General features: G+C 41.1%; 1 protein-coding gene across 2 annotated transcripts; it reads right to left on the bottom strand.

Annotated features, from left to right (window-relative positions):
* Positions 1–15,643: 15,643 nt before the first annotated feature.
* GPR63 (G protein-coupled receptor 63) lies at positions 15,644–52,885 on the bottom strand. Of its 2 annotated transcripts, none has more exons than XM_084890806.1 (2): positions 52,624–52,885; positions 15,644–21,471 (listed from the first exon to the last, which is right to left on the bottom strand). In XM_084890806.1, exon 2 carries the CDS (start codon positions 21,321–21,323, stop codon positions 20,070–20,072), a length of 1,254 nt encoding a protein of 417 aa, XP_084746932.1. In that variant the 5' UTR covers positions 21,324–21,471; positions 52,624–52,885; the 3' UTR covers positions 15,644–20,069. The 2 variants fall into 2 exon arrangements, with proteins under 2 accessions (XP_084746932.1, XP_084746933.1); XM_084890807.1 differs by lacking the exon at positions 52,624–52,885 and adding an exon at positions 36,817–37,425.
* Between the last annotated feature and the right edge of the window lie 19,204 nt (positions 52,886–72,089).

A 72,089-nucleotide genomic window follows, 5' to 3' on the forward strand; every position in this document is an offset into this window, starting at 1 on the left:
TGTCAGCAGGAGGTGCAAGTGGCGGTTGCCAGCCCCGATCGCCTCTGCAGGCTTCTTCACCTCCCCCTGCTCCTGAGGGGCAATCGGGGAAGCAGCCACCACTCACATCCACTGACAGTGCCAGCCCCGCTTGTAACCACTACTGGTGCCAGCCCCTTTCACTTAACACTGTCAGTGGGTGCAAGCGGGGCCAGAACCTCACCATGTGGGAGCAGTGTGGTGGGAGTGGGGCTCCGCAGACAGGAGACTGGGGGCTGTGGTGGGAGGGGCCAGGTGGGGGCATGGAGGATGAGCCAAGACCTGCCCCTGTGCCCACCACAGCTTCTCGGCCCACAGTGCCTTTCAAGGTGCACGAATTTGTGCATTGGGCCCCTAGTCTTATATAATTAAAGCCTAATATACAAATTGACCAAACAGCAGAACAACTGGTCATATGACATGCACTGACCACCAGGGGGCAGACTCTCAACACAGGAGCTGCCCCATGGTGGTCAGTGTGCTCCCCCAAGAGGAGTGCCACTCAGCCAGAAGCCAGGCTCATGGCCGGTGAGCACAGCAGCGGTGGCGGGAGCCTCTCCTGCCTCCACTGCAGGTTGGCAGTGAGGAGCGAGAAGTTCCAGACTCCAGGCCAGGATTCCCCCTGCCACAATGTTCGAACCTCGTGCCCGGGGCCTCTAGTACCAATGTAAATTGCTCTATGGGACAATGCTCCAACCAACTGAGCAATAGCAGCCAGGGCTACATCATATATTTTTAATTTATCCAAGGAAGTTACCTGTAGTGATTTAACTATGATAAAATCTGCTTATCTGCTTTATTTGAGGGTGTTTTGGAGAGTTTTTGTAAAAACAAACAAACAAACAACAAAAAAAAAAACAAAAAAACAAATACACTAAAATTAAAACTGCCAGTGAATGAGCAAATAGTTTGTAGATGAAGTTTAAAAATGTAACCAAGCAGTGTACTGAATTTGGATATATTATGAGTTCACAGTTCTTCCCATGACCCCTCAGTATTCCTCTGTTCATGTTTAGCTCACTGTATGCTTAGGCAGCTGCTCTACAATTATAAAGGGACATATACACTTAATTTCCAGGTTTTTTTTAGGAAGCTTATTCACATACAATATCAAACTTTGCTGTAAATCAAGGATTGTTGCAAATATTCCTTCAATAATTTTAATGCTAATAGTTTACAAAAATTGCATTGCTATGTTATACACATTCTTATATACAATGACTTTTACTTGGAACTGTTAGATATGTGGATATTAAAAAGCTCCAAAGTCATAACCATCACTCTTATTCACATGGCTTCTGGGAAATTTTCAACAGATTTCTGGGAAGAGTTTGAATACGTTAAGGATTTCACACAGTTGGTGGTTTTCTGGGCCGTGGATTCTCAGCTCCAGACAAATCCCCAGCCTGTTCATTTCTGAAAACGTCCCTTGCTCACCCAAGCTTTCCAAACGTGCTGTTCATCACTGCCCGTGTCCCTCTGGCTTACACGTTAATTTACTGCAGGGTGTTCTGTCTTGGTTCTCTTTGGTGGTATTTGGCTGATTAATACTGCTTGGAAATACTGTGACTGCCTGTGTCATGCCCTTATTATAGTGTCAGATTAAGTTCATATCATTCTCTCTCTCATTCTCTCTCTCCCCCCCACCCCCCTCTCTGAAATTAGGTTTTGTTGTTGTCAAGTATGAATTGTTCCTTGGGGAAAGCAGGAAAAGTCCTGATTGTGTGCCACCTTGAGGATAAGTGTGGTAAGTGGAGATTTCCCTCAGTTTAAAACCATTGTTTTCTCTTCTTCCGCATCTTCAAAGCGAGGTGGGGAGACTTCATTATAAAGTCATTCACTACTCACTTTCAACTATAGCGGATCTACTAACAAAGCATTGAACTCTCAACCAGCAAGAATTAATGTTTAATAGAGCTATTAGAAAAATAAAACGTTACTAATGAAAAATAAATTAATATGCCAAAGAGTTACATTTTCATATCAAAGGAAGAACACAAGTCATTATTTGCTGGGTTATGGTTAAAATCTTAAATCTTTTGGGTTTTCATCAAGTTTCTCGATCTCTCATAAGGCCATTACTTCATTATTTGCTGCTGAAAAGTCTCCCTCAAGCTGTTCCTCAGGTGTGATTTCTTGCAAAGGGCACAAAGAAAGAATGCCCAGTTATTATAGGAAGGGGGCGGGGGGAGGAGAATCGTCTGCTTTTAAAAACAGGGGGGGAAAAATCAAATTTCAAAAATGGTACATTGGATACCGCCATGCTTGTGAAGCTTACATATCCTTCACATTACCCAAGTCACTCCACCAACCACAGTTTTCTTCTAATGCTTCAAATTTGGAGACATAATTCAAGTAGTACAGCCAAAGAGGAAATAGTTAAAGGCTTGGTTACGGTTAAAAACAAGAATTGGAATAAAACTCCATGAGAAAGATTAAGCAGAGCATAGATGCCTTTACAGTGTTGTTATTAAGAAAAATGAGTTATATCTATGTAGACTGGCCTGTAAAAACAGCTGTGATCTATTAAGAGAATAAATATATTGCACAATAATGTCTACAGAATAACCCTGTTTTTGTAAAACGAATAAGTAAGCAAACAGAACTAAACACCATAGAAGGCTATAAGCTTCTATAAGCACAGAGGAAAATGCACCAGTGCACATGCACAGCCAGCTGCTAAGACTGGCTGCCTCGGGAAGGGGTAATTAGAAAGAAATCTCCGCCGAAGCCGGTTTGGCTCAGTGGTAGAGCGTCGGTCTGCGGACTGAAAGGTCCCAGGTTCGATTCCGGTCAAGCGCATGTACATTGGTTGCGGGCATATCCCTGGTAGGGGGTGTGCAAGAGGTAGCCGGTCGATGTTTCTCTCTCATAGACATTTCTAGCTCTCTAGCTCTCTCTCCCTTCCTCTCTATAAAAAAATCAATAAAATATATTAAAATAGAAAGAAGTCTCCTATTTATATGTGGACCTGTGACCGTGTGCCTCCCACAAAGCTTCCCTCCTCAGACTTGGGAGGAAAAGAGGTGAGGTTCAGAGGGCATTTGCTGTGGCCTTCTCTAAGGTCCTACAAAGAAAAAGATTCCCTTCAGTTAAAATCAGCCCAACTGAAAGCAAAAAGGGATGAACATTAGGAATGTGCTCATGGAAACAGTTTATGCCTGTGGCCTGCAAGCTGAGGTGGCTAAAAATACAATGAAGTGAAACCAGAAGTTTGAAAATGGAATGTTTTGCTGTCAGTTACGGTTCATGCCAGGACAGGCAGGGAGGAGACAAAATTGGAACATATTCCCACTCAACTATCTGCTGCCATGCACGCCAGGAGTGACTGACAAAGGGAGCGACTGACCCAATTGCAAAGGAGAAACTGGGATGGAGGCTACGAGCAAGAGGCACATTCCTGATGACTCCTAGCACAGCTACTGTTGACCTTTATCCCCAGGCAGAGACCAAAAGGGAAGCCATTCGGTTTAGTCAAGTACGTGAGCTAATGTTTGCAAGGCCAGCGGCTAAAGAGACTGAAATCCTCATGCCCAGTCTCCCAGGTCAAAAACTGTATCAAGCACGATATGATATATAACTTTGGGTTATTAGCCCGTGGAACCCAAGGACTGAAAATGAGGGTGTTTATGGAAAGCCTCCTACACTGTTAAGGGAGTTGCTTTTTTAAGCTAAATTAACTCCCAGGATCCTGAAATTTTACTAACCACAAGCAGACTACTCCAAGATAGCACTATTCAATAGCTTATTCTCCCCAATATCCATCCGAGTTGTAGCCATGGAATGCAGTGAACAGGAGAGAACCCCTTAAAAAACAGAATAAGGATCAAACTGTTTATAAATCATTCTAATGCAGTAGGTTTTGGTTGGTGCTTTGTAGCTTTTTAAAAAATAGGTATTTTTATCAATTTCAGAGAGGGGGAGAGAAACAGAAACATCAGTGATGAGAGAAAATCATTGATCAGCTGCCTCCTTCATGCCTCCTCCTGGGGATCGAGCCTGCAACCTGGGCATGTGCCCTTGACCAGAATCAAACCTGGGAGCCTTCAGTCCACAGGCTGACACTCTATCCATTGAGCCAAACCAGCTAGGCTAGGGCTCTGTAGCTTTAATAAACTAAACACACACACACACACACACACACACACACACACACACACACGGAATACATGTAGGATAGTTTAGGGACAATGGAATCTGAGTCATAAGTAACTGCGGGCATTGAATTTCATCACGGGTTTGTCCCATCCGTTCAAATAGTCTCTCCTGACCACTCCAGTCCTGAGGCCCAGGAAGCCCCTGAGGAGAGCTGCAGATGAAGGCCGAGGTGAGCCAGGGGAATCTGGGGACATTTTTTTGACCAGGTGAAATGTTTTCCCAAGAAAGCTCACAGCCAAGATTCTAGGGGCATAAATTTGAATCCTCATCAAACAGATGTAACGTAAATTTATAGGCAAGCATCAGATGCTGAGAGTGAAGTGAACTCCTAAATGGAAGAATTAAGAAATGAAGTTGGAAGGCAGGAGAATCTCACTCATGAGTCATCACAAACGCTAAAGACGTGAAACACATGAAGGTGTTTAAGATCCATTTTTTTTATGGAATGCCTGTATATCCTTTGGTTGTCCTCCAGCATCAGTCATCCCATGTCTTCCATCCAGACATTCATGGGTCGTGAGCCTTCTCCCAGTGTCCAGTCTCATCAGTGGTAACCACGGTACTTACTTAGAGTTGAACAAATCTGGGGCAGCTTGGCAGCTGGGCCCATGCACCAGGATCCAGAGAACAGGAATTTTTATAGCTACCATCCTATTGGTTTGCACCTAGCCATCTCAGCCCCGTGAGCATGAAAAGTCCACTGGTTTATTGGAATAAATAAAAGAGGGGAGAGAAAGGAAGGAACCAAAGGGAGAGGAGAGAAAAAAACCAGCGGTTGCACTTACTAGAGCAAGCAGCACACTTTCCAGCATTGGTAAATGGGCACATTCTGACAACAGCCAACCTAGAGGATTAGTCTCAATACTGTCCTCTGGTGGAAAGGGATTAGTCTGAATAGCATCTTCTAGGGGGCATTCTGAGAACAGCCCCGTAGTAGGGGATTATGCTCGTTGACAATGCCCACCAGAGGGAGCTATAGAGCCTAATCCATTATTAGGGTGCTGTTGCACAAATGCCCACAAAACAGCGTTATTGAGCATAATCCCCTCTAGTGGACGTTAGGAAAACATCACCCTAGAAAGGGATTAGTCTCAATAGCACCCACTGGTTGGAAGTTAGAGAACAGCACCCTGTTAAGAAATTCTGCAAGTCTGAAAAAAAAATTCCTTGTCTCACAGATCTCTTAAGCTGTACTCCTGTTTTTTCATTGCTTTTTCTTTTTGGTTCTTTGATTGAGTGATATTCTTTTCAACCCTGACTTCCAATTCACTGATCCAATCTTCAGCTTCCCCTAATATGCTGTGTATTCCTTCCGATGTGTTCTTTATTAGTGCTATGTCGGCCTTTATTTCTTTTTCATAGTTACTATAACTTCTCTCACGGTGTTGAGCATCTTTACCATCCTTATTATGAACTCTATATCAGGTAAATGTCTTATCTCCGTGTCACTTAATTCTTCTTCTGGACAATTCTCTTGTTCTTTCACTTGGAGATTGTTTTTCTCTCCCCATTTTGGCTGCCTCTTTGGATTTGTGAATGTGTGTTAGGTAGACCTGCTACACCTCTCAGTCTCTAGTGCAGGAGAGTGTCAGATGCTGTTTCTGGCTAATGAGATCAGGCAAAGACTCAAAGCCTCCAGAGACTGCCTCTGCCTTCAGACTGCTTGGATTAACTCTTGAGTAACCCTCAGCCAATCGTCACAGGTCTGGAGAGAGGTTTTCCAACAGGTTGGGGCCTTGCTTCTGCCCAGAGGCTAATTGTCATTCTCAGTATCTTAATGAGCCTCAGAAACTCCACAAGGTGGGCAAGGTGTTTCCCAATAGGGTGGGAAAACTGTCTCCCCTCAAGGCAAAAACCACCTTGATAGTAAAAGTCTTCCCCTGAAAGATGACCTCCCCAGCGTGAGGGAATGACTCAGCACAACTGAACTCTAACCCAAGAGCCCACCACCCTGGCTTCTGCATTCACAGCTCCTGTTCATTCTGCCCTCCCTCTGCCACAGCACAAGGTGAGTTATTGCACACAAAATTTTGTGTGTTGGCCCTTTAAGGAGGGGGGGGGGGGGGGACACTGGATTTCCAGCCACCTCTCTTCCTGACAGACAGCAACTGTGTTTTTCACAGTCATATGTTATGTGGGCACCTTTCTCAGTTCTATTGCTCTATCTGCTGGGGCGCCCAGCTGGGCGATTAAAACCCAGAGTTCTCAGTGGAAACCCCCCACAGCTCAGATATCTCTCTGAAACTTCAGCTGCTGTCGTCTGTGGAACCCCGCCAGTCCTTTCACAATTTTGCCCTTCCTTCCAATCTCTATGTGGTCTCCATTTTCTGTCCTTGATTATTAGTGTTAGCTCCACCTAGTCTTCAGCGGATTATTCAGGATGTCTTTTTAATTTTAGTTGAACTTCCAATTTGGTCTAGGGCTGTGAGTGGCAAACTGCAGCTCGCGAGCCGCATGCGACTCTTTGGCCCCTTGAGTGTGGCTCTTCCACAAAATACCACAGCCTGGGCCAGTCTATTTTGAAGAAGTGGCGTTTAAAAAAAGTTTAAGTTTAAAAAATTTGGCTCTCAAAAGAAATTTCAATTGTTGTACTGTTGATATTTGACTCAGTTGACTAATGAGTTTGCCCAACACTGGTCTAGGGAGTATGTCTCTGTACCATCCAGTTACATTATTAATCTGCCTTCTTTTTAATCTGATTTATTTTGGACATTCTGAGAACAGAACTCTAGTAAGGTATTATGCTCAATAGCACTGTCTTGTGGGCATCCATGGAACACCTTGCTAGTAAGGTATTAGGCTCAATAGCACCATCTTGTGAACATTCTGAGAACAGCACCCTAGTAGATTAGTGTCGATAGCGCCCTCATGTGGGCATTGTCAAAACAGCATCCTAGTAAGGGATTAGGTTTAATGGCATCCTCTTGTTGATAGAGAACAGCAATCTACCATAGTAAGGGATTGGGCTCAATAGCACCCTCTTCTGGGCATTTAGAGGATGGCACCCTAACAAGGGATTATGCTCAGTAGCGCCATCTTGAGGGATTCTTAAAACAATATCCTAGTAAGGTATTAGGCTCAAATGGCGCCCTCTAGTGGGTATTTTGAGAACAACACCCTAGCAAGGGACAATGCTTAACAGTGCTATCTTGTGGGCATTTGTAGAAAAGCACCCTATAATACGATTAGGCTCAATTCTTAGCACCATTCTAAGAATAGCATCCTAGAAAGGGATTGGGCTCAATAGCACCCTCTTCTGGGCATTGTCCAAACATCACACTCATAAGGGATTAGACTCAATAGTGCCAATCCTGCATGGTGCTCCAGGAAGAGTCTGAAGGGGAATATTTACAGAAGTATCAAGCTTCCTGAGATACACCTGCAAATGTACCCACTGACTGTACTTTTATATGGCAGTAACATGCTTTCTCCACTCACATAGCTCATCTCCTCCTATCGAAATGATACAGTTAGCTTGCCAGCTGACCTTCTGTGTGCAGACAATTCATAGACAAATAAATTATGTCAGTGCCCAGAAAGCCTTCCTGGTGTCAGACTCTGGTTCTCATTGTTTCTGAATAAAACCTGTGCTAGCAACCAGAACTCCAAGACACAGCAACACACTGACTGACACCCCCGTAGAGGTGACAAATGTGGTGGAGGCACTTGTTGCCAGGCCGGATGACCTGACATGGCCTGAAACACTCCCAGATAAGCTGCATGATGCTCCAGGGGCAGTCTGACTGGTTAGAAGAGTGGGATTGTTGATCTATTTGTCTCTCTTCTTTACCAGGATACCAAGATTGTTACTCATCCTGCTTCCTCATGAATTTCACAGCCTGGGTACAGAGTTCATCAGTGGCAAAGGAAAGTGAGGCACTAGTCAGAAACAAAGGGGTCACTGCCAGCTCCACTGTAGCAGAAAACAGTTTCCACCAAACTCATTCCTTCATCTGAGACACACAATTAGATCACATTTCTGATCTCCATTGTAGGAAATTCTACCCAGGGGAATATGAGGGAAAAGTGGTGAATGCCACTTCCAGGCTTGGACTATAAAAATATCTGAGCTGTCCAGCCATGGTACCTCTTTAATCCAGTCTACTGGCTGAGTATTGGCTGGAATCCACATATTGAACCTAGAACTTCCATCATCCTGGATTCCTGAACAATTGATTGGGAGCCACACACACACACTCACTCACACACACACATACTACAAATTCTGTCAGAATTGCATTGTTATATGTAAGAGAAATTAATGACCCCTGTGTTGAGTCACTCATCTGAGGGGTTTGTTGTCACAAAGGCTAGCACTACTTTAAGGAATACACGGATTGATGTTGGTGTCACATCTGGGTGGCCAGGGTAATACTAACCAGAGTCATGGTTGGACCAGAGGGGATGATCACGCAGGGTTGCCTGAAGAAGCATGGCTAGCGAATTCTATTTGTAGTGTATGAAGGAAGAAAAACCAACTAGAACAGCATCCCAAAAGTCAGAATGAAGGGAGGAGGCTGCTCACAAGAGAGTAGTAATGGAATGGAGCTAGCAGGCCAGTGAGCGAGCTGGGTGGCAGAGCATGAAGACAATCACAGCACAAGGTGTAGCAAAGATCCATTTTCCTCAGCTGTCGATAGGGGGGTGTGGGAAAGAACAGTGCACGTTTGCCTGCCTCCCTGGTTGCCTGCTGTGCCTCTCATTAGCTCCCAGAGCCTCTGCCCACTGGCCTCATTCCTGCAACGCTCACTCCTCAGGGTGTGCTCATTTCCACTTGTCTCTTATTTAACCTTCCTCTGCACCTGCCAGACGCTGGCAGGGTTGTCACACTTCACTTCCACGTTCTCACCATATCCACGCCTATATGTGACTTTTCTCATAAGCTGGTGGTTGCTGTGTTATGTTACTCTGGGAAACTTGCCCTTATCCAGAAGAGAAAAGAACTGCTGTTTTTGCTCTACTGTTATTTCTAGCCCCGTGATTTCATAATACTCCTATTTATGAGCCCCTTCTCAGAGTTAACGGAAAGCACTCAGATGAGCACTCAGGCTGCAAGAGGGGGCAAATTCCCACAAGGTAGGTCCTGCTTCTAAGAACTCGGGACTTCGTGACAAGAGTCATAGCGTTTAGGTATTTCATAAGCTCTTGGCCAAGCTAGCATTCCTGGGGGAAGAGGTATACGGCTTTTGGTTAAAGGTCTGAATAGGAACTTTTTCAATCTGAGTCCCCCGCTACTACCAAAATCGTGCCTGCCTTTCTAGTGGTCACCATGTCTGAGCATCTTCCTGGGAAGAACCCCAACACAAAGAATCTACCATCATGTGGACTGTTTAGATCTCAAGTCTTCTGTCGGTCCTGGCCTCAGGATCTGTGTGCCAGCCTGGCCTCCAGGACTTCTGCCCTATATTCGCAAGTTCTCTCAGGATACAAGGGCCAATCGTGTTTAATAAGGATCCTTGGTTCATTTCCTGTGCTCCATTTCCAAGCCACAATGAGGGCACTCATGTTTTATCTCCTGGGATAGCATCTGTGCAAATTACCAGTGCTGGGAAGTGGTTAGCAATGCTGAGCCTAGTATTACACCAAGATGAAGATGTGAGGAGCAATGCAAAGCCCTGGGTGAGGAGACATACTAGAAGAGTTGAGGACAAGCTGAGGGCAGGACCGGAGGCAACTGGGTGAATCACAAAGCCCAAGCTAGGTTGAGCGAGCCAATCAGATTCTAAAAGAAAATCCTTCATGAATCGAGAAAAAATAAGGTGAAGGAAATAAGAAAGTAGAGGTAAGAGGTTGGACAGATGATACTATAATTTGAAAAAAAGCCTGAGTTTCAGTGTCCACTCAGATAGTCCTGTGGCCTCTTAAAATTCAATTAACTACTTGGAGCCTTGGGGGATTTGTAAAATAGATTACCTACCTCCTGGAGTTATTATAAGAATTAGAGATTATATGTTTATATTGGTATAATAATTGCATCACCTAGCAAGCATCAAATAAAAGATGACTGCCATTAATGTGATTGTTGGTTGTGAACTCTTTATAGGTAATAACAGTCTCAGCCAGGAACTGATGATTGAAATCATTCACAGCACCTTGCTTCAGCCAACAATGAATCTTTATTTAGTATTTAAAGCTTACTATTCATTCACTGAACAAAGTAAACTCCTTTAATATGTAAAAGTCTGAGCTAGCTGCCAAAAACATGGTACCCCATGCATACACTATAACGTTATGTGTTTTTATGTGATTATCCATCTTTATTTTAAACTGCCAGTATTTTAAAAGATTTGTTACTGAATATAAGTTTGATTCACTTCTATACAATACTACACTGATTTGGCTGCTTTTTTGTTCTCCAAAGTTTTCTCTTTTTATTGAAGCAACCCTTTGTTCTGGCACCATGTTAATATACCTTTCCCTCTATTCATGTATATGACATCTGGGATAGGCTTTTTATTTCAAGTTTCTTCCTGGCAAAGACAATGAACACAGAGAGCATGCTTAATAAATGTTACATAATAATAATTATTAAATGTGCTTTTAAATCTCAAGCAGCTTTTTATCTTTAGCTTCTACTTTGAGATAATTATATACTTCCCCGGAGCTATTTATAGGCCCCATCAGGAAGCACGGCTGAAAAAAAAATGTGTTCCCAGGCCTGCCAGCACCATGGTGAGAGTGATTTAAACTCTGAATTGCTGTTGCCAGTGTTCAAATGACATTCAACATATGGATATCTAATCCCAGTGACAGAAAACTTTTCCCACCCAAAATCTCCCCGATGGAGGTGTCTATTGAATATGCTTCATCCATGTCACCTTTCTCATTCATCAACAAACTGAAATTATACAAAAACGATTACAAAAACACACCTCTTATTTGCTGTTATCTGTCCATCTGTATCTGACTCATCTCCTTCCTTTATCCTCTGAAGCCTGAATCCAAGCATATTTAGTCAAGACCACAGATGTAGTCATAGATCAACCTTACAAATAAAGAAACATAGGACCTCCTCCATAACATGATTTGCATATCATTGGATCAAAAAATCTATAATAATAAAAGCATAATATGCTAATTAGACTGGACAGCCAAATGACCTTCAGGACATCATTCTGGACATCATTCCAGACATCCTTCCAGATGAAGCCTTGGTGGCGGGGGCCGAGGCAGAGCAGTTAGGGGTGATCAGGCAGTCAAATGAGTGGTTAGGGGCAATCAGGCAGGCAGGCAGGTAGTTAGGGGCAATTAGGCAGGCAGACAGAGTGGTTAGGGGTGACCTGGCAGGCAGGCAGGTGAGCAGTTAGTAGCCAGCAGTCCCGGATTGCAGGAGGGATCAGGCATAAACCAGCAGTCGGACATCCCCCGAGGGGTCACAGATTGTGAGAGGGTGCAGGCTGGGCTGAGGGGTCCCCCACCCTCATGCATGAATTTCATGCACTGGGCCTTTAGTTATACCTAAGTTATACCTACTCTTAGGCATATCAGTTCAGCAAATAAAAATTTAGCAGCATTATCTGCTCTCCACACTTGTCCCCCAGACTGGCCTGCCTGCAGTGTCAGAAAATCCCCAGATTACCTTCTCCCCTAAATCAAGGATGCAGGATTGTACAGTGGGCAGGCCACTGGACTTGGGGACTAAAGACCTGGGTGCTGGTCTCAGGTCTTGCCAATGTAAAACCCACTTGTTTTAGATGAGTCCATTAGGATCTTTACCACCAAGATTGGCTCACTGGATAGAGTGTCAGCCTGCAGGCTAAAGGGTCCCAGGTTCCATCTCAGTCAAGGGCATGTACCTCCATTGCAGGCTCTTCTCCAGCCTGGGCTCTGGTCAGGGCTTGTGCAGGAGGCAACCAATAGATGTGTTTCTCTCACATCGATATTTCTGTCTTTCCCTCTCTCTTCCACTCTCTCTAAAAACCAATGGAAACATTTCCTCTGGTGAGGATTAAACAGACAAAGATTCTATCACTGAAAGGTCCATTTTCAGACTTTTGGGAACCACTACATTCTGTGTGTCACAGTGCCAGAGCTGGGGAAATAATAATAAGCGCAGTGTCTGCCATCAGGAAGTGAAGTGTCTAGAGGCGCAGAAACCTGTGAACTCAAAGGAGGAGGGGTCTAGACAACAAGACCATTGTTATTGTTGTTTTGTTCCAGGGGGGTTGTCATCACACCTCTCGGATTACATTGCTGTATATCCCCTTCCGTTTGCCTCTCGTTTCACTATCTATTTGTTCTCACGAGAAGCCTTTTGCCCTTGACAGAGAGATCAAATCAAACCTGGTGCTTGGCCACAATGGCCTTCACACAGGTGAACCCAAGACATCCTGATGTCTCGCAATCTAAGGTAATCATAGCTTTTGAGGCTGTAAAGACGTTTGGGGAAGGGGTTCTCTTCTTCCTGTCAGAGGGGAACGTGCCATTTGCAGTTACTTTGCTCATTCGATGAGTCCTGGAAGAGGAGGTGGGAGCAGAAATGCTCCGGCTCTGACAGTTCCCAGGGAGTCCCCAGCATCCGAGGGAAAAGCTCTTCCAGGGTTAAGTCCGGAAGGGCAAAAGTGGCAGCAATGCTCACCGAAGCAAGTGGGGGGTGCACACCCCACTTGGGTCCCCTCAGAGTGTCAGTCCTGACCGAGGAGAACCACCTGCTGGCCACACCCTGGGGAGCAGCGAGTCCTGGCCTCCCCACTTTGATCTGCCATGTTCCTTTGTCTATGAGCTCGGCTGTTTTCGTGGTTGACTTTGGGTGATAAACTAAAAATTATATATATATACCTGGTATTATTTCCTTAAAAGTATAAACGTTCTGTAATTTTATTTTCTAATAACAATGTACCTCTTAGATTAAGATACTTTCCAGGATCATTTATCTGGTCTCTTCTGACTTGATTACTGGTTTTTCCACACGTGCCACCTCACTATCCAGCCCTTCTCTCTCTGACAGGGAAATCTCCCTGACTCAGCGTGAAGTGAAGAGAGACCTAGAGTGGGAAGCCATCGAGCTGTGTTTGAATCCCAGCTCTACCTCCCAATTGCTGGGAGAATTTGGGCAAATCATTGAATTGCTCCAAAACTGTTTCTTCGTCGGCTTATTAGGGTATAATGTATTTGAAAACTTCTAACAGATACTGCCACAAAACAGTTTCAGTAAGATAAAAGTACACCATAAAAATTTTTTTTTCATTATTTTTAAAAATATATAATAAACTACAGTAACAGTGTTGGGGTGCAGTTTTGGTTTTGTTTAGTAAAGTGACTCACTGATTCAGAAATTATAATTACTGTACCAGTCATGAGTTGAGATCTTAAAAATACTGCCATTTTATGTCACACTGAGAGCTCCGGTGACCCAGCAAGGGGTGTCACAGCTGGCCCAAGACCCTATGGCTTCTGACTTCATCACCTCCACCTCTTCTCCCAAGTAGTCTTGGCTACTATCGCTAAACCCCAGTGCTTCAAACAAATTAGTACACAATTAAAACCCAACTGTGCACCAAGGTGACAGCCTTCCAAAAGGGGTCCTGATATTTATGCAAATTAAGGTAAGTGTCTGGGTGTTGACATGGCCCTAACATGTCAGCCACAGTCGGCAGGCGCCATGAAAGTTCTGTGACATTAGAGATGGTATCCAAGGCTCTCAGGGGCCCCGTTAGCTTCACATGCTCCCGACTGAGCCATATATAGCTCATGACTCCAAACCGAGAACCAACCCACCTAGGTTTTGCGTTAATATCCACAACTTTGTGTATAGGTGTTGCTGTTCTGATTTTTATTATGCGATGTGTGGAGAGTAAAAATCATGCAGTATAATGCTCAGGAAGCTCTTCCCACTAGGAACTCAGTTCTGTTACCAGAGAATAATAGAAGCAAGGAAGCCTAAAATATATGAACTTTGGCATTAGGCCTAGTTTGAATCCAAGCTATGCCTGACATGTTACTTAATCTCTTGGGAACATAATTTCCCCAGTTGGAAAAAGGAGAAAATACTTTGAATTAAAATAAAGTAGTATTTTGACTACAGTAAGCGACCAAAAATAGCACCCATCATCATTATTATGATTTGCATACTTATATGCTGAGATTAAATAATGTTATACTTTCAAATTCCTTAAAAGAAAGGCATCAGCCTTGACAAGTATCACAAATAATAAAAGCTCACATAGAAAGGCAGTTGGTTTACATAAACATCAATTAGTACTCCCTTTTAAGGCATTTCAAAACAGATATAGTGAAAATCAAAGATAATTATAACTGCGATTCCACGAACCTGAACATAATGTGGTCAGAATGTGTAGCCAATCCTCCGGAACAAGTTAGTCTTGGTCATTGTTTTAACCTCAACACTGAGATTTATGGAACTGATTTTTTTAGACTACCACGATAGCACCACAGGAGAATTTTATCATAAATGTGGCTATCACCACAGTGGATAATCTTTTGATGTGTCTATTTGTGTAGGCTACATTACCGCACTTATTCCATCAAACACTAACCTAGGTGTTGCTGGGAAGGTACTTCGTAGGTATTATAAGAGCCCATAATCAGTCCACATCAAGAAAGATCATCCTAGATAACCCGGCGGCGGGCCTGACTCAATCAGGTGAAAGGCCTTCAAAGCAGAACTGAGGCTTGAGGAAGAAATCCCACCTCCAGTTCCCAGCCTCCCTTCCGGATGGCCTGTCCTTCACATTTCCGATTGGCCCAGCCAACCCACAATGACATAGGCCAATTCTTGAAATAAGTCTCTTAAATTTCTTCCGCTAGTTCTGCTTTTCTGGCTAAACGCTGACTGACAGAGCTAGGAAATATTTGTTTTTTTCTTTTGGCCTTGACTCTTATTGCACCTTGATACTTAAAGTGTAAACTGCTCCTAAAGGTTCTTTGTATTATGAATGAGTTGAGTGGGGTTCATTATTTTCATGGTAGATGCGAAAATGCTTTCAGTTTAACATGTTCCTCTATTTTGCTATATCTTCCTTACCTTTCCATTTCAAAAGAAACTGTTAAATGTAGATTCAACGACAACTTTCTTTTGTAAATCAACCTTCTTTTGTAACTTAAAAAATATATTTAGCTATTGCATGTAATACAATAAAATAAAATAAAGCCCCATGTCTAACTGGGAAACATTAAAACTTACAAATATTATTTCCTATGGATTTAAGAGTGGATTTTAGATAAACCTAAAAGTGGATTTTAGAAGCGTAGTTGAAATCATTTTGTCAAAATAGGAGCAACTGCTGTCATTGTTTTGCCAAGTGACAATCTAATTTTACATGACTCAGCAGTAAAATTTTTATAACTCTTCCAGACAGAATTTCTTGAAACTGTTTTAATATTAATGCTCTCTTGCCAAGTTTTATTTCATCCTTAACTATCCCAAGAACTTCTAAAATTAGAGTACAGTTATGCATACACTAGGTTTGAGGTCAAATATGAAAATAAGAATCCAAAGAAAACAAGATTTGAAACTAAATTCAGATTTTAATTTAACATAAAGTATTATTCATGACAAGTTTTCTAAGATAGAATGAACTAGTCTTTAAAAAAAAAAAAAAACTTCCACTTTTAGAAATGTTAAACATTTATTAACTTTCTTATTGGGAGCACTTTTCCTGGTTGTAATAAGAATATGCACAAATAACCATACTTGTTGATTTCTGAATATTAACAGTCCCAAATTCAAAGTGTTTTTTTCCCTATACAGGTCAGGTACTGTTTTAAAATAAATTATTTTTAATTACAAAGTCCTAGTACCAATATATATATATCTAAGAAGTGTATTACCATTTACCTGTAATAACAAACATGTGTTTTGATATTTTCATTATAAAAACTGAGTTTTCAATGAAGGCAGTTTAGAAGGACTGTCCTTGAGAAAATAAGTTTGAAATAAGCAGTCCTTTAAACTAAAAATCATGGCAGAATAATATGTCAAGCAAGTGAAAATCTTTCTGTGATACATACATAAATATTTTCATGTAAACAAAAGCAAAGACCAAGAAAAAGGTAAATATCTTTGTTAGCAACCAAAATACATGGATTTGAAAAGCTTATTTTCTCTTTTCACACTTCCGTTAAATGAGACTGGCATAAAGAGAGCAGTGGGGATCTGATGACTTTACATTCCCCTCATCCTCTTCAGGAGGTTCCATACCACAGACACCTCTCCGGGAAAAGATATGAGAGGAATGAGGCTCCAGAAAGTCATGACTTTCAAATATTAAGTCCCTCTTTCTGCTCTCCTGTGAAACGAGATGGTTTATCAGAATTGTGCCAGCTGAAAGAAGGTAACTATTACTGGTGCGACCCAGCACTAAAACATGTGGCAGCAAATTAGGCACAACGATGAGTAAGATTTTCCTCTGGATTCAGATTACCCATGCACTAGAAGATAATGGCTTCCAACACAAAACAAGCGTTTTTGAACAAAACAGACAATATTGAAATGAGTATATTTTTCGACAGAAATGATTACTGAAGTATGCCCGTTGGACCACCTGCATCAGAACCAGGCAGGGTACTCCACAGAATAAAAGTGTGCATCCCTGGGCCCAATGCCAGACACTCGGGAGGCCCGGGGCATCTGTGAATGCCCCCCTGGGAATACTTAGACACATACTCATATTAAAGCTTGAATATCACTACTCCAAACTATAGGGGATTTCTTTTGACCACACATATTTCACTATGTCTTTCATGCTTCTTACTTATTAGCTAGAAGAAAAATGAAAACAAAAACAGTTCTGATTATGTCAGTCAGTGGTGATAATTAGTAGTGGTATTTATTTTCCCCTCAAGAAAATACAGGGGAATAGGCAACATAGGAGTCTGCACCTAATTTTTTCAAAGGTACTCCATAGTACTTTTTTTTTTTTTTTAAAGCTTTCAAATTGTATACATAATAAAAAAACGTTCAAAATGGTTTGTAAACTGTCATCTGATCAAGATTATCCAGTGTAAAGAGAACTGCTGATCGGTGTTGCTCAATTCTCACAAAGGCCCCTTTCTTCTTCTTTCTTCTTCCACAAACACCGAGCATCTCAGCAGGCAGTCCAGAGCTCTTACCATATGATGCACTGCCTAACAAGCAGCACAAAAGTACCTAAGGATTGCTCATAAAAAAGGACAAAGAAAGCCAGAACTCAGTCTCCACTCCAAACAAAAAGCAGTCTCAAGACCTACTGCCAATATATATATATATATATATATATATATATATATATATATATATATATATATATATTGTAAGATGAATACAGAGCATGCGTACTTTCCTTAGAGAAAGTCTAATTTCAAACACACTCATTAATATCTGCTTGAAATCCAGTTGAAAATGGAAAGCATGATACACTTCAATGTGCTACTAGTATCTACTATAGTGTTTATATTCTGTAAGGTCCCTAGTATAGACGCAACAGTTTTACCTGTGAATAATAGAAGTAGAAACCAAAGAGGTAGGTGACTATCATCATCAGATGATCCCAAACCAACATATTAAATAATATGCTCACGTCTGAAATAAAGTTCAACTGGAAGATGAGTTCCAACACTGTTAACAATTGCAAGAGCAGGGTTTCCCAGATCTTTAGTGGTGTCATCCAACTTTGGAAGTCCCAGCTCCTGATCCTGTGCCACATGCTCTTCGGACGGTCCATGCTAAGAAATGGCTAATGGAATGAAATGCAAAGAAGTAACACTGGGGACCAAAGAGTGAAGCCAACGGCAACGGGGCTCTTCACACATCTCCACGCTCACACGGAGGGAAGCGCATTACAGTTGGGCCAGACCTTAGATTCATCTAATCCAACTCTCTGGCTGTACAACTGAAAAAAACAGAGGTTCACAAAACACTAAAATTCCAAAAAGATGCTATAAATAAAAAAAAGTTCATGGTGCCGAAACCAGTTTGGCTCAGTGGATAAAGCGTCGGCCTGTGGAATGAAAAGTCCCGGGTTCGATTCCGGTCAAGGGCATGTACCTTGGTTGTGGGCACATCCCGAGTGGGGGGTGTGCAAGAGGCAGCTGATCGATGATTCTCTCTCATCAATGTTTCTAACTCTCTATCCCTCTCTCTTCCTCTCTGTAAAAATTCAATAAAATATGGTTTAAAAAAAAAAAAGTTCATGGTTTGCTTATCTATCTATAAAGCGCATGGTGTGGCCACGGGACTGCACTTCAGCCCCTATAGCTTCGTCTGCAGCGCCAGCCCTGTCAGCTACTGTATCAAGAATATCAGTGGCTCCAGGAAAAAGGGGACCAAAGGGTCTGGATGCACCAAGGGGGTCAGATCATCAGCAAGAGAAAAATAGTTTGAAACCCCAGACTAGCCCTATTGCAACGTGCTCTGCGCTTGGACCAAGGCTCATCTCTGCTTCTACATAGGAGACTCACTTCGGAGCATATTCACCAACCCCAGCTCTGCTAGGGGCAAGCACCCCTGGACCATTCAGAGACAGCTGGACCACTGGAAGCCTCCAAACCCACAAAGCCAAGACCCACACACAGCTGTACCGAACTTCTCCATAACCGTCAGCCCTTTTTTTTTTTTTTTTTTGTAAACTAAAGTGTCACCTTATTTCCTGATCGTCTTATTTATCTACGACTTTAAAGTTCCGCTGTGAAAGGGTGGCTGTGTGATTTCATTTCATGCTTATACTTCCCAGACTTTCTGTATTCGTTTCACATGTCTTTCGGTAACTTAAAAGAAGTCATTTTTTAAAAGGTTTTATAGTCTTAAAAAATAAGGCTATGCAAAGCCTCCTCTCGACTATGAAACGTCTGAAGCCGGATTTGTGTCTGCGTGGCATAGGGAGACAGCACAGCTTCGGGACTCCCACAGACGTGCTGGGTCCCAGCTCTGGGACTAACCTCGGGCACGACTTTAGTCTCTGAGACTTGCTTTCTTCATCTGTGAAAAAGGTACAAATAATACCTACCTCACAGGATGCTGTGAGGATAAAAGGATACGTAGTGCCTGGCATATGGCAGGTGTACAATAGTGGTGGGTCCTTCTCCCTGCCTGACTCAGTGAGAATCCTGGAGGAAAAGGAGTCACCACAGTCCACACCAGCCACTCCTCACTGCATCCCATTTAAATCTGCAAGAAGGTTCTGTCTTCTTGACTTTGCCCTATTGCTCTAAAGAGTTCTATTGTGCTTAGGAAAATATCTACATGTCTATGTTCTCTCCTTTAAAACTGTACATGCAGATAAAACACTTTTTAAGACGATCTCTCTAGAAATGATAATGCAATGTCTCCTAAAGCACAGCATGTCATGTATAAAAACAATTCTGAAAAAACATGACTGAATTCGTTTGTACATTATTTCCTAAAGTGCACCAAAGTAAATATTAATGACCTTCGAAATGTCACTAACCTCCTTGGGTTATTTCTTAAAATAAAAGTAAATATTTATCTACTGAGATGTATGTGGTTTTTGGCTCCAATACAATGGCAAAAGAGCAGCAGTGTTTTCCAGAAGAAAAAGAATAAACTCCACTAAGCACACCTGAGCAGCATCCCAAACACCGACAAAATTCAGTGTGACTGCAGGCTCAATAAAGCACAGTCCCGATTCCTACTTCCGAAACAAAATCAGCCAAAGATACAAGAACCATCTTCCCACCCTAAACAGTGGATTTCTGTTGAATCCTGGAGGTAACATCTGTGATCACTGCCCTATTGTGTTTCCTTGGTAACAGAATTATAACTAGTCACCATTCTTTCTTTATACTGCACACACACCACACACACACACACACACACACACACTTACACACACAAGCCTATAAAAAATGGGAACGTGTAAGTGGAAAAGCCATGTGAAAGGAAATTCAGAGTCCAGTAAAGAACCACCACCACCCCAAATTTCAGGCAGTTCCCATGCTCACACCACCGTCCGATGCTCCCCGCACACGTAGACGGCGCTGGGGCGTATCCGTCGCTTTGTGTGCCGAGGGAGCTGCGGCAAGAACTTGAAGGACTTGGGCATCATGTCCAGGCAGGCCTCGTGGAATTTCTTAATCCTCCAGTAGTAAATCAGCGGGTTCAATGCAGACTTGAGGTAGCAGAGCCAAAGCAGCCAGGTGCTAATCTCAAAGAAGTTGTGCTGATAGTAAAAGTGCTCATTGAACGTGGCCACAAGGCTGTAAGTGGTGAACGGGGCCCAGCAGACGATGAAGACGGCAAAGAGGATCAAGATGGTGGTGAAGGCACGTGTTTTAAAGCCCATGTCGATGCTCATCTGGAAGGGCCTCTGCAGGCTCATGAGACCCAGTTTGCTGGCCTGGCTGAGGCATATGCCCTCCGGGTAGCTATGGATCCTCAAGGCGTTGTGCCGGAGCGTGTTGAGTATACCCATGAAGGAATACAGTATCACCAGGAAGGGTATGAAGAAAGAAATGAGAGAAATCAAAACCACGTAAGCCTGGTAACCTGGGTTGGTTGTGTACCCAAACACACACTGGGGCGCTCGGGAAGGGACCTGCAGGTCAGGGTTGCCCACCGCCAACGGGAAAGCTATACAAAAGGAAGCTGCCCAAGACACTGCGATCAGAACCTTCGCCCTGTAGGGGTTGAGCTTGTCCTGCCTCTGGACTATGATAAGGAACCTGTCGATGCTAATGATGAGCAAGATGGCTACTCCCTCAATCACAAACAGCCAGAAAAACATGGCAGATACCCTACAGAAGAACTTCCCAAAGATCCACCTGGTCGTGAGGATAGTCACCAAGGCAAAGGGCATGTTCAGCACGGCGAGCAGCATGTCTGCGAACGCCAGGCTGGCCAGGAGGATGTTAATGGCAGATCGCATGGCGGCCCTTTGGTACACCATGAGGCACACCACCAGGTTCCCGAGAAAAGACACACACAGGATAAATATCATGATCGCGGAAAGGATGATTTGCAGAGGCAGGTGTAGGCTCTGGTAAGCTGCTGGTGTTGGGGGTACAGCTGTGCTATTCACGGTCAAGGAACTCATCCCCGTGGGAGCCAGGGTGTCCAAATTGTATCTAAGCCCAATGCCAGGATGCTGGACTGGTGGTGGGGCCGTGATATTCACGTACGTGTTTTCATAGACTACGAACGTCGAGTTGGTGGCCCCCGTATGGGGCGCAGTTAGTGCTGCGGAGAGGACCATGGCTTCAGTGGGAGGGAAGGCGCTAGCAGCTCAGCGGGTGTTCTCCCAGCATCTCAGTACCCAGCAGCAGTTTCACGTTTCCCTGGCAGGCTGGGGAACAGGTTCTGGAAAACAGACAGCGTTCCATCTTCCACGGAAGTCCTTTTGCCTGAAAATAAGCCCAAAATATGGACAGTAAATGAGAAACGAGCTTCATAAATAGCATTTGACTTCTTACCTTGCATCACGGAGGACCAGTTTGGCTCTCTTGAACCCTTCAAAAATATTTACATCTCTAGCTCAAGGTGCACTAAGATATTCTTGTTCTGTTGTTTCATTTTTAGTCAGCCGTGACCGAAATTTCATGACACTCGTGTGTGAAGTGAAAGTGAAAAGAATGAAAACGTATTCCCACTTCAAAGTCAAAAGTCAGAACCTTCCTTACTTTCTTTTAAATTTCCAGTAGCAACTTGGCCTTTCCACAGTCACTATTAATACAGGTATTATTATCATCTGATTCTCCTGAGAGGACTAATGTTTTTCTTAATAGCTTTTTGGTACAGATTCATATTCTGTGTTTACGTGAGCACAAAACTAGAGGGGGGAAAAAAACCTGAACTCCGTTTTCTACTCACCACTTTTATTATAACACCTTCCAGGTTATTTTCTATGAAAGGTCTGAAACAGTTTCCTGGCTTTCTATTTCTTTGTGCGTTTTTTTCCTAGAAATCTCACCATCACCACCTTGGAAAAGTTATTCAAAATGACAAGAAAAATTATATGTAAAAAAAGTCTTGATCATATTTTCAAGACTTCTCTTTTCAAAGCTTTCTTTATATTCTCATATTCCCCCTTCTTTCCCATGACCACCAACTTCCATCCTTTATTTGATGATACAAATAGTTCTATCTGAAAAGATCAAAGAAATTGGAATTTTTCTTTTCCCTAAAACTTGATAGAAGATGTCAACCAAATAATGAAGATGGAATCTCTAAAGGAGATGGCCATAAGAATATTCAGCAGTAGAGAATCTATCCCAGAAAACTTCCATATATTTGGTTATCTTACTCCAACAAGTTTCCAGTCACCTTTCTCTTATCCTTACCCCCAATTTCTGTAACCCTGAAGTTTTCAATATGGGATTTTATTAGTCTACCATCTTACTAGCCCAGTTTTTGTGATGTGGATTGTTCCTTCTTTATTGCAGAGATAAGTTCTTTAATTAGGAAGAATCCTCTTTAGATTTCTGGCTAGATTCCTTTAATAAATACCAAAGATTGGTGATGAAATAAAATAACACTATAACTTGCTCGTTATTTTGACTTAGAATTAGTCATTGATTTTAGGGGTAAATGTCGAATGTTCACTTATTCATTTTTTGGAGGTAGGGAGGGTGGAGGTACCCCATCTGACAGGCCCAAGATCCAGCATTGTAGATAAATCATTAGCTCTCTATCATACTTGTTTCTTTCTACAGTACCCTCTGTTGTCAAGGCTAAGAAAGGAGAGTATTGATCTGCTTGTTCAAAATATTAATTTTACAAGTTACTCTCACTTTCACAGCTTAATATCTTTGTTCCTACAAGATATTATCCATTTTCACTTTGAAATGCAAAATATACTTGGCTGAGATGCCACACTAAGCCAGTGATTCTCAAATTCTATTAACCACAAAGGGCCAATGGTAGTTAGGAAGCTATATACCATAATCACCATATTTTCTTTAGAACTAACTAAATAAAGACTGTGCTTGCTACATAAATCAGCCTCAATACAAATCTATCTATAGGAAACTATAAACAGACAAATGTGTATCATCAGCCTAAAATAACAGCTATAATTGTGCTTGACCAAATAAACAAACATCTATCCTGAAATAGTACACACTTCATTTTTTATATTTTTATTAAAATATAATTGCATACAACATCAATTTCATTTCAGGTATACAACATAATGATTTGATATTTGTATACACTGTAAAATGACCACCACAATAAGACTAGTTAACATCTGTCATCACACAAAGTTAAAATTGTTTTCATTGTGATGAGAACTTTTAAAGATTCTCTCAAATATGCAATGCAATAGTATTAACTATGGTCACCATGCTGTATATTACATCACATGACTTATAGATTTTACAGCTGGAAGTCTGTACCTTTTGACCTCCTAGACCCATTTCAGCCACTCTCTCCCCCCGACATTTGGAAACCACCAATCCATTCTCTGTATCTATGAGCTTGTGTGTGTTTGTTTGCTTCATTTTTAGAGTCCACATATAACTGAGATTACACTATACTTGTCTTTCTCTGTCTCACTTATTTCACTTAACATAATGCCCTCATGATCCATCCATGTTGTTGCAAATAGCAAGATTTCATTCTTTCATTTGGCTGAATAATATTCTATTATGTGTATTCGTATATACATATACATTTATACATACATACAGATGCATGTATATACATTTTCTATATTTATTCACCCATCAATGAGCACTTAGGTTGTTTCCATATCTTGGCTGTTGTGAATAATGTGCAATGGACATGGGAGCAGATTTTTTTATGTTATACCATTTTCTTTGGATAAATATCCAGAGTGGAACTGGTGAGTCATATTGTAGTTAATCTTTTTAATTTTTGGAAGCACCTCCATACTGTTTTCCATAGTGGCTATACCAATTTAGATTCCCACCAACACTGCATAAGGGCCCCCTTTTCTCCACATCCCTGACAATACTTATATCTTGCCTTTCTTATAATAGTCATTCTAACAAGTGTAAGGTGATATCTCATTGTGATTTTGATTTGCATTTCCATGATGTACCTATCAGCCTTCTTTGGAAAAATGTCTGTTCAGATCTTCTGCCCATTTTAAGTTGGATTGCTGGGGGGGGGTACTATTGAGTTGTGTGAGTTCTTTATATATTTCAGATATCAACTCTTTATCAGATATATGACTTGCAAGTATTTTCTCTCATTCATTACATTGCCTTTTCATTTTGTTGATGGACACACTTCAAAACAGTTTCCTTTACCAGGTTGAGAAACAAACAAACAAAAAAATTGTAATGAAGCCAAAGCAAAACCACATTTAAAAAGACACTTTTTAGGTTGTATATATATTTATAAAACTTCTAATTCATTTGATTCAATTACTCATTCATCAAATATAATCTAGTGTGTGCCAAGCACTAGAGAGACAGCAATGAACAAATGGTTCCTGGATTTCTGGTTAAATGAGGAAGAGTGACTAAAATGACAGTAGAGGGATTAAAAAAAAAAAAAAAAAAAAAAAAAAAAAAAAAAAAAGGTACAACCCAAAAGGTTTGAATGAAAGACAAATAAATAGATAGGGATTTTTATTTATTTATAATTTTTAAAATTGATTTCAGAGGGGAAGGAAGAGGAAGAGAGAGAGAGAGAAACATCAATGATGAGAGAGAAGCTACCTCCTGCATGCCCCCTACTGGGGATCAAGCCCACAACCCGGAATCAAATCCGGGACTCTTCAGTCCACAGGCCAAACCGGCTAGGGCAATAAATAGAGGTTTTTAAAAGCAAAAAGCAGATGGTGATGTGGTAACCGACTGGACAAACCAGAACAGAGATCTCCTTATCCTCAATACTTCCAGAGAAATAGGCTTAGAAGAATCAGGCACACCCTCCAGATCCTCAGAGTTTTAGATTGAGAAATGCCAATTAAAGTAAGACAGGCATCACAAGCAAATTCATATTCTTTGCCCATAACAGGCCCTTATTACATGTCTAGAGATTCTAATTAGAAAATGAAATGATACACAAAGATCACACTGGATAGAGGCAAGTATACTCCTGCTCTCTTGTGAGGTGGGTGGGACTAGAAGTAAAGAGCCACTCAGTTCACTTCAGAAGATAACTCACATTCCAACTTCATTTCTTTAAAAACAAAACAAAAAGCAACTCCTTTCAGGGGGCAATCTGCTTTAAAATTAAAAAGAATAATAATTAAATTTCTATCACAACAGCACTGTCTACTTTTGGGGAATTCTATTATTTTGTTTGTTTGTTTGTTTATCTGTAGGTATAGTAATAGAAAGCTTTGAACAAACTAGCCAAAAGAGAATATGCAACACTCAAGTACAGTGGATAGGGTAGGGGAGGATTTATTTAAAGTAATTTTTATACAGAGAATATCATTATTGCACTAAAATTTCACTTACTTTCAAGGTATATCTAACTTAAACCCTAGATGCAATAAAACTAAAGAGGAAAATGCTGTGTGAACATTTTAAGTATAAACCATAAGCAGTGTTCTGTTCCATTTCTGATATTTTTTCTAATTCCAACTAGAATGTTCACCACACACACAAAAAAAATATATCATGATGAGACAATTAGTTCTTCCATGGACATTTTAAAAAAATTAGATTGTTAACTGTGAGGATTTATTGTAGTCATGTTACTTTTCCCCACAAATGCTACGTAGAAACTAAACTAGATGTCAGCAAGGGCTCTGCTTCAAGGGGAATATTCTATGTGACTTCTGGTGACAATTAGAACTGAAACTCAAGTGGCAAGAAAGGTCAGCATTTAATAGAAAGGAACGTTAATTATAATTAAAAGCTAGGAAAATGTATTTTTTTTAAGTGGCTAATAAAAGATTAACCTTCTGGAATACAAAAAAGCAAAAAAAAAAATTATGAGCCCTATGGGTGACAGGATTTATTCATATTCCTTTTGTCTCCTATTTCTATTTTTATTCTCAAGCTCACATTCATTAGGTCGTTGTTCTGCTGAGAATCTTTACCTGCCTTGGAACTATTATTGGGGGAAATACTGGCCAATTTAATTTCATCAAACTTTTTGAGTAGTTCACAGATATATTACTTACCTGTCATGGGTGTTTCTCACAATGATATTTGTCTATAAGTGCAACATTTAGAGTGAAATACCAAGTCTTATTATTAGATAATGAACCTGGAATCTTAAAACAAATAAGCCTGCCTAGACACATAACTGCTATGTTAAAACTTGAATATCTCCTGTTATTCACCTATAAACTATTTGCATAGGGCAAGGGTGAAAAGTTTTGTCTTTTTATGCCTAAGGGTGTACATGGGCACTCAGACTGAAAAACACATGCTAATTAAAAGCAATTATAATTTAGTCTGATTTTAGAAACATACATTAAAAAAAATTTTAAGGTTTAGAAGCTTTGCTTTTTTCTTCTCATGCCATAAGCAATCTCCTCCTGTCTACTCCCTCAATTACCTGCATGCAAATACCTGATTTACTGTATTAATGGTCCAAAGCTCCCTTCTGAGTTCCAGCCTCGCGCACCCAACAGCTAGCTCATTTAACATTTCCACCAGGATATCTCAAACTCCGTACATCTCCCCTCAAGCTACCCCACATCAGTGTTCTCATGATCAGAGACTAGATTACCACCCATTTGGTTACACAAGCCAGAAACCTAACAGTCATGTTCACATCTTCCTCCCTCAGTTATGATTTATTCCATCCCTTAAAACTGTACATTTTAATTCTTAAATGTTGTTCCTATCAGGCCATTTCTCTCTAACGCACCTACACCATCCTGTCCAAACTATCAATAACTTGTAGAAGGCAGCACCTTTTGCCTGGCTTATTCACAAGTGGATTCCCAGCACCTATGACTGTGCCTGCCACAACGCATGTTCAGTAAAGATTTGTTAAGTGGATAAACTGCCTCCTGTCCACCCAATCTTAGTCCCTGTTCACTTTGTGAATTCTTACTCTTCCATCACTATCGGAATCTTCCCCGGTCCCCTGAACAAGCCAATCCCCACCTCTAGTCTACTGTCTCATTTTAACATGTACTTCTCTGTGATAATATTCGACTCACAATCATTTTATAGTATCCTTGGCATCCCCTGACTCATGCCTGTGCCCATGCCCACCCCACTCCGCCCTTACCCCGTCTGGAGAGCAACTCCAGGAAGGCACAGATGTGCCATTTCTTTGCTTAGCGCTGTATTCTGAAACATAGTTAATAGCCTGGCATACAGTATACTCAAAAGCTACTAAATCACTAGCAAAAAATTCTGTTATCATACTCATAACCTAATGTCTCCTTTTATTCCTTAGTTATAAAACCCTTAAAATAAGAGTTCACTGTACAGCCCTAACCGGTTTGGCTCAGTGGATAAAGCGTCGGCCTGCGGACTGAAGGGTCCCAAGTTCGATTCCAGTCAAGGGCATGTAACTTGGTTGTGGGCACATCCCCAATACGGGGTGTGCAGGAGGCAGCTAATCGATATTTCTCTCTCATAGAGTTTCTAACTCTCTATTCCTCTCCCTTCCTCTCTTTAAAAAATCAATAAAATATATTTTTTTGAAATAAGATTTCACTGTACAGTACTACCTTCATAGTTCTTTACTGAAGCATGTAGTGTATCTTGTCTATTTGGGAAGCAAACACAGGGAATAGATGGGATAAGTACCTGGTGGGATATGACCGTCAGGACAGATTTCCGTCTTCTGCATACTGAGCCACAGAGTCCCTCTAGTCTGAATACTTGTGTCCCTTCAAAATTCATTAGTCAAAAAACTAATGGCCTGATGTGATGACATTAGGAGGTGGGCTCTTCGGGAAAGGATTATGTCGTGAGAGCAGAGCACTCAAGAATGGAATCAGTGTCCTTTTAAAAGAGGCACAAGGAAGCTCCTTTGCCCCTTCTTCCATGAGCGAATACGGTGAGAAGTCAGCAACCTGGAAGTGGGCACCCTTATCTCAGACTCCCAGCCTCCAGGACCATGAGAAATAAACGTCTGTTGTACACAAGCCAGCACCCCAAACAGACTAAATAAACAAAGAGGAACACAATTATATAAACCTGTAGTCTAGAAATTCTGCAAGTGGAGGCATCAGGTTCATAGAAACTAGGGATATATGAATCTAATATTAAAACCTGAAGAGTAATAAAAATAATAGTGTAACAAAAATCAGAGCACTAAAAAGCTCTTACAGACTATAAAAGGGGAAACTAAACTAGGAAATGAGAACAGTGTTGAGAGAAGTTGGGAACATGCTTGGGACCCTGTTGGCATGCCTCTCTCTATGCACACAGTTCCACCTGCCACCTCGGCTTCCTTAAATCCCCTGGACCTCAGCTGGTTGCCCACATCTGACCCCACACAACCCACCAAGGTTGCAGCTCCTCCAACCACTTCTTAGCTCATGTTACTCTGTTGGGCATGAGATCGCCTCTCCACTGGCTGCCCAGAGTGGCTCCTCACCCCAATCAAAGAAGGAAGGTCTAACAGCACTCCCTGGTGGGAATTTCGCCTGAGAGGATGTAGAGGTCAGAAAGGATGTTGCCTCCTTACATCCCTGACCAATCACCAGGCCTGTGGAGAGTTATTTAAAGTCTGTCTGGAAGACAACTCACCTGATGAAGTAGTAGCCAGATCAATAACACACTACCTTCCTCCCTGCCTCCCTTCCTTTATTCCCTCACTCCTGCTGCCCAGAGATTGCACTTCCAGGCACAGTCCTTCAGTAGGCTAGCTTTGCCTCAGGCTATGGTTTCTAGAAAACCCCAGCTAAGAAACACCAAGCACAGAAAAAGAGATACTGATCTAAAAAGGAATTATCTCTACTACTTTTCTTCTCTACCTTAATTGCAGTTAATGACTTCACCATCTATTTACTCCAACCCCATCGTTGGGAGTAAAACTCCATTTCTTGTTGCCCCTCTCCCAGCACACCCAGCCAGTCACTCCGGCTGCCAATCTCACCTCCTAAGCAGTTCCTATTCGGTTTCCCTTTCTCTTACCCCTGTGACCTTGTCTCCAGTCCAGGTGGGAGCCTCCGAAATGGTCTCTCTTCCTCAGTCTTGTCCCTCTCCAGTAAATCCACCCACCACACTGTAACCAGATGAATTTTTTAAATCACAATCCTAGTCGTTTAAACACTAGATTGAGTCCCATCAACTACAATAATGGTGACCATTTTTCACCTCAAGCCTGAGGGACCCAACATATTCATAACTGATAGGAATTCAGGGGCCAAGGGGTTATGAAAGGATGGTCACCAAAAATACGTGAACACAATTTCTAAAGGAAATTCTACTCTCCTCGGTTATAAAATATCCACCCATTTCTTGTTTTATTTTGTTTCCTGACTCTTGCTCCTTCTCCCAGCATCAGGTAAAGGCAGGGTCACTGGGCCATGGAGGTAGTCACGTGACGGTCATGCACTCCATCTCCATGCAGTGACTGTCCTGGGAATGGGCCCCTGACACCTGCTGGTCCCTCTGTGCAGGGGCCTTCCACGTTTCTATCAGGTCCCTTTTACACACCCAGGCTTGCTTTAAGATATCACTCTCCAGGTATCCTTCTCAAGGATGCAAACTGGACAAAGCGCCTTCTCTCTGTGCTCCAAGTGTACCCTATGCACTCCTCCAGGTTAGCACTGACTGTGTGACAAAGACATCATCTCTCCAGCAGCAAGGCACCTGCTTACAAGTTTTCATCAGTCTTTAAGGAAGGCCAGGTGGTAACGAAAGACTAATTTTAAAAAGTAATACGGGATTCCTCTGGATTAAATACATTCTATAAATATAAGTACCCACAAAGTAAAATGCCCATCTCTGAATCCCTTTAATAAAGTAGCAGAACTTTAAGATTAGAGATAACTTTAAACTTAGAGGAAAGAAGAGATACCAAAAGAAAGAACATCTCCTCTCTATCCATCTACTTCTACTTCCCATTTCCCTACATATATTACAAATACTGACTGCTCTTTAAGGCTCTTTCAACCTAAATGACCAATATTGAAGGACCTACTTAACTGAATAAGACATTTTTCCAACACTTTAACTGTTATTTATGAAGGCTATAAAAAAATGGAGAAATGCTTATAAAGTCTTTAAAAATGGGATAGAATATTGCAAATAAAGTATAACTGCTTTACACACACACACACACACACACACACACACACACACGCACAATCAAAGGACATAATCACCCCAATGCTGGAAGTAATGTAAATGGAGGTAGACATACGGGCTTTTTTCTTTCCTTTCTGCATTTTAATGTGCCTTTAATATTTTATAATAAAAGTAATTAACTTGAATCCTAAAAATATTTTCAATGTATTTGAAAGGAAGCAAGAAGTCATGCCTCATTAAAATTCTAATATAGTAAAACCTCCTTCTATAAGAATTGTTCGGGAAAGTTGAGTGACCCAGTAACACAGGTGAGTGAGTGAACTGCACCGCCTTGCTGGAAGACCTGTTTGGACCTCACCATTCACTTTCCCAGCCTCCGTGGTTGTGCTGGATGTCAGTAAGGATGCAGATCACACTGCAGGGCGCGGGGCTAACACACTCAGCATCCTAACTGGTTTGTCACTGTTCATCTTGAGAGCTCCCCAAAGACTACAGAGAGGCAGACTCTGAGAGGTGAGCTTTTCTCAGTGGGATGCACGTTGTCCCTGGGGGTTACTGAGCTGTACGTGAAGCCCGTACTGGGGAACCCATTGCCAGCAGGTCCCCAGTGCCTGTGCTTTTGGCCAAGGCAGAGAAGAGCAGTGGCTATCTGGCCCAACTTGCACCACCTCAACAGCGCTATTTCAACTTTGGCTTTGACTGCTCCTCCCTGCTTGGCGTGTGCTCAGCCTCCCCCCTCACCTGTGCTCTGACTTCCTGCAGGGCAGGCAGCTGAAGCTCTCAGGACTTTAAGGCACTGGCTGTCTGCTCCTCTTTCCTCCTTCTTTTCCTGTCTTCTGTCTCCTACCATTGCACGCATCCTCTGAAAGGATACGCCTTTACTACGAAGCCAGTTGCTGTCTTATTTCTTGTCTCTGGAATGCCACATGAAAAAGTCACAAATCTGCAGTATTATCTAGGAGTCTGTTACTCCAAGTGTGGTCTGTGGACCATCTGCATCTGCATCACATGGGAGCTTGTTAGAAATGCAGAATACCCCGCTCCAGAGCTGCTCAGGCAGCATCTGCATTAAAAAGATGCCCATCAGCAAACGATTGGGTAAAAAAAACTATGGTACATCTACACAATGGAATACTATGCTGCCATAAAAAAGAAGGAATTCTTATCATTTGCAGCAACCTGGATGGAATTGGAGAACATCATGCTGAGTGAAATAAGCCAGTCAATGAAAGAGAAATACCACGACCTCACTCATTTATGGATAATAAAATAACATTATAAGCTGATGAACAAAAAGATAGATACAGAGACAGTAAAGCAACAAACAGACTGTCAAATTACAGCGGGGAGGATAGAGAGATGTGGGGGAGATAAGAGATCAACTGAAGGACTTGTATACATGCATATAAGCAAAACCAATGGACGAAAAACTCTGGGGGGGGGAGGGCATTTATGGGACTGGGGACAATGGAAAGATATGTACACATATAATACCTTAATAAAAAAAAAATTTAAAAAGGTAAATTACAAAAAAAAAAAAAAGATCCTGGGCGATTCCCTGGCATGTTAAAGAGGAACTCTGATTGAGGGGTCTCTGGCTAGGTTGTTTTTGGTTGCCAAACCCCTATAGTTCTTACACAGCTGATGCTGTTCTAACCTGAGGAAAGTGGAGGTAGTGCCTGCCCTTCACCTTACCAGAAAAACAGAAGCACACTCATTACTCACTCCCCATCTAGCAGAGATGATGGAGCCATACGCCAGTCAGAGGAAGACAGTATCACATTATCTCCCTCATATGGGGAATCTAATGAACAAAATAAACTGATGGACAAAAACAAGCAGAGACATTGAAGCATGCAACAGACCGTGGAATCTCAGAGGGAAGGAGGGGAAGTGGGAAGAGATTAACTGATGAATTTCTCTGCATATATACCTAGCCCATGGACAGACTATAATGCGGAGAAGACCTGGGGAGGGGAAGGGAATGGGTTAATGGGGGGAGAGGGACATCTGTAATAATTTCAACAATAGAGATAAATTACAGAAAAAGAAAGCTTGAACTTTTCTTAGCATATTTGTTGTCAGTAGTGATATTAATATTTGGTAAAACAATTTTTTATGCATCACAAGATAAAGCTTGTATAGATTTATATACCCATTCCATACAATTCTGTGCACTTAAGGGTCAGAAGCCATACTCCAGATACAATGAGTAGCCAGGTCTTGGTTTCCAAACACCATTAAAAGTAACGAAAGCTTGACGAAACCGGTTTGGCTCAGTGATTAGAGCGTCGGCCTGTGGACTGAAAGGTCCCAGGTTCAATTCCAGTCAAGGGCATGTACCTTGGTTGCGGGCACATCCTCAGTGGGGGGTGTGCAGAAGGCAGCTGATTGATGTTTCTCTCTCATCGATGTTCTAACTCTCTACCCTTCTCTCTTCCTCTCTGTAAAAAATCAATAAAATATTTTAAAAAGGAAGGAAGGATGGATGGATGGAAGGAAGGGAGGGAGGGAGGGAGGGAGGGAGGGAGGGAGGGAGGGAGGGAAAGGAAGGAAGGAAGGAAGGAAGGAAGGAAGGAAGGAAGGAAGGAAGGAAGGAAGGAAGGAAGGAAAAGAAAGAAAGAAAGGAAGGAAGGAAGGAAGGAAGGAAGGAAGGAAGGAAGGAAGGAAGGAAGGAAGGAAGGAAGGAAGGAAGGAAGGAAGAAAGAAAGATAGATCCTCAGGAAAATGGCTGGCTCCAGGTCTGGGATAGGAAAAGCATGAGATGAGGTTGAAGTATCTGCTATACCAGAAAGTAAAGAGGTGCTCAAGGACAAATGGGAACTTGACAATCTCATTTTTCTCTCTAGAAGCTTTTAGGAACCATAGCTGAATGTTCTTAAATTTTAAGAATTGGTCTGAATTTAAAGTTGCCTTCGTCCATTTTGCTTGGTTCTCAGAACTTGTCGGTCTGAAGACTATTTCCCAGAGCAGAAGAGGAGCTTCTTTATGTTTTTGATATTTACTCTGTTGTATCTTCTGGAATTCCAAGTATTTAAATATCAGACCAACTTGACTGAGCCTGTCTCTTTGCCCTTCTTTCAAGTTTTCTGTCTCCCTTTTGCCCTGTGTCCTAGGAAATTCCCTTATAGTCATCTTTCAAATTTTTCATTGAATTATTTTAATTTTGGCACTTCCTCAAAAAATTAAAAATGAAACTTCCATTCAACCCAGTGATCCCACTTCTAGAAATATATTCCAAGAAAACAGAAACACCAATCAGAAAGAATATATGCACCCCTATGTTTATAGCAGCACAACATACAATAGCTAAGATTTGGAAAAAACCTAAGTGCCCATCAGCAGATGAGTGGATTAGAAAACTGTGGTACATCTACACAATGGAATACTATGCTGCTGTAAAAAAGAAGGAATTATTCCATTTGCAACAACATGGATGGAACTGGAGAGCATTATGCTAAGTGAAATAAGCCAGTTAGAGAAAGAGAAACATCACATGATCTCATTCACTTGTGGAATATAATGAACAACATAAACTGATGAACAAAAATAGAACCAGAGTTATAGATGTGTCCAATTAACTGTCCAACCTATGAGATAAAGGGGTAAAAGATCAACCAAAGGACTGTATGCATGCATAGGAACAAAACCAATGGACAGAGATGGGAAGTGGGGATGGCTAGAGAGAGATAACTGGGGGGAAAAGGAGATATATGTAATACGATAACAATAAAGAGTTTAAATTTAAAAAGTAAAAATTAATAAAAAGCAGTCACTTGAATTTGTGCCAGCTCCAGAGTTGCCAATTTTTATCTCACTAGACTTCTCTGTGCCTGTTTCTCCTCCTACCCATGAGCCATCATTCATCATGCAGCAATGCTGCCTCTAGTCCCATTCCATTCCAATCCTATTACCTTAATTAATAACAACTAGAGGCCCGGTGCACAAAATTCAGGCACTTGGGGGAGGGGGACCCTCAGCCTGACCTCTGCCCTCTCACAGCCCCTGGGAGATGTCCGACTGACTTGAAGGCAGGAGAGGCTCCCTTCGCCACCACCACTGCACTCGCCAGCCATAAGCCCAGCTGAGCGGCACTCCCCCTATGGGAGCACACTGACCACCGGGGGGGCGGGTCCTGCATTGAGCGTCTGCCCCTTGGTGGTCAGTGCACATCATAGCAACTGGTTGTTCCACGTTTTGGTCAATTTACATATTAGTATTTTATTATATAGGACTAGAGACCCAGTGCACAAAATTTGTGCATGGGGGTGTGTGTCCCTCAGCCCATCCTGCACCCTCTCCAATCTGAGACCCCTCGAGAGATGTCCGACTGCCCGTTTAGGCCCGATCCTACCTGGGAAGTCGGACATCTTCTTACAATCCAGAACTGCTGGCTCCCAATTGTTTGCTTGCCTGCCCTCCTGATTGCCCCTAACCACTTCTGCCTGCCAGCCTGATCACCCCCTAACCACTCCCCTGACAGCCTGATTGATGCCTAACTGCTCCCCTGCAAACCTGATTGCCCCTAACTGTCCTCCCCTGCAGGCCTGGTCACCCCTAACTGACCTCCCCTGAAGGCCTGGTCACCCCTAACTGCCCTCCCCTGCAGGCTTGGTCCCTCCCAACTGCCCTCCCCTGCTGGCCATCTTGTGGTGGCCATCTTGTGCCCACATGGGGGAAGCCATCTTGTGTGTTGGAGTGATGGTCAATTTGCATACTACTCTTTTATTAGATAGGATAACCAACTAATGCTGGCATTGAGTGTTTAATTTTACATACCAAATGCTAACCTAGTGCTTACAAAATAGCCAGACATTATTCTTGTACTTTACAAATATTAACATTTGTAACAACTTTAGAAGGTGGGCATCATAACCATCCCCACTTGAAGATGAGGAAGAAACTAGGTAACTTGCCCAAGGTCACACAGAGAATGTACAGCAGAGCTAGGAGTTGCACCCAGGTAACCTGGCTCTATCCTGTGAATCAAAGGAGGAAAGGAAAAAAGTCTTCTTCCATAATGAGAGGGGAAAAAATTAAGATGTTCAATTATAGTTACCATTTCTTAAACGCCCACCATGGATCTGACCTTCACACACATTATTGCGAGTCCTGGAAAGCAGCCCCCAAGACAGAAGTTATTTTCCCCATTTTGAAGACAAGTAAACTGAGGCTTCGATTGTGACCTGCCTCCAATCACACAGCTGGTCGGGGAGCTGGGGGTGGAACCCAGAGCAGCCGGGCTGCAAAGTCCCTGTTCTTCCCAAAATGCTGTGCTGCCATCCTCATCCTCTGAGGCGAGAGAAGGGAACTTTTACTCCATTTAAGATAGCAATCTGCCACGTGAAAAGCACTGTCCCTGGAAATGGCCTCATCCCTGGCCCAGTACGCCGAGGACTTTATATTTTTAGACCAGCCTTCCCCAAAGGTTTCTGCTTTTTCTTCGGAGCACCCTGAGGGTTAGAGGCAACATGAGGGCAGACATTATTTATGCTGAGTTGATGAAATGACCTAAAAAAGGTAGAGTAGTGACTAAAACGAGCCATTTGTGGGAGTAAAATTATACTTCCAATTAAAAGAGCAGAGTGTGCCTAACATGCTGAGGAAAATTCCACTATCCCTCACCCTCAGACAGTGTTTTCATAACGTTCACCAAAAATTAAACTGTCTGGATAATCTCTAGAAATCCAAACAGTTGGTTAGAGTTGGATAAACTATGTGAATGGAAAATGCTTTCGATTTTTTAAAATGTTCATGTGCATGCTTTAGATTCTGGCATCAGTCTAAAACTGCCTTACACTTAAAATCCTTCAAAGAGAGCTGATGAGACTGCTATTCAGCACTTGGATGATATTTCTAGGAATGACATTAACTTCATGTGAGGAAGGTAAGCTATTCAATTCCCTTTTAGATTTGTGGAGATTTATCAAACAGATACTTATCCCCCACAAATGTGGTAATCACCAAGGAAAATTTGATCTTATATATTAGTGATTTGGATAGATGTAAGAAAAAAGATAATGACTCAAAAATGGGGTGATACCTCATAGACTTGGGACCATGCTCCTAAATGAAATGATGTAAATTAATAACTAAATAAATTGTTCACAGTGGTTAATCACTGAACATAGCATGACACAAGAAATAATTTTCTTTTTCAAAATTTAATTTCTTTATTGATTAAGGTGTTACGTATGTGTCCTTATTCCCCCAAGAAATAATTTTCATGAGCATAATGCTCCCACCTCTGCATTATTTTTAATGCATCTGCTTTATGGACTATACCATGCAGCAGGTACTATGAAAGAATACAAAAGGAAAGGAGATACAACCCTTGCCTTCAAAGGTTTCCAACATTATAAACATTAATAGAAAGGCTATTGTTAAGTTCATTAAGATAACAATCCTTTATCTACAGATGAATCAGTTCTTATTTATTATTACATGCAATGTTACACCGTCCTTAAACATCAATTTAAAATAATGAAGAATTTAAGCCATAAAGAAAAGATACCAACCATCGTTTGAAATAGTATTCGCTCTCGCTAGAACAAAAATAAAAAAATAAAATAAAATTACAATGTGACTTCTTACCTTGCAAATTTTCAATGGTTTTTAAAAAAATGAAAGTAATCCTGGCAAACTAGTACTCCATCAATAGAAATGCAACCTCACAGTAACTCAATAAGCTTTATCCACAGTCTTAGAAGACATTTCTAGAAAATTCCTCCCCTGGCAAAAACAAACAACAAAGCAAAAACTCCCCACAAGCTTATGGCAGAGCAATACTCCCACCAAGAACCACCAAAACAGCTGGATACTTCTTTAAAAAAAAGCGATTGGAAGACATCTAAGAGCTACCAAGCAAGGAGCACCTCAGAGGCCGTGATCTCTGGAGAAGGAAATGTGAGAAGTGAGGCAGCTCTGCATTCCATGATGCTTTCCCCAGGAGGTCTGAGCCAATTCGAAAATGCCAGCTCGGAAGTTCTCTCAAGGCAGCTGAGAAGCTGAAAGCCTGAGAAGTGGCAGCTGAAAGGCTTTCAGGCAGCTGAGCAGCTTAAAGTTGAGTTAAGAAAGGCAGCTGGAGGCTGAGGAGCCGAGCAGAGCAGTCTATCAGTCTCAAGGGGCTGGAGGATGGTGTCCAGGGTTCATGGGCGGGTGGGGGAAAGGACTTCTGAAGGACTTCACTCTTGAAACAGGCAGGAACAGAAAATGGAAGAGCCCTCATAGCAAGCAAACGCCAGCCTCTGGTTTCCTACGCTTAATTAAGTTTCTAAATCAAGATTATTTTTGAGAGACAAATAAACATTAAAAGTATGAGCCATGTAAAGGAGAGATGAGTAAATTGACCAAAAGGCATCATTATGAGAATGAAAAGGCAAGCCAAATGGCAGATACAGTTGCAATCGCATAATTGACAACAGGCTCATACTCTGAATAGATACAGATATCGATATTTTAATGCCAATAAATTAGAAAAACACAAAGCCAGTGAAAGATGAGCAAAGAAATTTTTAGTTGTGCCTGCTCTATAACCCAGCAAAGCCAATCCTGAATATACACTGAACAAAAATGCTCGCATTTGTGCACCAAAAGTCACGTATGAGTACTTTCCTAGCAGCGCCATAAAAAATGGCCAAATACTAGAAAAGCAAAAATGCCCATCAATAGAATTGATAAATAAATGTGGTATACTCCCATAATGAAATAATATAAACAGCCATGACAATGAACAAACTACAGCAAGACACCACATGGGTGAATCTCACAAATATAATATTGTATAAAAGATACAGTCACAAAAATGGACATATAATACTCCACTTATACAAAATTCACATCACAGGAAAAATTAACCTATGGTATTAGTATTATTGGTTACCTTTGGGGAAGAGTAGGAGTCATGACTAAGAAAGGGCTTCAGGGGAGTTTAGGAGCTTCTGACAGCTGGTGATATTCTCTTGATCTCTGCAGCAGTTATATACCGTATTTATCTTTTTAAAAAATTTCCCTGGACTTTGCCCTTATGTGTACATCTTCCTCTCTGATGTAATACTTCAAAAGAACTAATTAAAAATAAGTATAATGCAGATTTGTAGAATGTTTTACTTCTCAGGATCTGTCCTTAAAAAATATTTTACAATATCCTTTTAAAAGTTCAAATAATTAAAACACTATATATAATCTCCCAGACCTGAGTGAGGCAAAAAACTCAAAGAGATCACACTGAAAGAACAGTCCATAGAAGAAAAAACTGACAAATTGAACCTCATCAACATTCTAAGTTTTTGTGTTTCAGATAACCTAATTAAGAACATTAAAAAGCTAAGCAACAGGCTGAAAGTATTTGCCAAACACATATCAAATAAAAGACAATGCGTAAGACTCCCTACCCCACAACCTTACTACGTCACTTCTCCGGCATAACAGGACACATCCTCTCCTATGGTATAATAGAAATTTCACAGAATGTGAAATCGGAAGACCTTAATAGATTACCAGAGACCTCAAATAACCTGGATATACAATAGTAAACCACATACATATCATTTTTTAAAAAATATGCTAAGCCCTGGCCGGGTAGTTTCATTGGTTGGAGTGTCGTCCTATATGCCAAGGTTGCAGGTTCAATCCCACACACAAGAAGCAAACAATGAATGCATAAATAAGTGGAACAAATTGATGTTTCTCTCTCTCTCAAATCAATAAAAGTAAATAATAATAATAAAGATACTAAAATCCTTGGCCCAGTCACATGTAAATGTAACTCATTACATAGCAAATTCCAATAAACTTAAGAGATATATGGAATTACAGTAGTCCCCTTATCTACAGTTTTGCTTTCTGCAGTTTCAGTTATCCACAACCAATTGTGCCCTAAAAACATTAGATGGAATATTCCAGAAATAAACAATTCAAGATTCCGCATTGAGATTTTAAATTGCACGCTGTTCTGTGTAATGTGATGAAATCGCACACCCTCCTGCTCCATCTTTCCCAGGACACGAATCATCCCTTTGTCAAGCCTATCCTCGCTGTATCTGCCACCCGCCTATTAGTCACTTAGTAGCCATCTCAGTTGTCAAATCATTTGTTGTGGTCTCTCGGTGTTCATGTTCAAATAACCCTTATTTTACTTGATAATGGCCACAAAGCACAAGAGTGGTGATGCTGGCAATGCCAAGAGAAGCCACAAAGTCTTTCCTTTAGTGGAAAAGTAAGTTAGTACAGCGAGATATTTTAAGAGGGGAGAGAAGACCGCATTCATTGTGGGGAAGCACGGGACCTGGTTGGAATGTCTACAAAGAGGATTCTCCGAAAGGGCTGGGGCCTGTGAGGGGTTCTGAGGCAGCCCCTCCCTTGACTTTTCCAAACAAGCCTGACCCCCCAGGTATTTTGCTAGAATCTTCATGTTTAGACTTCAAAACATCCTTGCTTAAAGGACGCATGTGTTTTCTCAAGGATGCTCACCCTGCTGATAGCATCGAACCGTTAATTTTAGTTCCAGCTGTTGTTACAATAAAAGCCAAAGGAGGCAGGTGAACAGGGCTACTTGGTGGCCATAGCCAAGGAGTCCCTTAGCCTCTCTTTCACAGAAACATGTGTCAGAGTAATCATTCATTCGTCATTCAGGGTCTGCTGGTCAGCCCTGGCAATTCATATAACTTTTCTTACAGTATATTGCCATCATTGTTCTGTTATTGTTGTTGTTAATCTCTTGCTGTGCCTAATTTATTAAACTTTATCCCAGATATGAGTGTACTGAAAAATATGGAGTTCATATATAGAGTTCAGAACTATCTGTTGTGTCAGGCATCCATTGGGGGTCTTAGAACATACCCCATGCAGGTAAGGAGGAACTACTGTACCACGTGTTCTCATGAGTGAAAGGCTAAAAAATAATGTAAGAGAAGCAGCAAAGAATTAAAGGTCTTTCTGCTCTTACTATCCCATTTCAAAATATGATTGCTGAGGAGCAGCGTTGACTCATCCTCTGAAATAATGGCAAATCAGTTTTGACCTTGATTCACTGCATGGTCAGAATAATTCTGGTTAAATTGAAAAGATTCTGAAAAAAAATCTAAAGGTCATATTTAAAATACTTAAGAGTCCAAAAATGTATGACTAAGACTTTCTTTTTAGTATTCAAAATGGCCACCAGGTAAGACAGAGAAAAGGTCAATAGTCATCCTGTGCCAAGGGATTGCACTTGCATATTTTGCTGTGATCCTCAGTCTTCAACCAGAATGTCAATAGGTATTATCTAAATCTTTGACATAAACTTTTAAACTTGACTTACACACTCAGTTCTATTTATTTCTTTCCTTCCCTTAATAGTTATGCACCTGCTCTAAGCCAGCTTCTGATTAAGCAAGGTATACAATGAAGAACAAAACAGATACTGTATATCTCCTGATCTTATGTAACTCACAACTCCACTGGAGATATTCATTGTGATGGTTAACTTCACATGTTGACGTGACTGGAATACAGGGCACTTGGATTACACATTATTTCTGGGTGTGTCTGTGAGGGTGTTCTGGATGAGATTGGCATTTGAATTGGAAGAATTGAGTAAAGCAGACTGCCCCTGCCAATGTGGATGGGCACCATCCAATCTGTTGAAGGCCTGAATAAAACAAAAAGATGGAGGAAAGGAGAATTCGCACTTTGAGCTGGAACAAACCCAGCTACCCTCGACCTGTACTTACACCACCAGCCCTTTAGTTCTCAGAAATACACCAGAGGCTTTCCTGGGTCTCCAGCTTGCAGATGGCAAGTCATGGGACTTTTCAGCCTTCATAAACATGTGAGCCAATTCCTTAGAAAAACTCATAAATATAGTATTATACATATCGCCTATCAGCTTTATTTCTCTGAAAAACCCCAACTCATACCAAACGTACATAAACATACCTAGGAACATGAATAACCATTGGAATACACCAGGTTGTGTGTGCTGTGAAGAAAAACTCAGGATGCTCCAAGAATAGAAAATAAAGGAAACATAATTCATCATATATATGTGTCCATATTTTTTGCAAAATTCTCTAAGTCTCATGTTTGATGATTGAATATGATCCACTCAAATTAATTTTAAAGTAGTAGGCTAAAAACTAATATATTTTGGTTTTGAAATTACAGTTCATTTTGTATTGTTTTATTTTATTTTTGGAGAGGAAGAGGTAGTAGTAGTAAATTATAGGGAGTAAGAGGTAAAATAAAGTCATAATGACAAGAAGCAGGAATCTTTCACTGCAAAATTAAGTAAAATTTTACAAAATGTATGTGGTCTTTTTTATATACTATATATTTTATTGATTTTTTACAGAGAGGACGGGAGAGGGAGAGAGAGTTAAAAACGTCAATGAGAGAGAAACATCGACCAGCTGCCTCTTGCACACCCCCCACCGGGGATGTGCCCACAACCAATGTACATGCCCTTGACCGGAATCGAACCCGGGACCCTTCAGTCCGCAGACCGATGCTCTGCCACTAAGCCAAACCGGTTTTGGCAGTGGTCTTTTTTTTTTATATTTTTTTTTACAGAGAGGAAGGGAGAGGGATAGAGAGTTAGAAACATTGATGAGAGAGAAACATTGATCAGCTGCCTCCTGCATACCTCCTACTGGAGATGTGCCTGCAACCAAGGTACATGTTCTTGACCAGAATCGAACCTGGGACCCTTCAGTCCTCAGGCCAATGCTCTAGCAACTGAGCCGAACCAGTCAGGGCAAAATGTATGTGGTCTTAAAGAAAATCTTCTAAAATGAAATTGTTGACAAATAATTTTAAATTCAAAAAAATGTTTCTTAAAAACTCACTAGCTGAAGGACTAGTGAGTTTTTAAGAAAACCTGATAGAGAGAATAGTTCATACATAAAAATGATTGTCTCCTATAAGCCAACCTTATTTCCATTTGTATTATTTCTAAATTTTAATTTTTAATCAAGTTTGCAGTGCATCCAACAATGGGGAAGGCTCATTCTAGTAAAAAAAAAGGTTACACAATTGTCATTCAAAGTACTACATAGATCACCTCCCAATAGTCACCCTGCCTCCCCACACACACACAAAAATCATGCCTTAGCAAGTAAATGTTGGTTTTTGTTTTAGTTTGCTTTTTAGCAAAGAACTGTTTTAAAGAAAATTTGCAATATCCACTTCGAACCTTTAGAAATGGAGAAAAAGTTAAGATGAAAAATGGCTATCTTATAAATACCAAAGAACAATTTCTCATCATGCATCACAAAATCACAAGGAGAAAGGATTTGGAGTGAGGTTGTGCTGGTGCTCATTGATAGTGTCCCAGTGATGCTGCCATTCAGGAAGGTACCCGCTGCTAGTCCATCGGGCCTCTGCTCAGAGATCAAAGCATCAGTAAGAGCTTTGCAAGTCCACAAAGTGCTGATGCAACTGACATGTAGCGGGTAAGACCAAGTATCCATAGAGAATTCACTGCCCCAATGTCAACTATACACACAATAGTCTGAATTGCAATTCCTGGATTTCCTATTATACAAAAAACAGGGGGAAAGAGGAGCACTAAATACTGATATATAAACATCACTGCTTATACTGATGGAGAATTTTTCCAGTTTTATTATACTTTATATCTGACCACTTCTCATTTGATTTCTCGTAGAAGATACGGTCTATGAGAAAGTGATACCAGAAAGTGCTGTGTCCATGCACATGTATATGTGTGTATGTACTCAATATATATTCAATAATGGCAAGAATTCATGCATTAGAATGACCCAAATATAGAGTTTACCCAATGTTGGATGAAACAAATGTGACAATTCCTCTTAGAGGCAGAATATTTCTTATGTTGGAATTGAGAAGAATAAGCAGAATATAACTTAGATTCTGGAAGGGACACTATTTAGTAAACTGATCACTGTACACCCCAAGTTTATATTAGATAAAGAGAAGATTCCCTTTCTATAAGCACCACAAACCAAATAGATGTTGTATGTAATCTGGCTTTTCCTGGGTGTTCCCTATATATTCACTAAGAATAATAATTACCAGGAGGGTATTTTCCTGGAACTGTATTCCACCCTAGAACTTAGATATGAAAAAAGACCTTTCCAGAATGAGATTCTAGTATGTGAGCTGCAGAGATCACTTCAATTGTGGTGCCCCTCTATGCAAGATGTAGAAAAATAGTAAGTTACAAAAGGAGAGACCTTAAACACTATTTCCTAAAAAGAGCACAGACAATAGTAAAGGCTTAATTTTATAACATGTATAATTATCACCTGATAAATAAAATAATTATCCAGAAGTTTCAAGTTAGTCTTTTTTTTTTTAATTTGGATTCATTTTACCATTGTGTCTAAGTTTTTATAGCTAATCTAGAGTAACTAAGTACTGAGAGCTGTACATGCTGAAGTTCTTAAACTCTTTCTACTTTAACTGATGATCACAACTTAACCTATCCCGTATATCAAAATCATGCAGGGTTAAAGCAAAGAAGTTGAATATGTTACAATGACAAAAGAAAGAAAACTAAAAGTTTAAGATGTTTACCAATATGTAACCATTTGAAAAAAGCACAGAATTCCTCCTCAAAAAATGAACCTCCCCAGAACAGCCCTGCAGTTTGCCATCTTTTAACTTATTTTTAGAGTACAAAGCAGGGCAATGAAGCCCATGGGTGGTTTTTCACTTTTCCTACTACCTTTTTAAAGGCAAAGCCCAGAAATCTGGAGAAAGAAAAACAGATGTGACTGAATGCTTTAAAATAAGATGCCTGCACTGACTCCCTAAACAACAAAATATAAACCAAATACTAAATGAGTGTAAACAAGATGATGCTTAGGGCTTAGGAAGGGCAAGTACAAATACCAATACCCGAACAGAGATTTTAAATGTATCAACAGAGGAAATTGTTAAATTATAAAATTAGAATTAAAAGGGAAATAGAAAAGTAAGCAAGCATTTGCCATCGTATCTTGACACATACATGTCTGCTTTTTCTCTTCAAATGCAAAAACCCTAGAGTGGTTAGCTAAGGTATGCACATTGACCTGAATAATAAAGGTGTCTTCTTTTATAATCTCAGAAACAAAGTTGTTCCTTTAGTACAGTTAAATGTAAATAATTTGAGTTAGGATTACAGAATTATAATATTTGTCAGAAGAACCCAACAGCAACCAGGACACTGAAGGACCACATTTGCTATTAAAGGTGAATAAGAAATAAACTCCTCTGTGCCAAAAAAGGAAAAGAATTTCCCTCCCAAAATGTATAATCATGAAGTAGCTCTGAGATTAATAAAGCAATAAAAAAAAAAAAAAAGTCAAGCACAAATTTGATTGAAAATGTGCCCAGGTCAGTAGAGCACCCAAATTAGTGGCAGAAGCAAAATATTTTTCCCCTCTTAAGAAATTTGCCTTCATTCAGACCTGAAAAAATTACCATAAAGTTCCGAGGGAAGTGACCAGCTTATCATTAAAAAATAAATAAATAAATAAATCAGCCCTAACCAGTTTGGCTCAGTGGATAGAGCGATGATGGCCTGTGGACTGAAGGGACAGGTTTGATTCTAATCAAGGGCATGTACCTTGGTTGCAGGCACATACCCAGTAGGGAGTGTGCAGGAGGCAGTTGATCGATGTTTCTAACTCTCTATCCCTCTTGCTTCCTATCTATATAAAAAAAAAATCAATAAAACATGTTTTTTTTAAAATCACAAAACCTCAAAATTATTAAAGCAATCTTTTTTTCTAAATGTTAAGAGTCCAGGAGTTGGCAGCAAAGGGCAGAAACAGAATATTTTTAAATCTTAGATATGACTATATAGGAACCAATGTTTATTCATTCAACCATACAGCAATTTCGTATGCATCAGGGTCAGTACATGTGGGCAGGAGGTCCCATGGCAGCATAGTAAGGAGACTGAAAGTGAAAAGGGGAGAAGGTCCTCAGGGCGTACCATCACCTGCTGCACCTGTTTCGGTGGAAGTAGCACTGACAGCTATGACTGGGCATGAATGAATAGGTGCTGAGGCAGAACCTTACAGCTGAGTCTTTGTAAGCATTAGGGCTACTTCAGTTGGATGAAGCCCTAGTCAATCATGTCTGGGTTTAAATACTATCTAAATCGAATCTTTCATATTATACTGACCCACAAAACTACAGAAGGTAATTAAAGGAGACTATGATTCAGAGTGTAGATTTTATAGTAAGCATAATGAACTGCCCCAAAGTCAATGCAAAACATCAATGCCTTTTATCGATACTCATAAATTCTACTTTTAGGGCTTTATTCAAAAAGGATAACCATAGATGTATATAAAAATTGAACTGTAAGATACTGTTATAGAGGAGAGAGGGGAAAAAAGGAACATCTGTCTGATGTTATGTTGGCATATTCCCAATAAATTATGATATATCCATAAAATAAAATACCATTTAGTATCAAAACGTTACAGAAGATAATTTTATGATATAGTTAAATGTAAATATGTTATATTAAAATGTTTATATGAAATGTGGATCATCTTTTTAATGAAAATCAGAAAAACATATAATAAAGTGTCATTTTTAGAAAGTAAAATATTATAGTATTTCTCTATATGTATCTAAAAATATACACCAAAATGTTAACAATAATTATCTCTGGGTATAATTCTTCTTTTGTTCCTTTGGTTTCGTTTTTTTTGCTTGTCTAAATTTTCTATAATAAACATGTTACTTCCATAATAAGAACAAATATTTAATATAGCAAAATAATGAAGATTTGAAACCTTACAATAGCAAGTATAGTACATGAAACACGGATACAAAACTGACAAGTCCCCAACATCATTATACCTTTAAGTAGGAGCAAATTTACACAAAGCCTATCATGTAAAATAAGGGAAACAAATCCAAAACTCATGGTATCTTAAAGAACTCAAAAATTCAAGAAAAGAGAGAATACTTAAATAAAAATAAAAAATAAAAAATAAAAAAAGGTGGGAATGAGCTGAAAGAATTAAAGAACAGACTTTCGGTTAGTGCTAGATAATGTGAAACTTCAGAAGGCATCACGGACTGGGAAAAGTTAGAAAAGTAATCAAAATAGAGCAAGAAAACAGCCTGGAGGAAATGGGGAAAAATAAGCTAAAATGATTAAAAGAAATTTTATTAGAAGTAATTTTATTAGATAAGCGTTTTCCCCCCTGGAAGGCGGTGGATGCTATGCCTGGAATATGCCCCTTCCCACATCAACTCTCTCTGGATCTACATCCTTCCAGGAGTAACTTAGATTAAAAAACAAGCAAACAAAAATCTGCAGCAGACACCCTCAACCACATACTGTCCCAACACCCAGCATAGATGTTAACTGAATCCTACATAACTTCCAGTTGAAACCCTCATTCAGACCCAAACATCGGGCATCTTTTAAATGCCTACAAATGTTCTTTCTCTATTGCTCATACATTTATTTTTGTTTTAAAAAAAAAAATGGAAAGAGGTGACAGCACCTCCCTTCGGAAGGTAACAGCTAGAATCAAGAATCAATTCTTTTTTGTAACACTTCCCCAAGGCAAATCTTTACAAGTTTTCACATTTAAAAAATTGCCTACAATATTTTTCAAATGTTCTAGTGATAGAGATAAATTCGGCTAAGCCAATTTGAGAGAAAAATACTTAACTAAGAAGCTTTGCTCAAAACCTCAAAAGGCATGTAAACCTTACAACTATAATGACACATAATGGTTTCAACTGAAAAGTATCTAAGAATCAGCTAACATGTGTGCCAGGTGATTGATAGAGCATATGGCTGGAGATGTTTTTTAATCTAAATTGGGCCTGGGAAACACTGAAAATAGCAGTGTATTATTCATTTCAATAGGTGATCACTAGATTATCCTCCTGAAAATAAACATACACTCTTGCCCAAAACCTGAAAACTATGATAAAATCCAACTTTCCAACTCTTAATTGTATTTTTAATTAACATGAGTGACCTTTCCCAATATATTAAGATAGAGAGGTTCATGCTTGAGTTTTCTGAATCTTCTGTCATATAGACGGAAATGGAAACAAATTACTTTTACCAATCTTGTCCATACTTACTGGCAGAGAAACTAAACGGCGCTTTATCCTATGTGTCAAACCCTAAGACAGAAACAGCTTGCTGTCTGTCAGCTTCAGAAACCATTTTTTACAAGCATGGCACACTGCCTCAAGCCACCTAAACACTAAACCATGTTGGGCTGCCCACACTGCAAATTATTTGGAATGTTCTCCATGTTCTGTGGTTGCAAAAGTACCTATTTCATGGATTATCCAGTTCAAATTAGGGACACAGCTGACCTTAAACAGAAAATTCCCAGGAAACTTGAAACTATAATTGTCTGTGATCTCAGGCTCATAGTAAAGCATTTCACATGTTATTTTTTGAGAGCCCAAGAGACACAACATAAACTCTGGGACACATGTTACTGTTTCAAGTCAACAACTAAGAAATCACCCTAAATGTATACATGTCATAGCTTAAAAAAAAAAAAAACACCCCTGCTTCATGCATTAAGTAACTGGCATTGGTAGCAAATATACACACATTTCTGCTAAACACTTAGCAAATGAAAGCAAAAATCAATCTAAAAATTATTTCATTGCATTTCTAATTGCATTACAGGTAGCAGCTTCAGCTGTGGGATGTGGTAAGAAATATCTCAAAGCTTGAATTGTAGTGATTGGAGCCTGTAGCATACGTTTGTTTGTTTTTCCCATCCACTGAGCAAGTTTATTGTAGAAATTGTACATATATTATAGGATTATGCACTGAATGCCTTTTATTGGAGGTAAGCCTCTTTTCAGGACAGAGAAAACATCTGACATTGAACATTGTTCAGTCTTTACTAGAGTGCCCAGGTACAGAGTAAGTATTCAAAAAATGTTCTACCTACTTATTGCTACACAATAAACCTCTCCTAACTTAGTGGAATACAACAAGTTATTTATTATTATTAACAACTCGTAATTCTGAGGGTTGAATAGTCACTAGATGGCTCCTGCTCAGTTAGAGGCGGCTGAGTCATCTTACACACTTCGGATGTTTCACACATTCAGATGTCTTGCAGTGGATGCTGGCGGTTAGTTCAGTCTCAGTGGGAATACCTACAGGTGTCCTCTCCGTGTGGGATGGGCCTCCTCGGAGCACGGTAATGGGTTTCAACAGCTAAATCCGGAAGAGAGCGCCAGGCAAAAGCTATTGGCTGTTTTCTAACCTTACCATGTAAATTACATAGCATCCCTTCTACCACATTCTATTCTTTAGAAGTAAGTCACTAAGTTCAGCCCCTAGAAAAAAAAGGAGATAATGGGACAATAGCAAAGAAGTTGTGGACATTTAAATTACCACAATAAATATTTGAGATACAAATTCTATTATCCCTCCCTTATCTTCAGTCTTCCAATCTCTCCTCTCATTGCTCTATCACTTACAAACATGCTCAATTTTCCCATTTCAAATTTCTTACCCAACACCCTCCAGGCAAAAACTCCTCTCTTGACCCTGTATGTCCATGTAACATTAAATTTCTCCTTCTATGCTCATCCAAACTCATCCAAACTTCTTAAATTTTTAATATAGGAATTATTTTTCCAAGCATTAATGGAAATCAACTAATTAGGACATCATTTCGCAAATTGGAATCAAAATGTGTCTTTGAGGTCTATGCTCTAAGCCCAGACCAATAGGGAATGACCTGAAGTGACATTCATTTTTGAAGTGTTAAAAGAAGAAAACTACATTGACAAGCAAAATTTTACCTAGGGATTCTTCTACCGAAGGTTAAGAAGGGCCCGATTCAATCATTCATTGATGGGATAATTCAATCCATTTCAATAAGCACATGATTAGCATTGTTGGCACATGGCTCCCTGGTCCAAGCTTTGTGTAAGAATAAGAATGTATTGAAAAGCATAATATTTTTAACTGATATTGATGAAAATGCTGAAGAGATAACAAGCTTTATTTTTAGCTTGTGATCTTTTAGACCTGCTGTTCTCAGTGCATGTGTATTATCAAGTCCCTGAAGAGTAACTTAGGGACTCCTAAGTTATATATTTTTATTATACTAGTGGACTGGTGCACAAAATTCGTGCATGGAGGTGGGGGGGGGAGGGGTGTCCCTCAGCCCAGCCTGCACCCTCTCCAATCTGGGACCCTTCGGGGGATGTTCGACTGCCAGCCTAAACCAGCCGTCAGACATCCCTCTCACAATCCGGGACCACTGGCTCCTAGCCACTCTGCCTGTCAGCCTGTTTGCCCCCACCTGCTGCCCCCGCTGACCTACTCACCCCATCTGCCCCCCATCGCTGACCTGATTGCCCCCAACTGCCGCCCCTGCCAGCCTGCTCAACCCCAACTGTCCCCCATTAATGGCCTGACCACACCCAACTGCCCCCACATCCTGCTCACCCCAATTGCCCCCCCAACAGCCTGGTCACCCCCAACTGCCCCTCCTCCTGGCCAGATTGCCCCTAACCACCTCTGTCTCAGCCTTGCCACCATGGCTTTGTCTGGAAGGTCTCCCGGAAGGCCTCTCAGTCTGATTAGCATATTACCCTTTTATTAGTATAGACTAGAGGTCTAATGCAGGAAATTCATGCAAGAGGCTCACAGCCACAGTGGCTGCCTCGGCCCTTGCAGCCTCAGCCTTTGCAGCCCTGGCTTCGTCCAAAAGGTTCTCCAGAGGTCATTAGGCTGTCCAGTCTAATTAACATACTTCACTTTTATTATTATAGATTATTATAGATTAGAGGCCCGATGCATGAAATTCATGCAAGGGTAGGCCTTCACAGCCCCAGCTGATTCATAGCCCTGGCAGCCTCGCCCCTGCCTCACGGCGCAGTGGCCACCTTGGCCCTCACAGCCCCGGCTTCGTCCAGAAGACCATACGAAGTCATTCTGCTCTTTGGCCAGTCAATTTGCATATTACGCTTTTATTATTATAGACATTGTTATATATTTTACATATAGTATCTTACCTAATAATAGACAAACATGTAAACTGACCATACCTCCGCTACACCCACCAGCCAATCAGGAGTGACATGCAAATTAACCCAACAAAGATGGCGGTTAATTTTCATTCACAGCCATGAGGATGGTTGGGAGTCTCTTAGGGCCTCTGGGCAGTGTGGGAAGGCGGGGCCAGAGCAGAAAAGCAGGAAGGCCCATTCTAGCATGAGTCTTTGTGCATCGGGCTTCTAGTAGTATATATTATAGATGTTGTTATATGCTTTATATATATTATTCATGATACATATATTATTTCCCTATTATATATTACATATAGATAGATAGAGATTTTAGGATACATATTGTGATATATACATTAGTTTCCAAAAGAATCATTTGCAAAGCAATCATCTCAAATCAAATAAACCACATACGAAATCTCAAGGCACTCATATCAATCAATAAATGCTGGGAACTAAATCCCATCTCTCTTAGAAACCCAAATTCTAATTAAATACAATACTTACTTGCCTGGAGTTTAGCAAACTTAAAGTAAATGATAACTGCAGCTGAGGTTTTAAGTATGTGACTTTTCCAAAGCAATTTTTTTTTTAATTTTATTGATTTTTTACAGAGAGAAAGAGAGAGGGATAGAGAGTTAGAAACATTGATGAGAGAGAATCAGCTGCCTCTTGCACACCCCCTACTGGGGATGTGCCGGCAACCAAGGTACATGCCCTAGACCAGAATTAATCCTGGGACTTTTCAGTCTGCAGGCCGACACGCTATCCACTGAGCCAAACCAGTTTCAGCCAAAGCAATTTTTTTTTTAATAAGAATGTTCAGTTTGCTGAAATTTTTCAGTAAATGCTTGAGATTGTGAGTTACTTTCATAAAGTTTCAGTTCTTGTATATTTGACAGCAGAGTATCAAAACTGTGCTCCAAAATGAAAATCTATATACCCAATAAAATGCTATAATATTAATAGTTATTCTTTAATAATTATCTTTCAAAACTTCTCCACTGCAAACAAGATGTTACCTACAATATTCTCTGTCTATTTTGGTAGTATGCATCAACACACAAAATTATGTGTAAAGCATAAATTCTCATCTTGATTCAGTACTTGATTAAGTATTTCATGATACTCTTCCCTTTAAACAAGTCCCCGCATTCTATTCTTACTTTTCAAAATAATCTGGATGATGTAATCAACTGTCACTAAAATTTGGGCTATACAACAAACTCTTCACAAAACACAGGGACTTTTCATCAGAACCTTTGATTTTTACTCAACATCAGACATGCACAATATAAGTGAAGAAGACAGACATTTATGAGGGAATGGGCTCCAGTCACCCACAGGACACACGAATAAAAAAAAAAAAACTTACCCATTTGCATAATAAATGCACTTATATATTAGATTTCACCAACTAATTACATGTATCATATACCTCATCCAAGGGTAAAACTGTCAGAAGCGATGTCAAATTATACAAGAAACACCAGGTTTTATGCGATTCTTAGGAATAGCACTCCTGAAATTAGTCGGAGCCTCTTAATCCAAGACAAGTAAAGAGAAAAATCTCTTTCAAAAACATATGGTTAAAAACTCATCTTCTACAGGAATACCTGTATTTCTAAGTGTAGAGACCAAGTCTCACTACTCCATCAGGGACTAAACGATCCCTTTGAAAATGTGGGTCAGCGCCGGGGGGGTAAATTTCATAAAGATATATTGTTGGGTGTTTTCTTTCTTTCTTTTTAAGCACCCTGAGTCTACTGGATATTCTTCCGTGTGTGTGTGTGTGTGAGTGTGTGAGTGTGTGTGTGTGTGTGTGTGTGTGTGTGTATTCCAAAAGCAAAAGGGGCAGAGGAGGGAGGACGAGGAAATCAGGGCGACGCAGAACACCGACCAAGACAGAGAAGACACCAGCGCCCCGCTTCCCCGCGGGCAGGAGGCCCCTCGGAGCTGCCGGAGCCCCGGGAGCCTCCCGCTCTGCAAACGGGGGCGCTTTCACCCCCGAGAGCGATGCGACCCCAGCGGGAAAGTTCACGAGGTGCCATCCCCCTTGCCTTCCCCTTCCCTCCGGGCGCGGAGCCTCGGGGAGCCAGCCCTGCGGGGCCAGCAGCTCCGGGCGCCTCCCTGCACTCCGCCCCCCCCTTTCCTGGAAGGCCCGGCTGCTCGGACGGCGGGGCCGGGGCCGGGGCGCCGGGGACACCGAGTCCCGCCGGCCCCGGCGGCGCTGGCGGCTGCATCCAGTCCGGCCGCAAACCCAGCTCCTCCCGCACAACTTCCTGCAGCCTCCTCCCCCGCCGCCCACTGCGCCCGCCGCCCGGCCGCCGCACACCCTCCCCAGCGCGGCGGATCGCGGCTCCCGCCCGCCGCCGCTCCGGTCCCGGGTCCGAGGACCCGCCTCACCTCGTACAAAGGGCGGCGCGCGGGCGCCCCGAGCGCGGGGAGCGGCCCCGGCGGCGCCTCCGGAACTTTGCCGGCATCGCAGGGGCTCCCGCCGGGGGAGCCCGCTCCGGAGGGGTAGGGGGTGGGGGGAGGAGGAGGAGGAGGAAGATGGGGAGGAGGAGGGGGAGGTAGAGGCGGGCGGCGGCGGCCGGGGCCGGAGCAGAAAGTGGGGAGCGGGCCGGAGCCGCCGCCTCGCGCGCCGCCGGGGCTCCCGCCCCCGGTAACCACCGCTGCTCTTAAAGGCGCCCGCGCTGCAGCCCGGGGTGCGGGGGTGGGGAGAGGAGGGCAGGGCGGGGAGGCGAGTGGAGAGCGTGGGCAGCAGACGCAGAAATTCCGGAGGCCAGCCTGGGGGGCCTCTGCGTTCGCCCTCTCCCAGCCGCTGGGTCCAGCTCCCTGCCAGGTCTGGTGGCCCCTTAGTCAGGACAAAGGTGGGGTAAGGGCTCGGACCCCATATGGGGGGTGTGAAGCCACCCTTGCCCGTGGCTTGAGCTCCCTGACAAAGGTCCTTGAAACCTTGCCAATTCTCCTGTTCTCTCCTCTTTGGGGTCTCTTCTTCTACAACATCATCCTCTGATCCTCCTCCTTTCTCCCCCGCCCCCCACACACACACCTACACCCACCGGGCACCACTGCCCGGGCCCGCGCCCCAAAAGCCAGTAGAACTGCGTTTCCTTTCTTGTTTCCTGCTTATTGGTCCTCAGTGTCCAGTACAGTGGTGAGGGTTTCCCCCAAGAGTCCAGGAGACTGAATGACATAGACCAGCTGGAGTCCCTAGATTGGCCTTGAAGGTGTCACTGGTGTGTGGCATGGGAGCCTTGCCAAATGCCTGCTTTGCCTTGGGCCCTGTTCTCTGCCAATGGCCAATGGCCGGGTGGCCTCCATCTGGATTTCTTGAACCACTGACTTCCATCCACAAAGTTTGGACGCAAAGATCTGTAAACTGAACACAGGAAGGCGCTCCAGAAACCATGCCATCTTAAGATGCAAAAGACACAGGGAAATGCTGCTTTGAAGTGATATTGTTTTTCCAGCTATCATCAACATGTGTGATGGCTGCTGAGACTATCGTGGGGTGTGCTCACTGTGGGGACACCAGGAGACACAGCATGAACAGCGAGCATGGGCCTAGGAATAGACCACAGTCAAGTGGGTGTTAGCAGCAGAGAGCCTGCTTGTCTACCTCATGGCTCCCACTCTGCTTCTCAGTACTGTGGGGCCTCAGCATAGTGTTGTACCATTTGTATCGCAGTGTCCTCTGGGGAGGAGGAGGTAGGCAGACAGTTGAGCTGGACATCCAGCCTGGATTCCAAAGGCATGGTGGCGAGGCTCAGAGGGAGGGTTATTTTCTAATTTGCACACAGACACTTGCCTCAGTACCCTGAAACTGGACGTCAGATCTTCCTCTCCTGCCACCTACACTTGTGAAATAAGCACATGAAGACTTGTGAAGGGAGATGGCAGGGAGACAACATGCAAAAGGTTGTAGCGATTTCTGTTATAAGAAGGAAAGATCATAAGCCTTGGGCTCTAAAATAAAAAACAGGAGGTGTGGCCCTGCCTGGACCAAATGGTAAGAAGAGGGAGAAGGTTAGCAGTGAGCAAGACTGAAGATACACTGGTTCTATGATAATCTTTATAGTCAGGATAGTTGGATATTATAGACACCCAACTCAAACGGACAAGAAAACCTACAGTGCAGGAGATTTGAATGTATTGGCTCATCCTAATATATAAAAACCCAGGGTCTATAACAACCAAAGGTTCAACCGACCCGAAGTCACTGCAGGTTCTGGGGCCCGACACTGACTGCCTAGGGGGCTGCAGATCAGGCCCCAAGAGAGGCCTGGAGAGAAAAGCAGGGTCTGATTCATAGCCTCTGTGGCAGCTGTTGATCAGCCCTTGCCTCTCTCTTTTTCTTGGGCCTCTGCTGGGGCTGTTGATCAGCCCCCCTGTCTTATCAGGCCCATTGATAGACCTGGAGATACTGACTGGCAAAGAAACCAACCAATCAGAACCAAATCTGGATGAAGTGCGAGGAGCCAACGACTGCCTAGGAAGCGGAGCTTTTGATGATGATGGCATAGAAACTGACCAATCAGAACTTAATCTGGGTGAACTGCGAAGACAGATGTAAGGTGGGGGCTGAGGAGGGGTTTTAAGGGCAACAGCTGTTTGGTATAAGGTGTAAGAAAGTGGTTCAATTTTTTAATAAGCAGTTTGGCAGTATTGTGTATATGGCTGGCTATCAGTCCAGATATAGAGATTATGTATTTTTATCTTCTAAGAGCATCTCCTCCTGCTGAAAAGGCTTTCCCCCCAATTAAGCAATTCTATCCTATATAATCTATCTGTACTACTAAAAGGGTAATATGCTAAGTAGACCGGTCGACCAACCATCTTCCGGATGTCCAACTTCCTTCCGGACAAAGCCATGGTGGTGGGAGCCAAGGCAAAGGCTGTTAGGGGAGATCAGGCCGGCAGGGGAGGGCAGTTGGGGGTGATTAGGCAGTCAGAAGCAGTTGGGGGTGAGGTCAGGTCAACAGGGGCGATCAAGCAGTCAGACAGAGGCAGTTAGTGGCGATCAGGCAGGCAGGCAGAGAGGTTAGGGGTGATCAGGCAGGCAGGCAGAGGGGTAGGGGCAATCAGGAAGGGAGGCAGAGGCAGTTAGAAGCGATCAAGTAGGCAGGCAGGTGAGCGGTTAGGAGCCAGTGGTCCCAGGTTGCAAGAGAGATGTCCAACCACCAGGATCAGGCCTAAACTGGCGGTCGGATAACCCCTAAGGGGTCACCAATTGGAGAGGGTGCAGGCTGGGCTGAGGGGACCCCCCCCCCCCCAATGCATGAATTTCATGCATTTGGCCACTAGTATATATATATAAAAGCCTAAGTGATCAAATGACCAAACAACTGGTCAATCAGTCACAATGACACACACTGACCACCAGGGGACAGATGCTCAATGCACAGAATCAGGCTAAAACCGGCTATCCAACACCTCCCAAGGGGTCACAGATTATGAGAGAGTGCAGGCCAGGCCAAGGGACCCCACAGGTGCACAAGTCCGTACACTGAGCCTCTAGTCTATATATATATATAAAAGCCCGGCCACCAGAATGGTGGTACAACCAGAATGACCGGAAAGACAGGTAGCTATGACATGTACTGCGACAGCCAATCAGCCTAATCTGGCCCAATTGCCCCCCCAACCAGCCTGTCCCCAATGAGCCCTAACACCCCAATTGGGGGCAGGGCCAGCCAGCCAACCATCCATGGTCTGACCCCCTTGCTGGTCTGGCCCATTGAGCCCCCATCAGGGCAGGCCAGCTGGACCCCATTCATGCATTCATGCACTGGGACTATAGTTTGCTTATAAATTCCAGGAGCTGAGGCAGGGATTGAGGAGGGGGAATTTTTTTAAAAAATTGTTTTTTCTCTCCTATATAGGATTCAGTGTTAAGATTCAGTTTCTCTCCATATCTGGCTGTGTTTTCATTGCACTCGTTTTATTTTCTCTAATGTGTATCAAGACCTACAGGCCTAGACTCACCTCCTCCTTAGCAATTGATCCCAAGGAATGGGTCTGATTGGACTCACTTGGGTTCAGTGCCCATCAATAACCATGGTTATAACCATTATAACTGTGGGCTGGAACACACACAGCCAGGTTGGGGTCATTGACGTATTCCTGAAAAATGTCAGAGGACACATCTTTAGTGCCTACTCTCCCCCCAGTACATAGCCAAACCACATGGACTGAGTGGGAGAGAGGAGGTTCTCGGAGGGAAAATTGAGGTTGTCAACAAAGAGGAATGAATGTTGAGGAGGTCAAGACCATAGATGACCTATGCCCACAGCCGCCGACTCCCCAAACACACACATGCAGACCACCACCAAAGGGACTGACTATCTCCCTGGTTCCTCTGTCGGTTGCTTCTGAATAAGAAGAATGATGATGGTCATGGGATTTCAAATAATTGAGCCAGCCAACACATCTTTTGGTTTCAGAAGCCACTGGGAAGGTCCTCAATAATGTTTAACAAACCACTTGTAAACAAACAGTATCTAAAATGTAATTGTATTAAATAATATTTTTTTCTTAAATCATAATACATCTGCCTTCACATGCCCCCAACCCCACACTTATCGGAAAGCCTTGTGTTATTATGTAATCAATTCAACTTAATAAGAGTCCATGGAAATTTCTTGTTGCATAAATATTCATTTAACTTGAGTGCAAATTCGGCCTATGAGTAATCACATTTCATATCCAAGTGACATAGGGCCCAGCTTCATTTCCAAACTCCAGTAAGTTGTTGTTAATCTTTTCAGAGATAGCACCAAGTTTATATTTTGTGTATTAAAAATGCCAAACCATATGAGCCTTTTTCTTTCCACACAAGAACTTTTCTGACAGTTGTTCATAAAAACGTTTTATATATTGTTTTATGGAAGAATTTCTTAGATATTTAAAAAATAATAATAATAAACTTAAAAACCTGGAAGATATCCCACCAGCATGGCTCAGTGGTTGAGCATTGATCTATCAACCAAGAGGTAATGGTTCAATTCCAGTCAGGGCACATGCCTGGATTGTGGGCTTGATCCCCAGTGTGGGACATACAGGAGGCAGCCAGTCAATGATTCTCTCTCATCAGTGATGTTTCTCTCTCTCCTTTCTTCTCTTTCCTTCTCCCTTCCTCTTTGAAATCAATAAAAATATATGTTAAAAAATAAAACAAAACATGAAAGAGACTTTAGAATTAACCTGGAATAGTCCCTTTCATGTTAGGGATGAAGAAAGGAAGCTCAATAGAGTGGGATGAAAAGGGTAAAGGAAGTCAAGTATGTAGTGACAGAGGAGACTAGACTTTTGGTGGTGAGCACACAATGGAATGTAAAGATGTTGTATTATAAAGTTGTAACACCTGAAACTTATATAATGTTATTAACCAATGTTATCCCTATAAATTTAATTGAAATTAAAAAATAGTAAAAGCTCAGAGATTAACTTGTCTAGGGTCACAAAGCTGTTTTTGGCATGTGTGATGTGCTAGACATTTTGAAAAGTAAAGAATCAAAAGCATACAAATTGTCACTGTCCTCAGAGAGGTTAAGTTTAATCAAGGACACATAACTGTATAAGATATAAAACAATTACAGAGTATCACAATATGTAATTTAGTATTTTAAACTGTGTGATGAACTCTCTGTGTTAACTGTACGCATTGAAATAAGAGGCACTGTGGACTGAGGTAACCTGGGAAATGCTTTTGAGCCAGGAACCAACTTGATGATCTTTAAAAAATGAGGGGAGGATAAAGGGTGGGGATTTCCAGATGAGAAAACAAACAAAAATTAGAAGGCATGGATGAGGAAAAGATCTTGCCATGTATTTGGAATAGGTATGGGATCTATACTGTCAGGTTCAAAAGAGTGCTTCAAACTGCAAGTCATGAATTGATTTCAGTAGGGTGTTTTTTTTTTTAAATCAGTATTTTTTCATTAACTAAAACAAAATATCAGACTGCATCATATGTAACAAGATTAAGTATTATTTGTTAAACTAGGTTTTCATTATTTTATGTGCTTTAAGTTATGGTGTAAATTACATGTTCTACTTGGGGTCATTTTCAAAAATAAATTTTGAAACCATTCAGACTGGGTGTGAAATGCTGCTTTGTAGCGAGACATTGAGCGCATACCATCTCTCTAAGCCTCAATTTCCTTATGTGGGAGAGATTTTCTGCACAGTAAGACCTACAATTGGTGCAGATTGTATAATTTAGTCCTGATTGTATATGAGAATGGTCTGAAGAGCTTTTTCAAAATACCAATGCCTGGGTCCCACCCTCAGAGACCCATACTCAGTTGTGGGGAAGAATCAGTGACTTTAAAAGCTCCCCTGGCTGCAAACGCCTGGGCTGGACATGGCAGAGCACAGCCAGTACCAGAGGAGCATGGTGCTGCACTGTGTCTAAGTGGGCACATTGACCCTCATGATTTATGTTTCTATTTCTTTGCCAAGCAATGGTTAGCATGCGAGGTAGTCAGCAGAATTCTAACTACTTTCTGCTATAAAAACCTTTAACTGTGGTGCAAACTGCTCATGGTTCATCTCAATCAGTAACACAGCATGGATCCTGAGTCATATTCTCTAATGTGCTCCCCACATGTACAATTTATGGTTAGTTATAAGCATACAGAAGTTTCTGGAGGTGTTAAAAAGCAGTAAAATGGCACCTAAAATTCCCTAAGACAAAAAGGGCTAGAAGCAAATGGAATTGGAAATCCATAAGCTAATTAGTGAATAGGTATAATTTCAGCAGTTTTCATGCTGACTTTTTATAATGTAGCTTATAAATATAGTAATTAGTATTTTTTTTTGTAATTTTACATCCAATAACCCCTAAGTGTTCATATCTTATACATTTCCCCCTCTACAGTTGATCCCTTTGTCTATGAACGGAAGCTTCTTCAAACACAAATTGTCTAAGAGACTCAGAACCACTGCTACTCTGCCTAGTCATTTTGCCTATATAAGTTTCAACTTTTGTTTTCAACTTGATTGGACAAAGACAATAAATGTAACAATTCTGAATCTTGCCAAAGAGACAGAGCAACTATGATAAGAAAGGAAAAGAAAAATACTAAAACCTGAATATCTGACAACCAGACATATATATGCATCAGGATATGACAAAGTCAGAATACCCAGAACCAATATGAGGTCTTAGAATCTGAATCTAATCAAACCTCTAGACCTAATCTTCTTATAATAATAAAAGTGTTAATATGCTAATTAGATCAGAAGCCATGGGGGGGGGGGGGGAGGGGGGCAAGCTCCTTGCACAGATGTTGTGCATTGGGCCTCTAGTAGAAAATAATAGAGACAGAAGATCAAATTTTTAAAAAACACCTCATGGAAGCAATTCGTCAAATCCAGAATGTCAAACATTCAGTAAGAAAAATGACCTAGTTCCTCAACTAAATCAATGGCATGAAAAAACAGGGGCAGATTGTAAAACAGTAAAAGAGATCTAAGAGTCATAATTATGCAATTCAATGTGTGGTATTTGTCCTGTTTTAACAAACCACCTGTAAAAAGAACCCTTGAGACAATCAGGAATATCAGCCATAGACTATTAGATACTATAAATTAATTATTGTTAAATTTGTTAGATGCGATAATGGTATTACAGTTATTTATGAATCAATAATGTCTTCAAGGGTGCATGCTGAATAATTTTATAATCGGGGGGGGGGGGAGAAACAGAAGGAGGAAAAATGAAAGGGAACAGAGGATATGTGAGGAATAGGGATAAGAGGGAGAGAGAGAAATGTGTGTGCCCTAGAAATATTGAAGACAAATTGGGATAAATAAATCGTTTACTGAAAGGCATGTCTTTTTTTCCCCCATTTTATTTGGTAGGTTTGTGATGTGGAGATAATGTAGGAGCTGTTGGTATGGCTGGGTGTAGGTATATGACCCCAGAGGAGCTTGAATAGTCTAATATGAAACTACATTGACTTTTAATTCAACAAACACTTTTTTTTTTTTTTACAAGACTCTTTAAAACAATGCAGGAATTAAGAAGAAAATAGCTCACAAGACTTCCAAGCAAAATTGCTTCTTCTTCCCTTTTGTGTTTTCTTCACCCAGATTTCCAGCCAAAAAGACTCAAGGAATTACATTCTTGAAGATTTTAGAAAAAGATTCTTGGGTCTTAAAAGATGACTCAAAACATGGAGGGGAGAAATACAACTGAAAAGATATTTTTCTTTTTAAAAAAGCATTTATCTGATTTATGTGATCAAGAATTCTATTTCTATTCAGAAGCAAATGTTGTAATGTCCTTAGAAAGGCAGAATTTCAAAAGTTTTAGTCTTATATGAAACACTATTGTGAATCTTTGTCATATCCTCAAAATATCTGCATTTTTATTGACTTATTAGAGGCCTGGTGCATGAATTCATGCACAGGTGGGGTCCCTTGGCCTGGACGGCAATCAGGGATGATTGGAGCCATGGGAGGTTGATGGGGTTGGGGGGAAGACATGGAGGTTGGCTGGCTGGGGGGAGGGACCACAGGAGGTTGGCTGTGGGAGCACATTGACCACCAGTCTTCCCCTTGGTGGTCAGTGTGTGCCATAGCAACTGGTTGACTGGTGGTTTGATCATTTGGTCATTTGGTTGTTGGGTTGCTTAGGCTTTTTTAATTGACACTTAAAGAATAAACTTACCTTCTAATAAGAAGAAACATCCATGAGATGGATCTGCTAGTTATGTTTTTTAAATCATAATGCATTAAATAGCCATATTAAAGGCTACACGCTCTCCTAAAATTCAATTGTGCCAATAGCGACCCAATACCAGTGTGGGAGATACACAGACTAAGAGATGGTCTAAAAGCAGGGTAAATGGCTGCTCTCCATTTCTTTTTACCAGTCTTGGCAGCTGGATCTTACCACTGCAATGTTCATTGGTTCTGTGTATGTACGTGTGTGTGTGTGTGTGTGTGTGTGTGTGTGTGTCTACTCTGGTGTCTGATTGATAAGGTTGGGGCAGAGAAAAGGCCAAGCTATCATATTTTCACTAAGGTTTATAAAAAGAATAGAAGCAACCAGCTAGTTAGTCCTTATAGACACACCTACAGACTTTACCATGGACACTCTAAGGCAGACACTCAAAGTCAGTCACTGGAGAGAGTCATTGGGGCATACTTGGAGATACTTGGAAAATGGGCAACCGCGACACAGAGAGCCAGGTGTGGGAGGCTGTGTACTCTTCCCATAGAGAACCTCACTGGTCACTCTTTTGGTTCAAACCTATGCCACTGAGGGGTTCCTTAACAAAGGGCTGGAATTAGAGCTTTGTCCTCAGTGTATAGTTAGTTGAAAGACGCCTTAAATGTAACTACAAATATTGGCCAAAAATATTATGGTAAAAAGACTTTTGAGCCTAAAGCCTTGTTTATAAAGGTACTCTTGATGCAACCAGACCCAAGTCACAAATACTTATCACTGTCCTATTGGCAAAACCAAGAGAAATGTTTCAATAAGACATCTTTAGAATCATCAAACTAAAAGTTTTTTTAACATCGAAAATTATAGTGTTTTATTTCTTTATGAGCATCTGTTCTATGCCTTGGCAAATCCTCATACTCCTTTCTAAGTTTGGATTAGCTTCCAAAATTTTATCCTTTGTGCTTTCAATGGCAGAAAAAAAATCCGAGAGTTCTTTAAACATGAAGTTTTTCATCTGTATCACTTTCTCTGAGATGCATTCATCCTTTGCAGAATGACCATTTTCCTCATGTATAACTATATGTTTGCCTCCACTAAGTTCCTCTAGGCTGCATATCCAGAACTATTTCTTGAATGGAGGCAGTGTCAACCTCCCATGGTCATCCACGTCTCCATAACTCCATTTACCTTCATTCCATTTATGTCTCACCCTACTGTGCAAGCCAGGACCGCCTGTAATTCTTGGAATCTAGGTGCAAATTTCACAGTAGCTTGTAGCTTCACCAGCTAGTTTAATGAATCATGCAGACTTCTGAAACGACGAAACCAGCCTTTACTGACAATAAAATGTTCTTTTTGTTTCCTTAAAGTAACCATTTCCCTCAGTACAGCACTTCGACACTTTGGCCTGAATGCTAGCCAAACTGGTTGGGATTTGTTTTTTATTACAGTCCTCAATCTAATGTAGACGTAAATGCTCCATTTCAACCACAAGCAAGCGGCTTTCTGTTCCAAGTGCAACTTAAACTAAAAGATGATGCAACAATTTTACCTTATTTTTTATATTCATCAGACTTTTAAAATATGGTTTGCACTGTAGCTTCACATAGGCCCATGTCTTGTTGTCTTGTCTGCTTTGCTATCACCATTTTAACTCCCAGTTCAAGTGTTCTCTCTTTCTGTTTCTTTACTGCTGTCATCTTTGTTGACCCTCTTAAGAAATTCATTTAAAAACAACAACAACAACAAAAAAAAAAAACCAGAAGCCAATAAAAGTTCTAAAGAATGACCTGTTATAAGAGAGCAGTTAACTCCATGAATATTCTTAAAGTGCATAGTGCTAACCCATAGCTTCTTCACTGACAACTGGTTATATATTTACTAAGATTATGCTATTGCCACCCAACCAGGGAATTCACATTCCCACAGGGAACTGCATTCTTCAGCTGGTTTCATGTGTACACAGTTTATAAGAAAAGCATCAATTAGTATAGTCTTCAGTAGAAAATATTATAGCTATTAACAATGTGTCACTTGGATGACTTTTTTGTTTGTTTCAACCCCCAAACCAAGAATATGGACTTATATGTGTGTTGTTTGCGTGCATGCGTGCGTGTGTCTGTGTGTGTACAAAAGCATCAAGACTGTATTGACTGTCTCCCAACTAGTATTTAAGAATTTCTGATAAAAATCCTTGTCCTCTAGTAAAATTATTTTTAAACAAAAATGGGAATGCAAGTTTTTATCCATCAGTATACCCCTCATAGAAGTTTGTATCGGTTCATGAAGTGGCATGGCAGGGATGAGGATGCTGATCACTGTTTTGGGAACAGGGACTATCGAAGGCAACCTGGATGCCTATCATTTGGAAAATGAATGTTAAATACAATTAAATGCCACGTAGTGATGATAAATATATGAAAACATGCTATGAAGTGAAAAATGTAATAAACAGTACAAGACAATGCTGCTTATGTAAATTAAAAACATATACACTGAGTGGCCAGATTATTATGACCATCTGACGTTTGTAGGCAAATTAGCCGTACACTGCATCATATTGGATATGGAAGCCGAAGGCCTGTTTGAACACCTTTGCTGTCTGCAGTTACCAAGATAAAACGTCTCCAATTCGCACAGGAACACAAGGATTGGACAGTCGAGCATTGGAAAAAAGGCATGTGGTCCAATGAATCACGTTTCCAGTTGCATCATGCAGATGGCAGAGTGAGAATTTCGCAGAAACAGCATGAAAGCATGCACCCCATATGCATGAGTACAACCCTTCAAGCTGGTGGAGGCAGTGTTATGGTTTGGGGCATGATTTGGGCCATTTAATTCATGTGGAACAACATCTCTGAATAGCAAAACATACCTAAGTATCATTGCTGATCAAGTAAATTGCTATCATGTTGATGGCATATCCCAATGGACATGGCTTCTTCCAAAAAGACAATGTGCCATGCCACGGTGTTCGCATTGTGCAGGAGTGGTTTCAAGAACATGAGGGAGACTTTACCTTGCTTAGGTGGCTCTCACAATCACCAGATCTCCATCCAATTGAGCATTTGTGGGACGAAGTTAAAAGAGCCATCAGGCAGCTGGTTCCACAACCATCAAATCTCACAGAACTGGACAGTGCCATTCATCAGGCATGGTGTCAGATTCCTCGCATCACCTTTCAACATCTCGTGGAGTCAATGCCAAGAAGAATCATAATATTGAAGGCAAAATGTGGCCCAACAGAGTACTACTGTGGTGGTCATAATAATCTGGCCACTCAGCGTATATACAAACAACACTGCATACTTCTCAAAGTCATATATCTTTTCAAAGATACATAGAAAATTTTAGATGTGAACATCAAACAGGGACTGAACCAGCTGAATTTTATATGTGAACATTAATCAGGGACTGAATTCCTCTTTCTCTCTTTTTCTCCCTCTCCCTCTCCCTCTCTCTCTCTTTCTCCCTTCCTCTCTGAAACCAATAAAAATATATATTTTTAAAAATTAAATTAAATTAAAATTATAGTCATTTCTAATGTAAAATGCTTTAAAAAAATTTTATGAAACAGAACTATTGTAAAATGTTGGACTATAATAGCATACCAGGTTGGGGGTGTGGGTGGTAACTGGAGTTATTGTTTTAAGGCCTTTGAGTGTCCAGGAGGGAAGCACAGATTTATTTATCTTTAGACTTGTAAAGTTAATTATAAATGTTAATTTTTCAAAGATAAACATTAAATAAATGAAAATAAAGTGTATAAATTCAGAATATGTAGAGGGGGAAATAGAATAAGAAAAAAGCAAAAATAATGAACACTAACAACTAAACTCAATCTCTCCAAAACAAACAAAAAATATACAAAACAAGAAGCACAGAAAAAGTATAACAAAAGTAATATCAAAAAGTAAGATTGTAAAAGTAAGTCCAAATATATGGACTTGATTAGTTAAAAGATCTTTCTTTGTGTGCTCTTTGTATCACTATTGATTTATGGATTTTATTTATTTAATACATTATAATTCATTATAGCATCATCCTTTTGTTGCTCAAATTGTCCCAAATTTGGCCCATGAGACCTTCTTCTGACTGACTTCTGTATCTTTTTTACATTATCCAATTAGTCTTTGGGTGTTTGCTTGCTTTCTGTAACAAGAAAGAGGGAAAGAATTAAAAGAAAGTATTTCTTTACAGAAGAATCCAGGGTAACCAATGCTAACAGTCATGTAGAATTAGAATTATCGTTATTCTACAATCCATGAAGTATTTTTCAGGGTAAAATTTTTTTAAAACATTATATAAAAGATTGTCGAGGAACAGTATATTCTCAGAGTGCAAAATTTCATTCCAAGGGTCATCGAATAGCAAAGGAGACAATGTGGATTTATTGTGGAGATTTCTAGGACATATCACTTTAACCAAGTGATGCAACTTATCTTTCATTAGTTGCTTCCTGGTGTGTACGAATTAAGAAGTATACACTATCACCTATGAAGTAGCCTTGACAACAATGTTTAACCTAAATCTAATCAAGCCTTAAGACTCAGTCCACCACAGCATCTGAAATGTGTTCCTCGACAGTCTTGTAGACTGCTTCCATAGGTCTGGTGAGCCATCTCTGGAGACTACATCCTTGCACGGAGGGCTCCTCCCAACGGACTAGCTCTACCACACCACTGGCAGGCTTCTGAGGAGGCCCTTTCCTCTCCAAACAGGCCAGAATCTCAGCCTTGGGGGACTTTGCGCCTGCTATTCTAGACCTCTTAGGTTCATTTTTTACCACTTCTATTAATTAACAATTCTTTATATTACATTTTCTATGTTCAAGTAATTGATGGGGTTTCTTTTCCTGATTGAATCCTGACTGATTATACCACACAACCAACATAAGAGCAGTATTCATAATACGTAAATGACTCCAGCTAGTCAATATGAAAAAGAAAAACACTCTAATAGAAAAATCAACATGAGATTAATTATGCTTTTCATAGAAGAAAATTAATGGCCAATAAATAAATAAAACACACACAAAAAAGTCCAATTTCATTATCATGCCATTTCACAGTGGCTGTGGAGAGCTGTTGGATCAACAGAAACATATCCCTGGCAAGAGGGAAAAGCTCTTGGACATTATCTCTAAAAGTGAACATTGTGGCTCTTAACTGGGTACCTGGGAGAGACACTGGCATGTGCACACTGGGAGACCCAAGAATGCTCTTCATCTCAATGTGCATAACAGGAGGGGGAAAAGGGACAGAACACATGTCAGAGACAGCAATAGAATGGATGAATACATGGTGTTATATTCACATACTTAATTGCATATGTAGCATGAGATAGAAGAAATGTAGAACCGGGGCTTGTTAGTTTTCTTCCCAGTCTTTCTGTGTGTTTTGTTAGGCATGGTTTAGTTTTTTTTTTTGAACAAATAATTTTGTTTATATATGTACCTTAATAAAATACATTAATTATGTAAAATATTAGAAGCCCGGTGCACCATGGGAGGGGGAGGGAGTCCCTCAACTCAGCTTACACCCTCTCCAATCTGGGACCCCTTGACGAATGTCCAATCGCCCGTTTAGTCCTCTCACAATCCAGGACTGCTGGCTCCCAATTGCTCGCTTGCCTCTGCCTGATTGCCCCTAACCGCTTCTGCCTGCCAGCCTGATCACCCCCTAACCACTCCCCTGCCAGCCTGATTGACTCCTAACTGCTCCCCAGCCAGCCCAATTGCCCCTAACTGCCCTCCCCTGCCAGTCTGATCGCCCCCAATGGCCCTTCCCTGCTGGTATAGTTCCCCCCCCCCCCGCAACTGCCCTCTCCTGCAGGAATGGTCCCCCCACAACTGTCCTCCCCTGCTGGTCTGGTCTCCTCCAACTGCCCTCCTCTGCTGACCCAGTCACCCCTAACTGCCCTTCCTGCTGGCCTAATTGCCCACAACTGCCCTCCCTTGCAGGCCTTGTCCCCCCCAACTGCCCTCCCTTGTAGGCCTGGTCCCCCCAAACTGCCCTCCTCTGCTGGCCTGATCACCCCTAACTGCCCACAACTGCCCTCCCCTGCTGTCCAACTTATGGTGGCCATCTTAGGTTCACAGTTTGGGATTCTTGGGGAGATGGGGAGTCAGGGATCTCGAGACCCAGGAGCACCCACGCAATGGAAGGCTTCGATTCTAATCTGGACTCTGCCACCAACCAACTGTGTTATCTTGGTAAGTAATTACACTTTCAGGTCAGACCACCTTAGCTGTGAAATGAGAGACCTTGTCTGAGTCATCATTAAAGAGCATTCCAATTTTAAAATTCAATATTTTACTATAATTTCAGTGCAACATTTAACTTTTGGTGATAATATTATTATTATTATTTAAATATATTTTATTGATTTTTTACAGAGAGAAAGGAGAGAGATAGAGAGCTAGAAACATTGATGAGAGAGAGACATCGACCAGCTGCCTCTTGCACACCCCTCACTGGGGATGTGCCCGCAACCAAGGTACATGCCCTTGACCAGAATCGAACCCGGGACCCTTCAGTCCGCAGGCCGAGGCTCTATCCACTGAGCCAAACTGGTTTCGGCTGGTGATAATATTATTAACTATTTTTTAAAATCTTTGTTATTGAAAGTATTATATATGCCCCCCCTTTTCTCCCTCCACTGACTTCTTCTAGCCTCTCCCTACCCCAGGCCTTCACCATCCTATTGTCTGTGTCCATAGGTTATGCATATATGCATATAAGTTCTTTGGTTAATATTTTTATCTCTTAGTGAGCATTAACACAGGCCCAATATCCCTTCACCGCCACCTCTGTTAGATTTTCCATGCCTGACAGCCCATTTACTGAGAAAAAGTTTCCTTTACATTGAGATCTCCCCAAAGTAATAGGAGACACCTCCCTTTGAGATCCTTTCTATTGTACTCCTGGATTTAAAAAAAAAAAAAAGGTAAAAAGGTTTGTTCAGTGGGGAGGGAGTGAAGACAGGAGGAAGAAGGGGAGGGCTGGAGACGCAGAGTGCTGCACAGAACTCTACTGCCCTTCCATCTCTGTGACTCTGAAGAACAATGGATGTGCCTGTTCCAATCTCATCTGCTTCACACCTAGACTGTACACTGTGGACTTGGCACATCCTACCATATGAAGGGTGTCCTTCCTTTTTGGCTTCCAAGTTCTAGAGGATCTGCTCACTCTGGAATCATTATCCCCACAGGCGTAGTGGTGGGAATGATAGATTGTCAGCCTGGAGAAAGGAGCACACCCAGACACCAGGAATCCTCACCCTTACTGAGCCAAAGAGACTTGGGCTCAGGTAATCCTGCTGTGAACTGGCACCTTCACATTACTCAGGCTCCACTACCCTCATCTTTTAGAATTCAGATTCATATGCATTTTCCTTTAAAAAAAACAAAACAAAACAAAAAAAGCACAAGTTTTACTTTTCAAAGAAAATGGAGGGCTTTAGTTTTAGAATTGAGTAGCCAGAGCCTTTTACATCTGTATTCCTGGGGGATAGCCCGTCACTACACCATGCACTATCCTATTTATTGGCTGTGTTTATCACTCTATTTTATTTCCTTAAAGGCCCCGAGTACCAATAAAATAAAGTTATACCGTTCTGAATCACTCCTGGCAATTTTAATTTAGTATTTTGGATGTTTTGTTGTTTTCATATTTCTAATCCCATTAGAAGTTGTGATTCAGTGTGCCTGTCTAGCTTCTAGTTCTTGTTTTCATAACTGTGTCACTTAGAGTGGTTTTTCTGATGTATTTTTCCCAGCGAAATTTAATTATATGGACTCAAGGTTATAGTCTTTAGAACAAGCTCATATGAGTAACTAACTTCAACCCAACTATAATACTATGAAGTCATAAATCCCTACAGCCTGTGCTTAAATTATAGAGGGGGGATGGTGTATTATAGGAGTTGCTGTTGTTGTTTTTAATTCATCCAGGTTGTATCTGATTTTGCCAAGTCTACTGCACATGCAATTGCAAAATGATAAGCATCTCTTATCTCTGCAAGTTAAGCTTATCTGGTTTTGATTCAGTTAACACAACAAGCATTTGTTGTACACTTGTTTTGTGCAAAGGATTGTGTGAGTACGTAAGGGATATCAAAATGAGTAAAACAGAATGGCTGCTTTCAAAAGAGGAAAGCTTCTAGAGCAGATGGAAGCAAGGGCCACAGCGCCCTGAAACCAACTGGGGGGAAGTGTGGAAGGGGGAAGTTTCATTTCACCTCAGGGATTTTGGGAGCCTTTTAGGAGGACATAAGCTTTGATTTGGTCCTTGAAAAATTGATCAAAACTTCAGAGTGACATGTAAAGGGACAAAAATACATTTCAAGAAAAACAGAATTAGTCATCTTAATAGAAGCACCATACCATATATACCATATCATTCATAACGTATGTCACAAATATAACGAAGAATTTCTATCCTCAATATACATAGCAATATATGTGTTAAGAAAAACACTAAAACCCTCAGTAGAAAAGCAAGTCCAAGACATTTTTACAAAAGAGACAATGTATGTAACTACAATAATACGCTCATGCTCAAAGAAGTGCAAATTTAAACAATGATACATTTTTAAGCATTTCAAATTGCAAAGTTTTATTTATTTATTTATTAAATATATTTTTATTGATTTCAGAGAGGAAGGGAGAGGGAGATAGAAACATCAATAATGAGAGAACATCATTGATCAGCTGCCTCTTGCTTTTCCATCTCCCCCCCCCCCCCCCCCACACACACACACTGGGAATCCAGCCTGAAAACCCTGGCCTGTGCCCTTGACCGAAATCAAACGCAGGACCCTTTAGTCCACAAGCTGACGCTCTATCCACTGAACCAAACCAGCAAGGACAGCAAAGACTTTTAGAAGTTACTATTCAGGACCTTCAAGGCATATTAGGTCTAGTAATAATTAATGTCGTTTTCTAATACTTTTTAAAATCGAATTTATTTAAACAATACAACAAAATTTAATCAACAATATAGTTGCCATTGTTTTCTACTACTTGTGCCCAACGCTCAGGAAGCATTTTAATCCCTCTGTTGTAAAATTCTTGTGATTTTGATGCAAAAAATTCGGTCAATGCATTTTTGAGGCATTCTTCATTATTAAATTTTTTTCCAAGAAGAAAGTTTTGCAAAGAACGAAACAAATGGTAATCGGAAGGGGCAATATCAGGAGAATATGCAGGTTGAGGGAGAACTTCCCATTCCAACTGGCGCAGTTTTTCAGCAGTGATTCTTGCAGTATGCGGTCGTGCGTTATCGTGGTGAAGAATTACGCCCTTCCGATTAATCAGCGCGGGTTCTTTTTCTCTTAAAGCTTGGGCTAACCTTTCCAATTGGGCACTATACACTGCACTTGTAATGGTTTGGTTAGATGGTAAAAGTTCATAATGAAGAATTCCTTTAAAATTCCACCAAACACACAACATCACTTTTTTCGCATGCAAGTCAGGTTTTGGCATGGGCTGCGGAGCCTCATTTTTGTCCAACCATTGAGGCCGCCTTTTCAAATTAACATACAGCACCCATTCTTCATCTCCGGTAACAATTTGCTCTAAAAACGGCAAACGGTTTTGACGAGAGAGGAGCGAACAGCAAATTGTGACTCTTTGATTACGGTTGTTGTCAGTCAACTCATGAGGAACCCATTTTCCAAACTTTTGGACTTTGCCAAGTGCACGCAATTGATTGGAAATTGTTTTTTGTGAACAATTTAAAGTTGTCGCAAGCTCTTGTTGGGTAATTTGAGGATTTTGCACCAAAAGAGCTTGAAGAGCTTCTTGATCAAAATTGGACACACGGCCTCGACCACTCTTGTCATCTAACGAAAAATTTCCCTCGCGAAATTTCTCAAACCAACGCTGGCATTTTCTGGCGCTAACTGCATCTTGACCAAGAGCACTACAGATGTTTTTTGCAGCCTCACTTGCTTTTCTTCCTAATTGGAACTCGTAAAGCATGCAGTGCCGAATATGCTCTTCATCAGCCATCTTCTTAGCCCTAGTTCTGCAACGAAAACCAAACCAAACACAAACTTTTTCAAGCAAAACTTGTTAATTGCACTTCACACATTCTGTAGATACCACGTGTTTGTAGGTTATGTCAATACAAGTCAACGCCAAGCAAGATTTTAAACGAATGTTAAAAAACGACATTAATTATTATTAGACCCGATAATAAAATTAATATTCTTGCATAAATCGGTACAATCTTTCTAGATAACAACTTAATAATATAAATCAAAAGCCACAGAAAAGTGCCCCCCCCAACCCACATGATCCACCATCTAAAAATCTGTCATGAGGAAATGTTGCAGTATGTCTAAGGTTTATTTGCAATTTCACCATAAAAATATCCTTTACAAAGCAGAATGGTTAAATAGGTTATGCTATACATTTCTGAGGGAATATCAGTCACTCAAAATTATGATCAGAAATAATTTTTAAAGACATGAAAAATAGCTAGTGATTCACTATTGAGTGAATAAAAACAGGATACAAGCAGTGTCTGCAGTATGTTCCCAGGATATATATTAGAATATATATAAAGATTATAGAAAAATACTACCAAAATATTTACAGTAGTTATCTCAGGATGAAATTAGATTTGCTTTCTTCACTATATTTTATTTTCTGCTTTTTTTTTTTCACTTGAGCATATACTTTTATCATTAGAAAAAGATAACTCTTTAGACAAATTTAGTATCTTTTCATCCTTTCCCCTTCACAACTGAGCCCAACGAATTTTAAAAACAGAACCACGTATCTCTGGTAGTGTGCTCTCCAGCTCAAAATTCACGTTTCCTTTGCAAAGCTTTCAGCTCTTTGTAGCGTTTGCCTAAATCAAATCCAAATCTGCCCTCTGTTGCTCTACTTCACAGAAATTTCTCTCAAGGCAAGACCCCTAAGATGTCATCAGAGATTTAAGACTTTACTGCTCCATACCCTAGACCTTTCATCTGAGAATTAACACACACAAACAGAGAATACGGGGCTTTGATATTGCTTTTTAACTAGGAATTAGCTCCACCCAAAACTTTTTTCTCTAAATTCCAGGTTTCATTTATACAAAACAGGTCAGTTGCCTTCCTATATCTCCATTTCCTATATTCTATCCTCTGAGTCGAGCACGGGCAGGTTCAATGAACCTGAGGAGGGGCT

This window comes from Pipistrellus hanaki, assembly GCF_964339955.1.
Source record: "Pipistrellus hanaki genome assembly, chromosome: 7".
In the NCBI taxonomy this organism is placed as follows: Eukaryota; Metazoa; Chordata; class Mammalia; order Chiroptera; family Vespertilionidae; genus Pipistrellus; species Pipistrellus hanaki.

Bases quoted from the DNA above. Each gene is read 5' to 3' on its own strand.
- GPR63 (XM_084890806.1), bottom strand. From the start codon at position 21,323: ATGGTCCTCTCCGCAGCACTAACTGCGCCCCATACGGGGGCCACCAAC.